The following is a 71,789-nucleotide window of genomic DNA, read 5'->3' on the forward strand; positions in this document are numbered from 1 at the left end:
GAATTTTGACACACCAAGCTTAAAAGGTTGCCCATCACTGATATAGACCAGTGGTTCTCAGTCTTTTAAAAATCTGGGCCACACTTTCAGAATTTTGCTCGTGCAGCACTGAATTTCTTTATTGATAAAAAATACACTGGGAAACAAAAAAGCAACTCCTAGCGGTACTTGATTTATAACATAGAACAAAACTATTTTATATGATAATGGGACATCCAGAAAGTATAAAATGATGCAGCTACACAATGGTATGAATAATTCCTGAAATATAATTATAAATAAGCCTCTTACATATGTACCTTTAGTGTGCATACAAACTCAATGAGATCCATGAGCTTGCTTTTGCCAGGTCATCTCGTTTATATTAAGTCTAATTTGAGACAAACTGTCGTCTCCTCATCAACACAAAGAGGCCTTTCTCTTTTCTGATCTTTCCTATTGGCCAGAGTTCAAAATTCCTGTTCACAACAATATATTGTCGAGAACTGCAGAAGAATAGCCAGTCCTCTTGAAGAGAGGGGTGTCCTCTGTATCAGTTGATGCTCTTGCTCTCATTTTGAAAAGATATCTATCCATATTCCACAAACAAAATAAAATAAAATGGTATTACGGTATATTATGCTACCCTGAAATGTTTAAATGTTTCTGATTGCCATTGGAACTTCCTGCCACACTGTGCCATCCTCTCTCACCACACCAGCCTGACACACTTGCCACACCCTTTGAGAACCATCGATATAGATACGTAACTTTAGGACAGGGATGGGAAATCTGGATATTTTTGGACTCCAACTCCCATCAACCGCAGCCAGCATGGCCGATGGGAGTTGTAGTCCAATGAACTGTAGTTGGCTGAAGAGCCACAATTCCTGACATATCCAGATACAGCTGGGAAGGACTCCTTGCAGAGCCTCTAAGCAAGATGGACCAGAAGTGCGATTCATTCACTGTAAGGCAAATTTCTGTGTTTCTAAAACTGGTCACTTCCACAGCTAGGGCCTAGAACTGCAGAGTGGCCTTGTATTACTCTTATATCAGTGTTTCCCAACCTTTTTTGGGCCACGGCACACTTGTTCTATGAAAAAAAATCCCGCAGCACACCAACTCTGTGCCGCCCTATATTTAGTTTAGTTTGGAGGGGAGACGTAAAGCATGCCACTGAAGAACTGCTGCGCGGTAGCCAGGCAGACCCACCAGGCGCAGAGCCTGCGGAGCGAGCGGGGACACGTTAGACGGCACACACAGACCCCAGACGGGCAGACACGGGCGCGCAGCTGCCGCCGCCTCCCTCCCAGCCGCCCCAGGCAGCCGCCGCCGCTCTGGCCCGGCGAAGGGAAGCCCTGCGCAGCCTTCCCCGCCTGCCTCCTCCTCCCCAGGCGGCGGCGGCGGCGCCCTCTCTGGCCTCCGGCTGGATGCCGACTCTAAATTTTGCCGCGACGTGCGGCGACGAGAAGGGCGATTTGCAGTGTCACGTGCCTGGCGGCCGCCAATACTCAACCTCGCATCGTGACCCGGCCGGCTTCCTTTCCGGCGGGTCAGCGACGTGACAATGCAAATCGCCCTTCTCGTCGCGGCACACCAGCCAGCGTCTCGCGGCACAGTAGTGTGCCGCGGAACACCGGTTGAGAAACGCTGTCTTATATTCCTTGAAAGTCCAGAACAATGAGATAACGTAGGGGCACTACAATCAGACTTCTGTGGTTTTCACATCTGCAGTTGTGATGGTCTCACGAGAAATAGGTTAAAACTGGGAGAGGTCTAGCAAAGAGCAACCCAAGTGATCAAGGAGACATAGCTGTGCTCGCAAGGGTGAAGGCCACTAACACATTTAGGGCTTTGTAGCTCAGGGAGTAGCTCAGCTGCTGGAGGAGACTCTTGAGAGTCCCATGGACTGCGAGAAGATCAAACCTATCCATTCTGAAGGAAATCAGCCCTGAGCGCTCATTGGAAGGATAGATCCTGAAGCTGAGGCTCCAATACTTTGGCCACCTCATGAGAAGACTCCCTGGAAAAGACCCTGATGTTTGGAAAGATTGAGGGCACAGAGGACGAGATGGTTGGACAGTGTTCTCAAAGCTACCAAAAAGAGTTTGACCAAACTGAGGGAGGCCCCAGTGACCTCTAGGAACAGGATCTGCCTTAAATTGTCAACACTGGCAGTATGTCTCAAAGCTTTTAGACAGGTTTTCCCAGCCCTACCTGCTGGGCTAAACCTGGGCCCTTCCGTGAGCAAAGCATTGTCTACCACTGAGGTGCAGTTCTTTCCTCTGGCAGATCTTGTTTATACACCAAGTGTCCATTTCGCTCCTTATTCCCACCACCCACAATTCAAGACCTGCAACACGTGTATCAGCAGGATCTGGGCCAATCCAAACCATCTTTGGAGATACAGCAGTGGAACAGTCTTTTAGCTGGGCTTCAGCCCACTGCAAGCAAGTTGGATCTATTCACCGCCGTGTGCATGATTCAGCCTTCAGCCGGCATTGCGGTTTATGGCACAAACACACATACTGAAGGCAGAATCCTGGGTTGACCAAGCTTGGCGAAGGCTCCCAAGGATTTCACAGGAAACGCCAAAGTCACTGAGATGATGGTCAAGGAGGATGTGCTTCTTTCTTTCCACCAGCAGAGGAGGCTGGAGGTAAATAAATCTCCCCTTCAGGACCAAGAACTGAATAGCTACAGCGGGAAGGTAAACTGTGTTTCTGTGTGCTGCTCTGGTTCGCCAGAAGCGGCTTTGTCATGCTGGCCACATGACCTGGAAGCTGTATGCCGGCTCCCTTGGCCAGTAACGCAAGATGAGCGCTGCAACCCCAGAGTCGGTCACGACTGGACCTAATGGTCAGGGGTCCCTTTACCTTTACATTTGACAGAAAAGTGCTGTGGTTTTTTTAAAAAACAACAACAAACGAACAGGGCTGTACTTTCGATATTCTAATTACAATATAAAAATCAAGTTTGGGCATAAAAATACATGCCACCCAGTCGTTTGGAGAAGGATCCAGGAGAATCTAATTGTTTTGAACCCAATTATTTTGCCAGAATCTTCAGAAAAGGCTTTTTCCGGGTTTCGCTTCCCACTCCTTTCCCCGAGATTGTACTCCCAAATCTGGCACCTCCAACAAGGAGTGAAGCTACATAAAAGAGTGGGGGGGGGCGCCTTTTGGCACTGCAAGATCAGCAACAACAAAACCACCGCCACCCAAAAGTGGTGTAGTGAAAGAGCCCTCTTGTTAGCCGAAGTAGAAGATTAACATGCCCCATTCAGCATTCATTCGATTGCTTCTAGCAGTTATCCCCTCTTGAGCACTGAGAAAAGAACACAGAGAGAGACAACACGGGTCCAGTTCACTTGGCGATCACACAAAAGAAAAGATGTTCTTAGTATTATAGATATGGCTGTCGCAGACAAACTGGGCTGGGAGAACTGGGGTCCGCCTCTAAAGGCACACACACTAGACATGGAGGGCAGACCCAGTTGCCAAACACCTTTAGGCTCTGAAGATTCCCATGCAGGTTCTCATGTGTGTGCCTGCACAGAGATCGTAATGAAGAATGGGGCGGCTTTAGCCTTAGCCCCTACCCTCTCTCCATGCCATTTCTGAATGTAGAAGGGAAACCTGGAAACATTAGAAGTGTGACTAGTCAGAGCCCCATGGCGTATGTTGGGGAAACTTATGTGGCGCCCTCTGGATATTGCTGGACAACATCTCCCATCTGAAAGGCATGACATGGGCTACTCCTGCTGTGTTGTCAAGTGACGTCTCTCCCCGCCTGGTGCCTTCCATGGTTGGGGGTGACGCACGTTCCAGTCCGAAACATCTCGAGGGCAAGGCATTGGAAAAAGGCTAGTCTACTGAATGTCTGAACATCCATGCCCCCTTCCCCCCATTTAGGGGGTCTACCACTTTAGAGGTTTTCCTATAGTTAACCCTCTGCCTCTACCCCCACCTACGTTTTTTGGTCAACTCCAAACAACCGCACTCATCTCTCACACGCAGTAAAGATCGGAGTCAAAAAAGTATCACAAAACGAAACAGGATTGTATTTTACAGCTTCTTACTATGTACAACCATCATTGGTTCATGTTCTTTTAAAAAAAAAACCAACCAAGGTTTCATCCAGAAACACTCAAGATATAATATCTTAACACAGAAGACGTTTTAGGGAAAGAAAAGTGTCAGGGATGCTGGGTTGTTTCATCTGGGGATGGGAAAGCTTTGGTGTGTTGTCGTGGGAGGGACTCAAGCAAGGAGTCAAGCTGGGATTTATTTATTTTTAAAAAAATCCATCTACACGAAAAAAGACTTTCATCCAGGGCAGCCACACACGTCCATCACTGGGACAAATTTATGCAAGTTCCAGTGAAATGAATGGGAGGTTCACACGAACCTGTTGGGACAATTGTGTTGCACCCATTCATTTCACTGGGGTGTTTGCAGGTGACATTCCTGCTGGGCTTTGTGTACAACCCACAGACCTCGCCGACCCACCTCTGTCCTCCCAAAAAGCCGCCTCTTCTGTTTGACACGGAAAAGGGTTCCCTTCTTGCTTTTCCAGCCTTATGCCACCGACTTCTATGGTTAAGCATGTGGACTGCAAAGTCTATTTTCAACTGCTGTTCTACTCCTGTGATACCTTTCCTCTTAAGAAAGATGACATGTCTTAATTCCGGAGAGAATAGTCTCTCTACCTTAATGTAGCTAAAGGCATTTTGTTGAGGTTCTGTCCTAACCCCACTGAGCTCCAAACGGGTCTCATCCTGAAGTCAACCTTTTCAACTTTTGCCTTTCAACTGCCACCTGTGGGTCTTTGAGCAATCGTTGCCTTTCAGGCCTCAATGGGGTCACATCTACGCAGCAAACCTGAATTGGTTTCAACATCATAGCTTCCCACACAAGAAGTTCTGAAAACTCCGGAAAAGGTCTTCGGCTTTCCTTGAAGATCCCTAACATTCTCTGTCAGAGAGAATCCCCCTTGTGGAACACCAGGACAGCTAAACTCATTTGAAAACGGGTTATATTTCACTGTTTGTGTTCCGCAGGCTGCCATGCCCTAAACAGCTAGGAGTCACTTTCATCGAGGACACAATAAGACAAACTGAGTACTGGAAAACTAAAAAGGCTCAGTTGCTTTTCAGAGGTAACGCACCAGGTGGAGTCCAGGCAGAGTGAAATAAAATGCTTGCCAGCTGACAGGCCAAGGTTCCCACTATTCATGCTTCAGGATGGCTAAGATAGTAAATAATGCTCTCTCCCTACACAATAGTTATTTTGCTCATTAAGAAGCGCTTGGGGGAGGGATTGGCTTTCCTTTTAAAGCTGACCAGGGAAAAGTGTCACCCCCTTTTCTCTGCCCTCCAGACTCCTTCCAGGAGCCATAGCCTGAGGGGATGACGTCCAAGGTGTGGAAGCCAAGCCAAGAGGTTACGGTGTGGCTCAACAAAGCCTCCTCTCTCCTCTAGAAAGTGTTCTTTATCTTGGCCGCCACCAGCACCAGGATCTCCCCAATCTTGCTCTGCCAGTTGCTGGTGTCCTTGGAGACCTCACACCACAGCTCTCCATGGCGCGGCTCTGCGTTTTCACAACGCTTCCTCACGTCCTCTTGCTGCTCCTGCAGGGAGAAAACAGCAGAGGAGTCAGCTTTAACCATTTACGTCCAAAAGGATCCCCAAGAACAGTGCAATTCTGGATATCTTTACTCAGAAATGAAGTCCCACTGCACTCAGTGAGGCTCACTCACCAGAATGTGCATTTAGGACTGCAGCTTAGAAAGAAACACAAGTTTCTTGCTAAACTCTGCCCTATTATGTGGTTTCAGTTTCACTGAGCTGAGAAGGCCAACCCACCCCTCTCTAAGAATTCCACAGTCCTCAGTCATGTGCATTCAGTTGCTGAAATGATTAGCAGTGTTGGGGCCAATGGAAAAGCTCACCGTTGCAAAGGGGATCCTCTGAGATCTGCCCAAGGAGTTGTGGAATCACAGGCTGGGAGTACTGCACCCTGCTTCCACGTTTGAAGTAGCAGGTACATTGCCCAGCACTTCCTTTTTTTAAAAAGGCATTTGCCAGAGAACTGCTGAAGCACTTGAAAGGAAGAGAGTTACATCCATCAAGAAGTGCTCTTTTGAGAAAGGCAGGCCCTATCCAAGGGGAGAGATGTGGAGCAGGTGAAGGAACTCCCGTGAGATCCTTGCTCACCCTCCACAGAAGATCACTGAAGCTCCTTCCCAAGAAACGTGGAATGCTGCTCAGCCTCAGCTTTTGCAGACTTGGAAATGGAAAGCAGCAGGAAACTGAGGTGCCCCAAATCAGCAAAATCTCCTCAGCGGGTCCATTTAAAGATTGGCAGATCCCTTCAAGTTACCTCTGTGCCATGTTGAAGCTCGAATTTGTAGAAGAAAGCCCAGGCGTCCCCCAGGTCAGAATCTATCTTCACTGTCCGATGGAACCACTCACGAGCCTTGGTTATTTTACGTTCACTCCAGAACAACCTATGAAGGAAAGAGAGTTAGGAAGGAGATGAACTGGGGAGACCAGCAACACCTTTCTGATAACACATTTTGCATCGGGGCATTTGCCTTGACCAGTATCTAGTCACACAGCCTATGCAGAGGAAACAACTTTTGGGATGCTCTTCAGAATATTATATTGGCCTTTGCAAGGAGATAAAATGCAAATGCTAAGCTGCCTTTTAAAAGATGAGTCGCTCCAGGGAAGGCAGTAAATCATCTCTAGCCAAGCCAGAATGGACCCTCTTTAGTTTATTTGTGCAGTGCTCATCCACCCTGCAGCACTCCATTCAACACCTGCACAGCAGTCCCATAAACAAGGGATAGAGAAGCAGTGACCCTCCAAATACTGCCGGGACCCAATATTCATCAGCCACAGCCAGCATGGCCAAAGCTGACGGTAGCTGAAAGCCCAGCGATACTAGGAGGGCGATAGGTCCCGCAACTCTGCCACAAACACACAAACAGACCTAACTCGGCTTGCTGCCAACAAGCAAGGGGATTAGGAAATGGAAGACTTTTTTAGATTGCTGATCGAACGAACGATGGGCACAGTGCCGCAGAAGTGGTTCCTGTGCATGCCCGGTGGAAATGAATGGGAGCTGCGTCAAGAGACATGCTTGGTGGACTGTGTACAATGCTGAAGTTTGCAACCAAATTAGATCCCCTTCTCCAACAGAGCACAGCTGTTAACTACGGAAAATCCACCTGGGAAGCAGCCAGCCGAAGACTTGGAGCGCAGCTGTGGAGGGAGAACTAAGGGCTATGCTTAATTCCAGAGCTTTTCTGCCTGCACGTTCTAAAAATCTGCTTGTGCACTTTTAGGATTTGTCCCCCAATGAACCAGCTGCACTGGCTTTTGTTTTGTTGTGACAGGGGTCAATTTATGCACATCAAAAGACAGGCTCAGTCAAGACCAACAAATCTCATTTGCTGCGATTTGATAGAAAGGTTGCCTGGAAAGCTGAGCTGCATGATAGAGGAAAGAAACACTACCTGCAAGATTCACATCTGATGCTCTTGAAAGTCATTTGCAAGCCCATTGATTATTATGGGTTGCACCATATCACAAGGCAGGGACACAGGTCACTAGGGCAATGAAACGTTGCTTAGATGACCAGCAAAAGCTAGGTGGTTTTTATGGACTCTTCGTTTACCTACCCATTTGTCTTGGAGTTTAGAGTCTCCAAGCCAAGCATTCCAGTGGTTTTGAAAATTTCTATCTCCATTCGTGCAATTTTCTAACCTTTTGCTATCTTTAATCCATCTGCCCTGGGATTTTTTTAAGTTAACAAAGTGGTGTGTGTGTGTGTGTGGAATCATTTCAAAGATACATTTTATGTACAGCCAAGTAAACCTTGAACAAATTAGTAGTGCTGATCGGGTCATGTACTAAACAACCCCATTCCTGAGTGTCTGTAGCAGAACTCGAGCAAACTGCAGGCGGTTTTGAGGGGCAAATGCTGCAGTCCCATGGGGCAATGCTGGCCAGGCCTGTTGGGTCTGTACAGGGAGAGCATGCTAGAGCACAGCCAATGCTCCCTAGTGCCATTTACAGGGGAATATCAGGAGGGCAAGCTGCCTTTGTTAGAAGACTGTGTCCACCTCTACTCATGTTCCATTCGAGGAAAACTCCAATGTTCTCAGAACACAGTTTCAAAGCGGCTGCAGTACTTGATAATGGCTGACAAATGGGCTAAAAGCATTCCTGTGCAGACAAGCCTACCTTAGACAGCTGGGGCAATTTTAACCTGTTTTAATATTTAAACTTTTGCACATTTTCAAGGAGGGTTGTGAATTTACTGTCTTATCTCTTTGTAAATCACTTCAATTGTGGGTTGTTGTTGTTTTTACAATCAAACAGTGTATAAATTTTATGGAATTAAGTAAGTAAGTAAATAAGCCAATGTCAGCCACTCCAGCCTATGCATCAAAATCAAATCATATGCAGTTTGCTCCAACTTATTAAAAGCTGCTCAAGCTGGAGATAGGAAGATCCGGGATTTGTACAATGCTTACTGGTTGTTTTTAACACAACACATAATTTTTGTAATTTACCACAAGTCTTTAAAAATGGGAAATGTTTTTTTTTCCTGAAATTGGGAGTATGAAAGGAAAAGGAGGCAAGGGGAAAGAAGAGCTGTGCAGAGCATATTCCCACTGTTCCTAACTTCATGCAACTTCTTAATTGCTCAGCCTTTAATCAAAGTCCACCGGGGGGGGGGGGGACCTGATCATCCTGAACTACTTAGGATTCCAGATAATGTACCAGACCTTTCTTATCCAAAGAAGGCTTTATAAACCCTGCAAGTCAGATTGCAGACACCGTTACTCACTTGGCCACAGCCAGGAGGACGTGGGGGTCGTGCTCACATTTCTTCAAAGCGTCCACACTCTTGGTCTTCCTTTGGGGTCTTGCCTCTAGGAAGATTGCTTCCGACCATAGGATCCCTAAAAGTCAAAGAAGGTTGAAATCGGACCGGATAACAGACAATGGCAAGTTGCTACCGCTCGCTCACAGCAGGTATTATAACCTCCAAGCCAGGAGGCTCCCACAAAAAAAAGACTCCACCGTTTTAATTTAGGCAGTTTTGCATACATTTGCTGCCAGCAGATGCTCGGTACTTCTGCATCTCTCTGAAGACTAAAACCTCTGCAGATGCTAATACTGGCAACACAAACAGAAGGGATTAGATCAGGCATCCCCAAACTGCGGCCCTCCAGATGTTTTGGCCTACAACTCCCATGATCCCTAGCTAACAGGACCAGTGGTCAGGGAAGATGGGAATTGTAGTCCAAAACATCTGGAGGGCCGAAGTTTGGGGATGCCTGGATTAGATTGCTGAGATCCCCAAACTGAACAGTGTGTTTCTGAATGGTGCTTCTCACCTGTCCCTTTTGCATGTCCCTGCTCAGCAGCAACCTCGCCAGGTGGAGTGGAGCTGAAATGTTAGCTTGCCAGTAGGTGAACCGCTGTTGCTTACTGGGGAGGGGAGGTTGGGAAGGTGATGGGGAGGTTGGTGTGATGCAAGCACACTGGAACAGCAAATGCAACACTCAAGCACTGCGCTGACCTCCACACCAGCTCATTCCCCCAGATAAGCAACAGTGACCCTTTGTACCTGCCAGGAAGCTAGCATAGCAGCTCTGCACCACCTGGTGGGGTTGGGCTGAGGGGGAAATATCCCATGTGGGCTGGGAGGGGCTTGGTTTGTGCTGAGGTCACCACCCCATCTGGGTAGCTAGGATGAGCTCAAGCAGCACACCTGAATCTTGCAAAGGAGACCTACACAGATGTGTTTTCACGACTGTGTTTTGAAGCAGGCACAGGCAAACTCGGCCCTCCAGATATTTTGAGACTACAATTCCTATCATCCCTGACCAATGGTCCTGTTAGCTAGGGATGATGGGAGTTGGAGTCCCAAAACATCTGGAGGGCCGAGTTTGCCTATGCCTGTTTTAAAGGGCTTCATATCCTACATCTGCAACCAACTCAACCTCCCCAAATCAGCCCCTTCCTTCATTTAATTACTACGTAGATAAAAAAGAAACATTTTAAACATCCCAGTGATTACTACAAAAGAACTTTTTTTTCCATCGCTGCATTCATTTCTCAACATTCAAGAAATAAGCCCCAGTGGGCTGAACTGACCGTTTTCAATCTCTTTATTTGCTTAGTATCAAAGGAGGGCCCTCTCTCCATAGGAGGAGGTTTGGCATGGAAGATAAGCGTTAAGGTTGCTCTGGGCTCTTTTGGTGTGGGCAAGCCAGCCATTCATTAGGACCACACATAGAGAATTTTAACTGCCACAGATAGACCCAAACAAAGCCTCTCTCAAGCATCAGCTCTCATCTCTTCAGAGATAAGCAAACAAGACTGAGTACAAGCCTCCAGAGGGAGATGTGTCAGGAAACTGAAACATGCACCATCTGGTAGACGTCTGATGAGTTTCGAAGGAGAATGAGGCCTACATAGACTGGGGCTTAGTGGACCAGAAAGAGGCATGGCAATGTCGAAGTTCAAACCCATGGATTGCCCAATAGCTATTTGCATTGAGAGAATAACCGCAGATCCTTCTCACACTGTATGGTTGTCCCTAATGGCCAGGACAGGGAAAAGGAAAAACTGCAGACAGGTGTCATGTGAGGGGGGCTCACACAGTACAAAGGGTGGGCACATTGAGGTTGCTTTAGAAGAGGCGTGCCAGCTAGCCTAAAGTTGTGATGCTAATTGAGAGGGTTGTGTTTCTAAAAGAACTCAAAGGTTAAGCAAAGGCCAACACACGAAAGAGAAATGACCCCTCCGTCACCTGAGTTGGGACACTCTTGTAGAGCCTTGGCCATCAGCGTATTGGCGATGTTCTTCAGTCCAGCTCTGTATTCTAATCGCACAGATTCCAACCTGCAGGAGGGAAGAGCCCCACGTTTCAAGAGGTTACAAAAGCTGCAGGAGATTTCTAAGAAATGAAAGACGCGAAATATCCGTAGGTTCTCTTGCTCACCACAGGTCTTGGTTCTTTGGATTCTTCAAGCGAGACTTCTCCAAGATGGCTCTGGCTCGGGTGAGCTGGCCGACCTTCTCCTCCAGCCTGGACAACAGCAGCCAAAGGGGTATGGAACCGGGGCACTTCTTCAGCTGTTTGGAAGGGAATAAAGCCTTACTCAAGAGGCCACGACTGCGGACACAACTGCAGTCACAGACACTTCGGTTGCTGAAAAGACCTGTGGCTACAAACCGCAAGTATTTATTGGATTGGACTCTTTTCATTGCAGGCGGAATTATTTCTGCACCATCATGGAATGGGGGTGCGGGAAACAAGAATTTATTTGTCCTTAGAAAACTGTTCCCGTTAACAAGTCTGAGCTGGGCACATCTTTAGAGAGCCTGGTTTATTGATCAGGTACTTAAGAGCAGCCTCGCTAGTCAGTCACTTTCCTGGAACGACTCATTAATCGTCACGGACAAAATCTGTCCAAGCCAAACAGTAACGCAAAGGCATGCAAGAATACTGGGGTGGGAGTGAGAGAAGAACTGCTGATGTGTCTGATAAAATGTTGACACTGACTGCAAGGTTGATGCAGTGGCTGCAATGGTCTGAGCCAGGAGCCTGACCTCTGCTGCTCCTGTTTGGCTTTCCACAGGGACGCTCAACTGCAGAGGCTACTGCAGGAGCGTTCCATCTTCTCCCCAAGGAATAAGGAGGAGGCAGGGAGGAGGAAAAGGAAGCAGGTTGTGCCCTTACCCCTTGGTTATAGGCATCTCGGGCTTTTTCTATCAGTTCCTCCTGCTCCTCTATTTGCCCTTTCATCATCCACAGTTTAGGGAAGTCTTCGTAGTGCTTCAGCGCTTCCTCGCAGAGCTCCTGAGCTGCAGCAATGTTCCCAAGAACCCACTCGAGTTTGACAGACTTCATGAAGACCTAAGAGGATGGAGGGGAAGAGAGAGAGAGATCATCTCAAAGACTGTCACAGCCAGACCACACGTATTCCAGTCCAAACGCACCCACAGCTTGCGAGAGCTATCATGCCCCATGAAGAAGTTTTTGTACTGTTGTTTGGCTGCTCATTTCAACCAATTTAATCGAGTTTCTACTGGGCAACGAACCCTCGGGAAGCAAGATGTTTAAAAAATTAAAAGGCAATTCAAGCAAAACCATTGAAAAGACCCAGACTGTAACTGGTCCCATGTCTAAGTGGCAGAGCAGCTGCTTCCCCTTGCCAAAGGTCCCAGGCTCAGTCCCCAGCATCTCCAGTTGAAAGACTTTAACGATGAAGGATTGGAAAAGACCCTTTTGCTCAAACCATCACCATTAGACTAGACAAGAGAAATGAGTCCAGTTCTGTAAAGGCAGTTTCATACATTCACTGGGGGCTGGGTGGTGGTGGTTTCAATAATAATAATAATAATAATAATAATAATAATAATAATAATAATTTATTATTTATACCCCGCCCATCTGGCTGGGTTTCCCCAGCCACTCTGGGCGGCTTCCAACAGAAAAATAAAATAAAATAATCTATTAAACATTAAAAGCCTCCCTAAACAGGGCTACCTTCGGATGTCTTCTAAAAATCTGGTAGCTGTTTTTCTCTTTGACATCTGATGGGACATTCAACGCTGAAATAGCTTACCCTGGCTGTTGGGGCGCTGCTACGAGCCTTGGCCAACAATCTCCTTGCTCTTTCATATTCGTTATTTTCAGATTCCAACTTCACAGCAGCCAGCCAAATCTCTTCGCTGTTTGGGTTGGCCTGGATAACGACAACAGAAGGGCAGACAAATATATGTAAAGGAAAGCAGTGGTGGGCGTTAAAAGGATGTTGCTTGCTTCTTCCGACATCCACCAGCCCTGTTCTTGCTCTATTCCATTAGAGGTAGCACTTCATATTATTCACAGAGTGTGGTGCATGAAAGCCGAATGCTACAGAGTCCTGTTGGCAGTTCAGGAGTCAGATACCACCTTCTGATTTCCTCAGTGGAAGCTGCCAATGGATCTCTGATGGATCAGCTACAGTGCTGAAATGGTACACGCACCAAACACAGGGTTTGTTTATTTATTTCTCATGCCAATATCCTACCACTCCTCCGTGTGTGTGTGAGAGAGAGAGAGAGGGGGGGGGAGAGAAATGTGGGGCACTACACACACACACAAACATTTATATAAAAATTAAGAAACATGTTAATTTTCCAAATAATGATTTGCAAAACATGCAGGCCTCATCAAGGAAACACACAGTCATCGACGCATGACTCTCCGTTTGATGGCCCCACCCAACTTACATCACTTTTGTTTCAATTGGGACAAGACAGTGATGCCAACCTCCTCTTTCCAATGGGAGCAGCGGAGGCAGCTGTGGACTTGCCTTGTCTGACCATGCCAGCAACAAAGCAAACCCTCTTTTTTTCACACTTCCTTTGGGTTCCTTCCTTGGGAACCTCAAATCGAGGTGCTGCTGGTTTAGTTAGGCACTTTCCCTCCAGGCAAAATTCTTTTAAACAACTGCTTTTAAACAAGCAAATGACTACTCAGAAATATTTGTCTGCCAATCCTGAGAATTCATTAACACACTCAAAACAGAGCTCTTCAAGTAAAATAATCCAGCTGGCAGTTTTCCTATGAGGAGCAGAGTATAAAATATGTTCACTACTGGCTTGTGATCACCAGCTTCTGGCACAGAAAACCCCACAAGATCCAGGCTCAGTCTCCTGATGTGGTGGCCTTTGTCACGGTAGGAGAGAGCAGTGGGCAGGTGCAACTTCTAATAGTGCAAACAAGTTCATCGAGATGTACAGGCAGCACTGGTGCAGACCTGAAAACAGCCACTTGCTTGGTGTTGACCTTTTGGCAAGGCTACCTTCATCCCTGTAATGTTGCAGGAAATGCTAAAACATGGTAGCACTCTGCAGACTCCCCAGAGGCCCCCCTGCTGCCAACATGATAATCTGTTAGGTATCAAGCATTTTTCATTCCCCCAGAGTTTTTAATGCATTTTTTATTTTTATTTATTGTATCTTTATCTCATTTTTCTAAACCACTCTGCATGCTCCACTGAAGGGTGATATATAAATCTTTAGAATTCAACTGTTTCTTGCAAAAAAAACGGTCACTGAGGAAGGCTGCTGCTCAGTGCTGAAGCACTTGTGATAAAGATTAAGCAATATGCTTAATCTTTTATCCAAATTTCCAAGAGACTTAGTGGAAAGACCAAAATATTGGGTAAAGAAAAGTCAGGATATTACAGCCAACATTTTATTTAAATATGAAGGGCACATAGTGGATTGATTCTGGTGATCAAGAAATTCCAGCTATGGGATTCCGCTACATTTCATTGCCATGGAACAAAATACAATCCCTCAACACAGAGAGTGCTTCTTGCTTGTAACATCACGTCTTGTCCCCATGGTAATGGACACAGCCATGCAAAGAGACGCGCACTCACCTGGAAAGCCAAAGCCAGGATACTCCTGGCGGCAGGGACGTCTCCAGCAAGCCATTTCGATTTGGCTCCCATGAGCCAGAGGACTTCGGCTTTGGGGCAGTGAGCCACGGCCCTCTGCAGGAGAGCCTCCAAGGATTCCCTGCGGGGACGAATGAGAGCACCAGTGACCCAGAATGCTGAGCTCCGCGTATTGTCAGCCAGTATAAGCCATTGCTACCGTCACAAGAGCCCAGAGCCATAACCTTTCCTCACTTATTTAATCAAGGAGGCTGTAGGAAAAGCTGTACCACGACACAAACCGCTGCCCACTTAAAACTACAAAATCAGCTTCTGGAAAACACTCTCCAATGTGGTTCATTACATAAGTGGAGAAGGTGAGTAATAAGAAGCAGAGCAAGGGTAGCTTGCATATTCCAGAAGATACGCTGTTAATAAGCATCTTTCAAGCAGTCTACTAAATGTATTATGGATCACAGTAACCAATACTTTTTTAAAAAAATGAATCCTATGAGAAGGATCATGGAAGGATATTCAGAGAGCTTCTTCCTTAAATAGGATAGGCCTATCTACAAAAGGGACCCAGGTGGCGCTGTGGTTAAACCACTGAGCCTAGGACTTGCTGATCAGAAGGTCGGCGGTTCGAATCCCTGTGACGGGGTGAGCTCCCGTTGCTTGGTCCCAGCTCCTGCCAACCTAGCAGTTCGAAAGCACGTCAAAATGCAAGTAGATAAATAGGAACCGCTACAGCGGGAAGGTAAACGGCGTTTCCATGTGCTGCTCTGGTTCTTCAGAAGCGGCTTTGTCATGCTGGCCACATGACCTGGAAGCTGTACGCCGGCTCCCTTGGCCAATAATGCGAGATGAGTGCGCAACCCCAGAGTCGGTCACGACTGGACCTAATGGTCAGGGGTCCCTTTACCTTTTTATCTACAAAAGGGGTTTCCCCTCCAGGATGCAACAGGTGAAAGCAAACACACACCCTGCAAAAGTAACTATCATGATGAGCTGGGATCATGCAGAACCAAGAATGTGACATACCTGGTTCCATGATTCTTTTCGAAATAGGCTGCTCGCAACCACACACTTTTCTTGCTGGGGAAGACTTGTAAGGCGTAGGCATAGATTGCCCGGGCACACTCAAGTGCATTGTGAGCGACGCACTGTGGGAACACAAGAACACAAAACTATTGGGGCTTCTGCAACAAAGAGCAAAGTTGGTCAACATTTATGGATTTGTCTTTTCATGACTTTTGTGTGTGCATACTCAAAAGGGATTTCTGTGTATTAGTTTCTCTTTCAACCAGATGATTCTAGAATGGTAAAGAGGGTTGATTTCCCCCCACCTTGTCAGTGTGTGCATGTGTGTGGATTCCGGTCCAGTTTAAGAATTCAGAGTGATCATGGATCACTCTGATCAGGCTGATCATTGTCCAGGATAACTGCCCCAGACTAAGAAGCAGTATCACGTTGCAATTTGCCCTAAAATTGGATGCAATAGCCACAATGCAAAACACACACGAGAAACGAGTGAGAACGTAGCAAATCTCCTCTTTACAAGGGCTTCACGGAGGGGCATGTAGTCCCAACTCAAGTTGCTTTTTTGGAATCCAGACACTTTGGAATCTGTTATGATGAGGCAGTCGATGCTGTACTCAAAATAGGTTTTGAGAGAGTATGCATAACCAAAGAGCCCTCTAGGTTAAGAAATAAGAAACATTTCTTAAACATATTCACACCAGGTTACGCAGTCAAGTTCCACAAAATGCAGCTGTGGACCAGAGCTTTTGCACACATCAGAACACCAGGGTTAGCAAACTTTTGCACTTGGGATCTGAACTTACACTGTCGGCATCTTCCATCCAGGTGTGCTTCCGGTCCTCTTCCTCAATCCCGATCCCAATCACGGCTCTCATGATTGCCTGGCACGTCGCCACGCTCCCAGCTTTATCACACTCCTCGGCATCCTAGAAGCAACATCACTACAATTCATGCCGGGCAAGGGAAATTCGGGACTTGACAGTGAAGCAAGAGTCAGTTTTTATAGTATTGTATCTTGAAAAGTTTAAATAAAAAATATTTTTAAAAATACGATAAATCCTGCTGTATTCAATGGGGCTTCCTTCCCAGGTAAGTGTAGATAGGATTAAAGCCTATTTATTTATTTTAAAAATCTACCTCTCGTCTTCCACTGCACTCCTTGTATCTCACCACAATTACTCCTGGTAAACATCTGGGATTTCTCCTGCCTTTTTTCCCACTCTATCCATCTTTGGCAGATGCCAGTCTGGAATACCTTAAGGGCCGACACATTTATTCCTGTCTGAGCTTTCGTAGACAAAATGGGACACACTCAGACCCATGGTGAGATCTTCTGAATGTCCCTTGAGCTATACCCATAGCATCCACCTTGAGCACATGTTACAGTGAAAAACGAGGTCATTCTTAAATAGGGTTTCCAAAGAGACAATCCCAAGCAGTACAGTGGTACCTTGATTTAAGTACCCTATTTAAGAATTTAAGAATTGGTTCTGGGGAGCCATTTGCTTAAACGGAGCGGCGATAGCGCGTGTGTGTGAAGCGCCGATAGAGCGCTTCTGCGTATGCGCGAACAACGCAAATTGCTTCTGCACATGCGCACGCTGCGGAACCTGGAAGTAAACAATTCCGGGTCCGTGGAGTACTCAAACTGAAAGTACTCAAACCGCAGCAGATGTAAACCAAGGTATGACTGTACCTGAATCCACTGCTCTCGGTTTATTTCCACCCCGTTAGCCCTTAACGAGGTGATGGCTCGGTCAATGATCTTCTCCACCATCTGAGTGTTCCCGTTGGCCTCCTCAAGTTTGGCAGCTGTGATCCAGATGTGCCTGTCCGTCGGAATGTTCTCACGGGCCTTGTTCAAGACTTTGCGGGCGTTCTCGTATGTTTCCAGCCTCGCTAGGGCAAGCCACAGCTGTATTGCAAGGGCAAAAAGGATTGTCATTAAGGCAACAGAACTTATCACCATGCAGATGTAACAGCAGTTGATTCTCCAAAGTCTGTTCTTTCTCTCTCCCCCTTTTAAAAAAATAAATAATGGATGACAAGTGTCATGATAATCGGTACATGAATTATAGAATAGGAATTGTAGAGTAGACAACTTTGGTTCCTTGGTTCTGTAACCATGCATGCTGGGAGAGAGCAAGGCATACTGGGCTTCTAAAAACACCAGTCTGTACCTTCTCCACTCCCTTCCATATAGCTGTCTATAGGGAATGTGTTATGGCAGGCATCCCCAAACTGCGGCCCTCCAGATGTTTTGGCCTACAACTCCCATGACCCCTACCTAAGAGGACCAGTGGTCAGGGATGATGGGAATTGTAGTCCAAAACATCTGGAGGGCCGAAGTTTGGGGATGCCTGTGTTAGGGAATGTGTTAATTGCCTCTGGTTGTAAAAAGGGTCCCAAGTGTTATCTATTGCCCGGATTTACATCCGAATGGTCTGGCTTGTGGCATGTAATGGGAGGAGGACAATAGATCAAGAAACTCTCTTTCACCTGAGAGTCTGCTTTCCATCAATTAGGCTGGGAAGAATAGGGGAGTCGCCCTTAGATATTCCAATATCCAATTAAGGTACCTAACTTCTGACAGCTGAGAGTTATGCCTCACACCTAAGATCATTGGTGGGTGCTAATTGTTGTAATATTTTCATTGGTTTAATTCCGGAACCCCTTGTGGGGTATTTTGGGATAAATAGGGGACCTCCAAGAACAGAACTTTGCACTTTGCCAACCTGCCGGAGCCTATGAAGCTGTGAGAAGGAGGGGGCCGTGGGCCTTGTCTGCCTGAAACCTTGCAACATGATACAGTACAGTACTATCTACTGACATATGTATTTTAGTTAGATCAATTGTATGCTTTTGTTATTATTTTCTATGCTTGTAACTTTCTTAAGAAATGTGCACCATTATTTTAATTTTTATATTTTAAATAAATCCTGGAAAAGGAATATCGTTGGATCTTATGTGCTTTGTCTAGGGGGGAGAACTGGTTCAGTCCCTTAAGCCATTTGGTCGCTTACCGCTTTTAAAGTCTGGTGCCACAGTAATAGTGGACCAGGGTTGTGTACTACACTTTGGGAAGTTAAACCTTCCATGGGCTGCACAAGAGTGGGCCTGGGTTTCAGTTACAGAAAACCAAACCACTTGAATTTCTGTCTGCTTCTTAAAGAGGAGACTAGGAGCCTTGCAGCCTAAGTAAATGGTAGAGAGATTTCCCTTCGGTCTCTCGTCCCAGGTGCAAGCGTGGGAAGGATGGTGGCAGCATAGTTTGTTTTGTCTAAGTTTCACAGCTACGTGACTGGGTGTTGCTATTCCCATCCCTCTGTCTGAAGTCAGGAGAGAGGGTTGGGGGGAAGTAAAAGGTGCCACAACTCATGACAACAAGAATAGCCAAAAGTGAAATAAAAAATGGAATTTATAAAAACAGCAAGAAAAAGCCCAAAAATTATTCACACCCCAGCTAACTAACTACCAGTAGTCTATCTCCAGCAAAATCTCACATAACATCTCAAGGACAGGAAAAGAAATATAAAAATCCATCAATCACTCAACTACCAGAACATACCCAAAGGAGACTAATTGGGTGTTTTGCTACATTCCACTGTCATAACCAAAGCTTGCTAAGCAGCTTCAAACACTGGTTGGAGTTACTGTGAGTAACCCTGGTGCTGACGTGATACTTAACCAGAGCCAAGGTCTCCAGGGGAATTTGCACTAGAAAAGGAAAACATGGGAGGAATCACAAGCCAAACCAGAGCCTGTTGCACCACTCTTATGGCATGGTTAAGAGATTGCCTGTATTAAGTCTGCAATAGCACAATAAGCATTTGAAAATCAAGCTCTGTTTTAGAAGTTCAGATTTACAGATTACCGCTCATTTAACTTTTTTGCAAGAGGATGGTATGACTGAAGCATATTCGGGGGGGGGGCGGGGAAGCTGCAGCAAGCACATCTGCAAAGCTAAGCGAGTCTGGTATGGTTTTGAATTGGATGGAGGAGCCATGTGTTAGAGGGGGTTAGACTAAAGACCCTTCCAACTCTACAATTCTATGATTCTGTTATTCCTCCTCCCCCTGCCCTTTTACATTTGGAAATCAGATCCATATAGATGAGAAATCACCAGGATTGTATTTATGTTATTACGGGCTTAGACTTGATTTTAATGATGCACCATAGCCGAACTGAAGCACTCTAAAATAATGGGTGCGCATGCTTCAGTTCAGCTATGTCTAAGCCCCTAACTTGCAGTGGTAGCAAAAAATAACTCTTTCCAGTAGCCCTGTAAGTTGATCTCCCATTCAGTTCTCATATGAGTTTTAGAGGTGGGGAAACCTATCCATTGTACTTCCCACTGCAAAACTGGGGAGTGGCAAAAAAAACCCACACCCAGTTGATTTTCATTTGGGGGGCCACTGTCTTCCCCGCCCTCAAATTCCAGAGTTGTCATCTGAGATTTTTCATCCCAGTCTTATTACAGGACCACCCAGAGCACAGCCTGAAGCGGTGAATGGGGGGGATCTGCCAGCTTACTTCCACGCTGGTGGGGCAGCATTCCACAGCTCGGCTGAGCATTATCCTGGCATCCTCTGGCTCTTCCAGCTCCACAGCTGCTTTCCACAAGCGGACAGAGTTCGGAACATGCTCCAGTGCTAGAAAATAGTAAAAGGAAAACAAAAGATAAGTTAGGTTGAAGGAGTCGCATCCAAAGTAGGCTGATGACCTGGAAACGATCACTAAAGCATTGCTTGCAGATTCACCACAAGGGGCAAAACTTCTGAAGAGTGCAGGTGAACTGCCAATGATGACTAAAATCAAAACTGTCAGTGGCATACTAGATTTGGGAGGTGGGAATATGCTGTCCTAAAAAAGGGCAACTTGCCCTAACGGGGAGGAAACACAGTATTTAGCTTCTATTTATTCTGTAGCTTTGACGTTTTCTAAAATTCCATCTCCAGCTTTCTTACATTTAGACAGCAAAGTTATTACAGCATCAAATAGTGCAAGAGGCAGATTTGAATGACAGCTCAACTGTTAACCTTAGCAAGCATCATCTTGAGGCCCCCCCTTTTTTTTTGCAAAAACATCAAATCTTAACCTAATAACCCTGCAGAGGCTTCCTCTGTGACCAAATGAATACTTAAATCTCTTGTCGCCCTTACTTTTCTTTTTGGCCTTAACATCCTGCTTGAGGAAGAAGTTCTGTACAACTTGAAACGCTCAACAGCACATTGTGAATTTGGGCTGGTTCTAATAAAAGGCATTATTTTTTTCCTCTCACTTCCTGTTTGGAACATTTCTCTAAATGGACCCACACAACTAGCTGCTTTTGAAAATAGTTGTGGGCAGTTTTAAAGGACACTCTTCCAAAAAACAATCAATACCGTGCTCCTAAAACAGATTGTTTTGGAAAAGTTTCCTTAAAATGCTAAGGCCTGGCTTTAATAAAGAAAAGGCTGCTGAGCCCAAGGATTTTCTTCTTCAGCAACCCGGAGCAGTCTCTCCCTCTGTTTATGAAAAGAGACTCTAAAGGCAGACCTGCAGAACAGTGTTAGAAACTAAGATATGAAAGCTAAGAGCTAAATGGTACCTTAAACCTAGGTTATGGGCACAACATCAGAACATCTAGGCACGCTTTTTATAACAAGAATACAAAGCTGAAAATGAATGAACCGCAGCTAAAATATTATGTTCAATTTTCACATGGAGTAGTCCTTCCCCTGCCTGCCCACCCTAACATTCTTAAAAGGGTCTCTTCTCCAGTCTTCAGAAAGTACACGGAAGTAGGGAAGCAGAAAAAGGTCTTCCTTTCCTTCCACTCTGCAGTTTTAATCTGAAATCTTAGACGCAGTACTGCACCCAGAGCTCAGAAACTGCTCGTGCTATTGAAATTCCCTATCACAAAATGCGCCTAGAACAATGGGAATTTCAAACACTACTGTAGAACCTCATGCCCAAGGTGGCAACAAAGAGAGTCCTCTTTCTTCCTGCATGTGGATAACCTAGAAAACCGAATGCAACTGTTTTATGGGCAAAATCCCAATCTGCCTGAACAGGGTTTCCACCCTTTTGCTTGCCTCGGTGAATGTGCTACCCCATTTAGGGAGCAGGATAAACAGCAATGCTTCCCTCCACCCATGGAGCTTCTGGTGGGGTGGGGGAGGAGAGGGAGAAAACCGTCCCCATAATTCCATGGCAATCCCCGCTCACCACCACCCAGCTCATAAGGTTGGGAAGAAGGCTGGCGGGAGTGACTTGGCTGTTGCATTGTCATAATGTCCTGGGCACCTTAACTATAAAACTATCAAACCAGAACACTCCTTCCCCCCAATTGCTGCTGAGCACTTCAGCTGTGTAGGCAGAACCAGGTCTTGGCAACCAAAGCCAGACAAAAAAAATCACGAGACCTTGGGACTAAAACTTTCAGCTTCCACAAATCTGTATCTTCTTCATGTAAAATGACATACTACGTGTACACATTTTAGTTGTGGGAGGGGGGAGTGGCTCTATGTCCCCCCTTGCCCTCCTACGGTGATGTTTAGCAATGCATACAAACACATGGGACAACCGTAACTTCTCTTGCTCCAATAAACAGAACTCATTGAAGCAAGCTGAGGCAGGGAAACTTTCAAAACGAAGATGTCTCATCACTCTTTTTTACATTGCTGAAAGTTGCCAAGGGAGAGAGGAGAGAAAGAGATGCGGGGCTGCCGTCTACAGCAACGGTCACTAACTCATGTCATTACAGCCCCATGAGACACTGGATGCGACTTTGAATGCAGAGGCATGGATGCATTAATTACACTAATTGTGGTGATGGATGTATTGTTAATTATGCTCATGGTGGGGGAAGGATGGCCCACAACTTTGATTATTACCTATTAAATGCCCAACCCTTCCTCAATAGAAATCCAGGGTGGCATAAATAGGACAATTCCTTCAGTAGCACCTTAAAGACCAACTAAGTTTATATTTTGGTATGAGCTTTCGTGTGCATGCACACTTCTTCACTATCTTCAGATCTAGTGATAGTGAAGATAGTGAAGAAGTGTGCATGCACACGAAAGCTCATACCAAAATATAAACTTAGTTGGTCTTTAAGGTGCTACTGAAGGAATTTTTTTATTTTGCTTCGACTCAGACCAACACGGCTACCTACCTATAAATAGGACAGTTATCATATCAACCACCCTGTGAGATAGTTATGGGCAAAGAAAAAGCACCAAGTGAGCTTACTGGCTGAACAAGCACTTGGATCAAGGGGTCTTTAGTTTAAGACCAATCCCAATACTACGTAATTCCGCAAATTAGATGTCAATCCTTAGAATAAAAAAACCGTCTTTTCCCAGGAAGGAAAGACAACCAGAAGCTGGGAAGAAAGCTTGGTTAACTAGAGGGATTTGACTCTGCTGAGCCTCAGGGTGAGACAATATGGAAAGACCAAGTCCAGCTGGTCAGAACCAGCAAACAGGCCTAATCTGGCATCTTTTATAGAACTCAAGAGGTATTCCGGTCACCAGTTCAAAGAGCTGTTGCAAGCTCAAGTCCTTACACTGGGCATGCCACTTGCCCCATCCTTGTCTGGGAGGCAGAAAGGTGGAACATAATCCTCTATGCTGAACTCATTTCTGTAGCACCCAGGTTAAAAACATCACGAGAACCACCCACCACTTCCAACCCAGCCAGCTGCCACGTGCAGCAAGTGTGTAATCTCAAAATGTGTTCCAACTCTGTGCACTCTGCCCCCTTCCAGGTCACCTAGTTACATAGGGATTGAAGGTGGATGGGGAAAGGGCTGGGCACAATTCAGAGCTAGATCACTTGCTGCTTAACCTCAAAGTAAGACCATTAAAAGAAGAAGAAAATGGGGTATCTTTCATTTCCTTATAACTGGTGTGTGGTGATATTCTCCCTTTTAAGACTAGCATGCGGGTTGTGTGGGAATTCATTAGAAATGCTAGAATAATGAGCTTAAACACAGCTGTCTCTCATTAAGGCCTCAATGCCAGTATCGAACAGTAATCACAGACACATGATGGGAGCAGGTGCTGATTTATTTGGGCGGAAAGGGTGTACGCCCATAGTCAGCCTTCCCTTAAAACCAGGATTGGGTGGCGAGCATAAGTAGTTCTCTCATCATGGAAGGTCAGCGCCTGTTCGGACCTTAGAAGGTATTTTGCCTCAGCCTACTAAGATTTATGTGCAAGTGTCAGCTAACTAGATAATATAGTTTTGTTATTTTTTAGCCTCAGAGCAGTCTTAATTTGTGTAATAGTTTGAAGCTTTTCCTTTTTACAGACTTTGGCTTTTAATAAAGTTTCTTGTATGCCTTTACGGAAATTGGTCTTGCTTGGGTTTCTGAACCTTCCGATCTCGACTACGCTTTTCGAAGTGGGTCACTCATCACAACTTTCACAGATGTGACAGAAAAAGCCTTTAGGAGGCAGAAGAGCTGCAAAAACCAGTCGGTGCCTTGATGCACTAAGAAACAAAACCTTCTCAAAAAACATCGAGCTGGTGCTGGCTCTTTAATTACACCTACAGCAGCCCACAAAAGATAACTGAGGCAGCAGAGGATGCTTCCTGGAAATTTACTGCGACAACATTCTGACTAGTTGGATGTTCGCTGTCCCTTATCATGTTTATAGTCTCAGCAGGGGGTTCAATCCAAGCACTTCCCTAAATGCCTGATGACAGGCCCTGATGTTCTGAAACACTACCCAGCAGGAACCGGCATGTTCTTGCAGGGAGAGGATTCAATTCCCACACATCAGGAAGAACACCTCACATACTGTGGCTTTATCACATACGCCCAGCAAACACAAAATGAATACCCGATCCAGAGACCACATTTACCGTACTACTCTCACCGGCCATCAAGACACAAAGCACCCGCTTTTGAGTAACTCATCGCACGGCTAGGCTGACATTTACATGGCCTAACCCAGACATGGGTTAGGCCATGGCAAGTTCTTAAAGAAATGGGAGTGCCTGATCACCTCATCTGTCTCCTGAGAAATCTCTATGTGGGACAAGAAGCTACAGTTAGAACTGGATATGGAACAACTGATTGGTTCAAAATTGGGAAAGGAGTATGACAAGGTTGTATATTGTCTCCCTGCTTATTTAACTTATATGCAGAATTCATCATGCGAAAGGCTGGACTAGATGAATCCCAAGCCGGAATTAAGATTGCTGGAAGAAATATCAACAACCTCAGATATGCAGATGACACAACCTTGATGGCAGAAAGCGAGGAGGAATTAAAGAACCTTTTAATGAGGGTGAAAGAGGAGAGCGCAAAATATGGTCTGAAGCTCAACATCAAAAAAACCAAGATCATGGCCACTGGTCCCATCACCTCCTGGCAAATAGAAGGGGAAGAAATGGAGGCAGTGAGAGATTTTACTTTCTTGGGCTCCTTGATCACTGCAGATGGTGACAGCAGTCACGAAATTAAAAGACGCCTGCTTCTTGGGAGAAAAGCAATGACAAACCTAGACAGCATCTTAAAAAGCAGAGACATCACCTTGCCGACAAAGGTCCGTATAGTTAAAGCTATGGTTTTCCCAGTAGTGATGTATGGAAGTGAGAGCTGGACCATAAAGAAGGCTGATCGCCAAAGAATGGATGCTTTTGAATTATGGTGCTGGAGGAGACTCTTGAGAGTCCCATGGACTGCAAGAAGATCAAACCTATCCATTCTTAAGGAAATCAGCCCTGAGTGCTCCCTGGAAGGACAGATCGTGAAGCTGAGGCTCCAATACTTTGGCCACCTCATGAGAAGAGAAGAATCCTTGGAAAAGACCCTGATGTTGGGAAAGATGGAGGGCACAAGGAGAAGGGGACGACAGAGGACAAGATGGTTGGACAGTGTTCTCGAAGCTACGAACATGAGTTTGACCAAACTGCGGGAGACAGTGCAAGACAGGAGTGCCTGGCGTGCTATGGTCCATGGGGTCACGAAGAGTCGGACACGACTAAACAACTAAACAACAACAACAACCCAGACATAGGCAACCTTGGCTCTCCAGATGTTTTGGAACTACAACTCCCATTATCCCTAGCTAACAGGGCCAGTGGTCAGGGATCATGGGAGTTGTAGTTCCAAAACATCTGGAGAGCCAAGGCTGCCTATGCCTGGCCTAACCAGATGGCCTTTCAACCACAGGTGAGCACTCCACATGGAGACGAGGTGCCAGTTTTGGGGATAAAAGACCTATATAAGCAGGTCCAACCCATGTGGCTAGGTCATTTCTAATTTCTCCAAGCCACTGAAGAGCAACTTATAGAATACGGAAAAGCAGCTTCAAGCAGAAAGGTTAGCATTTCATAAGACTCTGTTAACTCCTGAGAACAATGGAAGCCTAAGGTTCAGCACAATATTTAGAGGGAGTAAAATACAACTTGAGGTTCTCCTCCCCCACTGCCTTTGGGGTGAAAAGTAAGAATTTACTAGTGTTCTATGTAAATACTTAGTCCAACATTTTCTGGTAGAAAATAGGAGTGTATATGTTAACTAATTACAAAAGTTTTAAAAGTTTGGTCTTTGTATATTCTCCTTTCAAGCGCCTATCTATAACCAGAGGGCTACACGTTCACCCACTATAGTTGCTTCCAGCAAAGTTCAGTGCAGCAGAAGCAAGCTCATGCCTTCCTCCCAAGTCCCATGGGGCAGGCGGCACCCTTGGCTTTGGATACGAGCCGCGCCGAGTAGCAGATATCAGACACCCCACAACCACCATCATCCTACCACCCTGAGGGGACAAAGATGGTATTGAACCAGGACTATTTGTGGATCCCCAGCTGCAATAATGACAGCTTTTTTTTTAATAGACTCTGCGTGACTATCTTGTTTAAGGGGCCATCTAGGTTGTACATTATTGCCTGCCTGTTTCCATCCCTTACTTCCAAGCGGCCTTCTATCAAACCACCAAGACAAAAAAGAGCCAGCAGATGAAAGAACAATGAATCAGGAGAGTCACCTGGCATCAAAAAAATTAAAGCAGGTGTCAGGTGAGCTATCTCAGAGATGGAATTCAAAAGGTACCACAACCAAAAAGGTCCTCTCCCTACCTGGCACCCAACATACTTCCAAAGAGAGGAGGAAACAGAGGAGAGCCTCCAGCCAATGGTCTTGGTGACTGAGCAGTGTTGTGTGGGGTAAAAACAGTCTAACAAGGAGCCAGGGCATAACTTTTAAAAAGGCAAGTACTTTTCCGTCCAACACTTTTTGAGGTGAGCTGGGAAACAGACCAGGAGCCAAGGCATGTGTTTAAATACTGTGAGATGCAATCCCCTTGCTCAGTCCTAGTTAATAGCCCAGCAGCTGCACCCTGAACTAAACGTAATTTCCAAACTTGTCTTCAAAGGGAGCACCCTGCAGTACTTCAAAGGCAGCTCTCTCTCTCTCTCTCTCTCTCTCTCTCTCTCTCTCTCTCTCTCTCTCTCTCTCACCTTTCCGAAGGACACGCTTCTTTGCTCGGATGTCCGTCTCCAGCTCTGCTGCTCTGATGTAAATCCGGACTGACTGTGGAAGATGGCGAACGGCCTGGGCCACCACAGCCTTAGCAGTATCCCCCGGCTGTAAGCGGGCAGCTTCCAACCAGACGTCTTCACTCTGTGGAAACCAGGAGGAAGAGACACTGGATTGCAATTTAAGCAATAGAGAATTTATTTTGTGTGCAAAGTGACAAGAAACCAGCGCAGGTACTTAAGGAGTCCTGGAAAATGAAATGCTCACCTTGGGACACATTTCTGTCCCTTTCATGATAAGGTTTCGTGCCACCTGCAGTTTTCCAGTCACCTCTTCCAAGCGCGCAGAAGCAATCCAGGCTGGCGGGTGGTGAGGGTTAGTCTCCCGCACAGACTTCAGAAGCAAACGTGCTTTCTTGATGTCACTGGCAAGGGGAGAAAATGCACCGAGAGTAACTTAGCATGCTGCTGCATCACACCAATTCACCAACACTACAGACTTCTCCTGGGTAATAAAATGTCATCATATGGCAAAGGTATAAAAGTAAATGGCGAGGACAGAACAAGGCCCACGGTTTGTGGGGAAGGTTACAGGAATGAAGCAAAGGAACAAAGGAAACGAGCTGGCAAGCAGAGTCTGGAAGATGGTGGAATGGATAGATTTTTAAAAATTGCCTGCGAGAACAAAGACAAGGAGCTATAGGAGAAAGAGGCATGGGTGTGGATTGAAGCAAACTGGTCTATGTTTGCATGTATTATTATCTGGCTGATTTGTCAATCTGTAAGAGTCAAAGATGCTCTCTTGGAGGCAAACCAGGTAGAGGCAACTTGAGAGTGTGCATTCTGTGTCTGCCTATGCACTGGCACCAACTTCTGGGAAACCTGCACATCCCACTTTAGTCAACTCTGCCCCATTAAGCAAAGACCAAACAGGACCTATGGGACACACAGTCCTTTGCATCCCTGCTTTTGGAAATAGGAAGGGGGGTTGATGTTCTGTTTGGTACCTCCCACCTTAGTGCATTCTGTGTCACAAGGAAAGGCTGGGCCCTGAACCATGTGCAGATCACTCAAAGCAATGGGGCCTTCTTACACCAAGGGTGGGGAATCTATGGCCCTCCCGATGTTGCTGGGATACAGGTCCCATCATTCCTGATCATTAGCTATGCTGTCTGGGGCAGATGGGAGCTGTAGTTCAAAAACATCTAGCTGGAGGGCCACAGTTTCACCAACCCAGCTCTTGTGACGAGAAAATCTAATAGCCAAATCAGTGCACCCGCTGACTTACTTGATATCTCCACCGTGTGTGGGAATCATGGAATTCAAATCGGTGAGGTAGCCCTTGGGATCCACCACCGTTTGGCCACTCACAGAGTCAGACACCTGGAGATGTAAACCCAGTGATTAATCAAGTGTTTGATCACCATCATCATTTTATCTGTATGGCATCTTTCCATAGTTAAAACCATGCTCAGGGCGGCTTACAACATGGCAAGATTTACACAATCACAAACATAACAAAAACCATAAACAAATTAAACACATCAAAAAGCACACAACCAAACTGAAATGATTTCTGCATAAATTATAATAAGATCTAAAAACAAAGGTGCAAAAATTAGTATCATTAACAACAACAAAAACCCAAACAAAACACTCTAGACAATAACACAGCCCAAGGGAGTTTTCAACAGCTTTTGTAGCTGGAGTCAATCAAGGCCCTGCCCTCCCAAGCCAGGAAGGGAAAAGCCAGCAAGGCAGGGAGCATGTCTTCCAGAATCTACTGCCAAGATGGTCTCTGGCCTCTTCAGCAGGCCCAGCTTTTGTAGCCAGCGTCATTAAATTTTATCACTCAAGCCTCACTTAACATGCACACAAACAGACTTTAAAAAACTAAATGCTACTAATGCTCTTTCACAGAGAAACTCAGAAAATAAGATCACTTTGTTGTGCAGAATTGGGGGGAAAACCCATACACTCTTTGTTCTAACAACCCTATATTTGGGGGTGGGGTGGGGAGAATAACCCTGAAAAATAACCCCAATGGCAAGCGCTCACTTTTCTGGATGCCAAAGCTGACAGTTCTAAGGCCCAATTTTGTTCGTCAGGTTCAATAAGCAACAAAAATCCGCTTTGTTCCTTGATGCTTACCTGGCTGAGTCGCATGTCCATCAAGGTGTTCCTAGCTTGTCCAATCTTCCTCATGTCCAGCTCACCTGTCCCAGGAGTCATCAGCCCAGGTGTCATTCCTCCTGGATAAGGTGTGTTTAAGCCCCCAGGAAAGGGAGTATTCAGACCACCAAATTGCTGTTTTTTTAATAAAAAAAGGAAGGGGCAAACCATATAATTTAAAGTCTCTAGTGCAAAAAGAACACCCAAGTCTCCACCATAATATTAGCCATCAGTTTTAGTGGGAGGGGAGGGGACTCTCATCGTTGTGGTAAGTGGGTTGTGTACAGGATTATACACTGCCAGGGCTCACTACAAAATGATGGTCAGCAAGGGGAACAGGAAGCTTTGCTGTCACTATAATAATGCCTCCATGATCAGGGCTTTAGTTTTCTCCCTAAAAGTGAATAGCAGCTAGTCACTTGTACTAGAGAAAGTAAAGCAGGACACCGGGACATATCACTGGGGTGAAGGCTAAAACATGACAGAATGTTGGAAACTAGCTTTTACACAGACATATTTTGCTGCCCTAGCAGAAACTAGCCAATTAGCTACATATTAAAGATAATTTGACTGAAGGCTTAGCGAACTTTCTAAGCTTATCCTTATATACCAGACAGGAAGTTGGAACCACGATATCCACTTAGAAGCAACACTGATTCCACACAAAGCCTTCCCACAATCACTCAAGGTGGCTCATTGCTATTTATGGAATGTAATTTATAGAATGTAATAAAAACTCACCATAAGACACATCTAGAAAAGCAGAAACAAACAAAATGGTAAAACTATCCAGGAAATGTTCCTACCTCCAAACTAGCAAATAGCCTTTCAAGACAGATGAGCAGTATGAAAACAGAGGAACATTGATGAACCTCTTGGGAAAGATCATTCCACAGAACTGGGCCAACAGTATGGGGATTTTTTTCATTCAGGGGAGCATACAAATAAACAATCCCCTACCTGAAGTCCAAAAAGGTAGGCCTGCAAAAGCTGCAGCACATGAACCTTCTGATCACACTGAGGATTTGAAGGAAATTGGCTCTCCTCCCTTCAGAGGTTGCCCAAACCCAGACAGTGTCTAGATTAAAATATTGGGTTCACAGGGATAGATGGAAATAAGAATTCAATGCAAATAATGTCCCTGACTTGCAGCAGCCACTTCCTTTCCATTCCCATCAGCAGAGGAATGTTCATAGGCGTTAACTCCAAAGTTGCTCTGACAATTTTTATGCAGTCTGGTGTGACTTTAATGATTACACAAATAATGAGCCATGTGATGGAACAGTACCCACAGTTTACAGCACAGCTGTGCATGAAGTACGTATTTTAATTTTTTTCCTTCCCCCCCTCCCTATAAATTCTAATTGTTATTGAGACAAAATGCTTTTTACTTATGGTCACCAATCTAAGCAATAAAACATTACATTTCCTATCTGTAATAATTGTAATAACTTTGGTATAGGCACCTTGACGCAACTTTGTTAATATACTCGGAAATGTTTGTCCGAGTGTCTATTGTTGTTTTATCTTTTATTTTATGTAATTGTTGTATGTCATATGCTCTAACGTAAACAAAGACAGATCTCAATGCAACAAAGTTAAAGTTTAAAGATGAAAATGAACAAAACTATGTTACAAAAGAAACCTCTCTCGGGTGGACCTGTATTTTCTTCCCCTTTCTCACCGTTTGCCGGGGATCCACAGATGTATGATTCTCGCCTGACTGCAAGTGCTTTGCAAAGAAACTGTCAGGAACAGGGGTCAGTTTCTCATAACGTGGATTCCTTTGGCGTTTGTTCCTTGCATCACCAACTTCAGGGATACTAAGCCACTCTTCCTCAGTGACCTCAGCTAGTTTTCTCTACAAAAAATGCAGACAACACAATTACAGTGCCATAGTTGAAATCAGTGTGTCACTGAAATACAGAGTTTTGATTTCTCCCTCTTTTTCATCCACAACTTCTTGAAAAGTTATTCCTGATGTGCAAATGAAGAACAGACACTCCAAGCGGTCTGGAGAGTCAGACCAAGGCAGTACTTGAACCTAGTCTCCCTAGCTGAAGTCCTATGTTATTCACTGGTACACATTGATTTAATAATTGATATCCAACACACACACTACACAAACATTTTTCTGACTCCCCTCCTCCCCACCATAATTTTCTGGTTTCACCTTTGGAGAACACACATTTTTCTTTCCTTACTTTCAGATCTGAGAACTGCTGCTGAATTTTTGGCCGTTCCATTCGGTACTTTTCAATCTCTTCTTTCTCACGCTGTTCTCTAAAAAAATTAAAAAGGCACAGGCGTCAACCATGCAGGCACCCATTCCTATTTCTAAAAGGGAGATAGCAAGTGCTTTTAATACTTCAGGACCCCAGGTTCAGGCCAAACATATAAGCAGAGAAGCAACAGGCAAGGTTCCAGTGCAGAGGCCCCAGATACAACCAGCATCTCTCTCAATGTTGGAGGGAAAAAATCACCTCCTACCTTCTCTCTTTTCTCCTTTCATCCATCCTTTTATCCAAAGCAGCGTAAATCGCATCAGCTTCCTCGTCATCCTTTTCATAAGGTCCACTGGAGAACAGACTTCCAGCATATCCATTGAACTGTGAATGACAAAAAGGTAGTGTTAACTGCATAACCCCGTTAACCACTAACCACACCCCACAGAACCACAGCCAGTAAGAATAGACAAGCTAAATGGGGCAATGGTCTGAGCACAATGTACATTGCCATCAACGTCAGTCAGGACAGTTAAGGCCACAGACGCATCACCTCATCGTAATTGGTGTCGTTCAGATCTTCGTCGTCATCATCCGCAGCCTGGTTTTTCTTCATCTGATCCCCAACAGTCCTCTTCCCTGGTGGAGCATGGCGGTCATCCACAGGGTCATTTGCATCCCGAGCAGGGCCAATGTCCGAGCGAGTAGTGAAACCTGTAGCACTAGATGGAAGAAAGCAGCCAGTTCAGTATGAGGGAATTGGGGCACAGGACTGGGCACCAGTCCTTCAAATTCAGAAACCCGCTCAAAGTCCTTCCTAAACCCAGGATTGCCAATAACCCCTCAACTGTAGCAAGGGAGAACGGTCCCTGGATGCTCAGGCAGCAAAACACCTGCAAATTTTAAAAGCTAATCTTTACTTTCCAAGGTTACCAGTGTGCCTCATATGAAATTGTTTGAACTTTTATCACCTTTTTTTAATCACACTAGGACATCTTGCAAGTGCGTACATACACTGAATATAAAATACTGAAGGTCTCCAGTGAGTGTCTTAACCTGCACAATATTGGCACCCATAGAATCACAGAACTGTAGAGTTGGAAGGGACCCCCAAGGGCCATCTAGTCTAACCCCCTGCAATGCAGGAATCTCATCTCAAGCATCCATAACAGATGGCCATCCTATACAGGCATACAGTACTTCTGAATGCCAATTGCTGGGAATCACAAGTAGCGACAGCACTGCAGTGCTCAAACCCGGCTTCCCATGGGCCACTGATGCAGCTTTAAGTGCCCAGACCAAGTTTGTTTTTGTTTTTAGAAAACCAAAAATGTGTCTAAGGCTGAATATAAACCAAGAAATCTACTGACTTTTGCTGCTGTGGTACTTTTCATTGCAACCAAGGTCTGGATAATATTTAAAAATATAGATATCCAATATGGATTTTCAAACAAAAACTTATCCAGGGAAGCAGACCTGAGTCACCGTCCTCTGACACAAAGCACATGGCTTTGTTTTTGAACATTTTCCTGCACTGGGGCACAATGGAGTTAGCTGAGTCAGTGTTAAAAAAAGCTTCCTAGGATGCATAGGGTATCTGAGCTTTGTGGGGGAAGAGGAGACACAATACCCGTCTCCCAAAAGCAGGGTTATAAACGCAAAAATGTAAAATATACATCAATAAATAGACTTTCCAAGAAATGAAAGGCATATACATTAATAATAGTAGTAATAATAATAATAATAATAATACAGTAATAATAAAGCCATAGGGTGAGTTTATTATTATTATTATTTATTAAATTTGTACACCGCCCTTCATCCATAGATCTCAGGGCACTTCACAGCATGTTTTCATTGTTTCCTTTTCTTTCCTAACTTGCCAATTTTAAAAAATGGAAAAAAAGAGTACTATTCAGGGAAGCGTGCCGTTTCCTATTACAGAATCACAGAGTTGGAAGGGATCCTTGAGGGTCATCTAGTACAGCCCCCTGCAATGCAGGAATCGGAAGGCAAAAAGAACTCTGCACATGCTCTAGGCGTCGGGCCCTTGAAGCCTTTTAAAGGCCCCACGCAAACACACGCGCCTTGCTCTGCGGAGAAGGCACTCTGCGTATGGTCAGGGGGCGGCACCCTCCATGTGCAACGTGGGCACCTTAGAGGCGAGCAAAGAAACGCTGCAAGGGGGGGGGGAGGGAAACGCCTGACCCGAGGAGGGCCCACTCGAAGAGGCCTCGAGGAGGAAGCCGGGCCGCCGCCTCCTCCCCCACTTCCCGGGGCCGCTGCCCAACTCCAGCACCCGGCCTCGGCCCACTCACCCTCGGCCCAGGCCCGGCACGTAGCCCAGCGGCGCGGGCATCCCCAAGAAGGGCTTCTTCTTCCTGTTCATGGTGCCCGTCAGAGAAGCCGTCAGGCCCGAAGCGCTGCCTCCGCCACCCCCGGAGCCCGCCGTGCTGGAGCCCGACGGAGCCGAGGCCCCGGAGGCCGACGACGAGGCCGACGACGAAGAAGAAGCGGCCGCGGCGGCCATGATGGCGGCTGAGGAGGAGAAGACGCGGCGGGCGGCGAGCGAGAAGAGGGCGGCGAGGAGGCCGGGCCTAGCCGGTCCTGCTCCGCCTCCCTCGCGGAGGGGCGGCCTCAGGTAGGCGGGCTCGCGGCTGCTTCTCCTCAGGCGGCGGGAGCCTCGCTGGGCCTCGGTCGCGCCAGCCGCTCTTCGGGGAGATTCTGAGGGCGGGAAGGCAGGGAGGCGGTGCCGCTCGGAGAGGGAAGGAAGCCGGGGAGGGAAACAGGGCAGTGCCGCTGGGTTGTTGTTTTTTTTTACTTAATTCATCGTCATCCTTATTATTATTATTATTATTATTATTATTATTATTATTATTATTATTATTATTATTATTATTTGGCGCTTCATTTATTAGTACTGTATGCCGCTTTCCCACACACCCGGAAAGTTACCGCGCCCAAAGCAGCAGCGGAAAAAGCGCACTTTTGCTGTCATTGGCGATGGTTGGCATATTTCTATTCTCTGTTTTGCTTATTTTGTAATATTCAAATTGACATATCCCTATTGGTCGATATTGATAGTTACCTTATATTGGTGTTGGTGTTAATTGATATTTTAATGTTTGGCAACTGCACATTTTATTACGACGACAGCATTTTTATGATGATATGTTGATATTCAATATAGTATAGTCATATAACAATATATTGTTGTTTTATTTTGTTTTGCTTATTTTTGTAATATTCATATTGAAATATCCCTATTGGTCGATACTGATACAGTAGTTACCTTATATTGGTGTTGGTTTTAATTGATATTTTAATATCACCTGCACATTTTATTACAACAGCATTTTTATAATGATATGTTGATATTCAATATAGTATAGTAATATAATAATATTGTTATTGTTTTAATATAATAATGTAATGTAATAATGTAATAATATTGTTGTTATTGTTTTATTTTTATATGCAAAATCACCTAGCTGTTTATCTCCTTGACATAAATTTTGATGCACAAAAAGCTAAAAGCAGCTTGCAGCAAAAAAAAGTGGAAAGCGCACTTTTGCTGTAATTGTGATATTTAGCTTATTTTTTAATTGCTGTTTTGCTTATTGTTTAGTTTGTTAATAGTTTTTTTATATTTTATAATTGTGTTATTGATGGTGTGTTAATTATTCTACATGATTTATGCTGTATTTGTGATGTTAAATGATACAGCGGTATATAAATATTTTTATTGTAGAGTTACATTTCTCAACACCTGACCGCCATGTAATTTGAAACCATACCAGGCCCTGCTTAAGCTTTGCAAATGTGCTAGCAATTTTATTGCTGCACCACTAGGAGGAGAGGACACATAAAAGATGGTGGATCTTGACTGTAGCTATGCTTGTGAATCAAGGGCTCTGGAACGTAATCTGGCGGCCGCAGAAGCTGTTAAATCTGAGCCCCGCAATATACTACTACCTGATATATTTTGCATTAGTAAACGTGTTCCATGAGTGAAATAAGAGGGTTCAAATGAGAAGGCAATTGTTAATTACAAGACTGGTTAGAAAGAGAGGCTATATTCCTGTGGCTACAACTGTGGGAGCCTGCCGTTTGGTGTGTACGCTGTATTCTGCTGAAGAGAGTGGGACTCGCTTTCAAAAAACATGCATAGGATTGCACTATGACAGTCAATGTGCTGTCTGGATTCCAACTCTTGCCAGTCCCAAAGCAACATGGCTAATGGTCAGCGATGCTGGTGGTGGCTGAAGCTGCTGGGAATTATCGTCAAAACATTTGCTGAGCACCAGGTTGGGGAAGACTGTGCTAACAAATTAGCTGGATGCTTGTCGTTTGGCAAAGTATCCTAAAACGTGTACATTTGGGTGTCAATTTGCATAGATTTGCTCAATGGAGGCTGCTTTTCTCTTATTATTGGGGGGGGGGTTGCTTTTCAGGAAGTCTTTAGAGAGATTTAAGAGGTGAGATTAGTGTTCAGGTGGCTTCCAGTCTGCTTGTATAATGTCGAGCAGCAAGTGAGCTCTCTTGTAAACAAAGCTCCGGAATGGCTGATTAAAACCGTACGCATTTTATTTCAAATTTGGCATCATGGTGAAGAAACACGCGCCATAGTATAGCGGTTATCAATTCAATTGAGAAAATGGGTTTTTTTAAAATCCTGCTTATTTTGACCAAGATTAATGTATAATTGAGACGGTGGCAACCGTCTGCGGCTTGGTCTGATAAAACATCCCACAGTAGCGATGGGTGCGCACAGCGATGTGAAGTGTGCAGATGCTCTGAAATGTTCCAAGTCTGGTTAATGAACAGGTAGTAAGGCAGAGATGGGAAGGCCACTGCTTTCCTATCCTTGGCCTAAGATGTCTTAAAGGAAGTCAAGGAGTTTGTATGGAGGCCCCGTTGTGGTTGTTTGTGAGATCAGATTATCATCGGCGTGGAAATTTAAATCCTGCGCTCAGTTGTGAGCAGGCTAAACATGCCTCTGTCTAACCTACTTCAGAGAGTCTGTCTTCATGTATGCCTTCTCAGGTCTGCTTGGATGGAACGGGATACAAATGATTATTGCCGTACAGTATCTCTCTCGAATTGCAATGTGGTTTGTAATTGCTTAGAGTTCGTATTGTATTGAGAAAGTACACACAAACACACACACACAATATATGTTTGTGCGTGCGTGCATGCTGCTGCTGATTTGAATACGCAACAATTAAAAACAGACCGGCAGAAATATTGAGCGTTCTCTCTCTGAACCCCATAAAACACTGCCAGATCTACTGTAGGAATTAAGAAATGGCCAAATAGCACCATCTTCTGGGCATTTAGGGTTTGAGATTCATATTTCACTCTCCTCCACCATAATTTATTTCTGTCTGCGACTTAAAATCTCTTTTTTGTGCCCTTGAAGTGTAAAACAATAAATATCCCCCCCACTACCTTTATGTTGGTATATACTTGACTTAACAATCTAATGTGTATTTCTTTTCAATTGTTGTTTTTTAGGTCTCTGACTCCAGTTCTGAAAAGTTGTTCAACACTGTTGCAAACAAAGGTAAGAGTATAATCCTCCCAGATCTGATTCCAGGCCTGCCTGTTTGCTGCATCACATCTTTGTATGTGCAGTCACAAATTAAACCAAACGTTTTGTGCTCAGAATCTCCAGTTTTTCCTGAGACACTCCCAGCTGTTTGGTATTTTTGAGCCATTCTGCTGAAAAGTATTTTTTTTAAAAAATGTTAGAAATCTACACAACACACCAGCACCACACATATATTTTAAACATGACGGTGCCACTATAACAGCCATGGCTCACCGCCCCCTCCCCCCTGGCAAAAAAAGGCATCAAGGGAGCTGTAGCATTATTAGGGACGCGGGTGGCGCTGTGGGTTAAACCACAGAGCCTAGGGCTTGCCGATCAGAAGGTTGGCGGTTCGTTCGAATCCCCATGACGGGGTGAGCTCCCGTTGCTCGGTCCCAGCTCCTGCCAACCTAGCAGTTCGAAAGCATGTCAAAGTGCAAGTAGATAATAGGTACCACTACAGCGGGAAAGTAAATGATGTTTCCGTGTGCTGCTCTGGTTCGCCAGAAGCGGCTTTGTCATGCTGGCCACGTGACCTGGAAGCTGTACGCTGGCTCCCTTGGCCAATAACCCCAGAGTCGGTCACGACTGGACCTAGTGGTCAGGGGTCCCTTTACCTTTATCCCCCTCATGGAGCTGCAATTCCCAGAGTACCATGGGAAGAGGGATTGTTAAACCACTCTGGGAATTGGAGTTCTGTGAGAGAAATAGGGGTCTCTTAGAAACTCAACACCCTTAAGAAACTATGGTTCACAGCTGTGACTGTTAAAGTGGGTATCACAGTGCTTTTAATGTATGGTGCGCATGAATCCTTTCATAAAGTATATATGGATGGCCAGGCATGAATTCATATGATGTTCAGAAAGAGCATTAAAAAGGCTTCAGTTTTGAGCTCATTTCAATAACATGTCGATTTGGGGAATGTTTAAATATGCTTTGCCTCTTGATCCGCTTGTGTGATTGATACAGAATTATGAATTGCCAGTTTGTAGGGCAGGCAGTTACCGTTACATTATATCTGGAATGTTTGTGGCAGCAGTTGTATCCTGGAAAAGCCTGGCAGCCTTTGTAGAGGTGGGGCTGCATCTTAATGGTGGAATGCTTTGCTTGATCCCTAGTAGCTCCAGTTTAAAAGTATCATGTGATGGGAAGGGCCCTTCCACATGAAACAAAACACAGGAGAGCTGTGAGCAGTCGATGTAGACAAGATGCCCAGAATCTACTCTAGGTGAACCAGTGACCTATCTCACTAGAAAGCGGATTCATACCTTGAGGTGCCTATACAGGCAATGCCAGGAACAGTGAATGCACAATTTATTTAAGGGCAGTATAAGCTTAGTTTATATCAGGGGTTCCCAAACTAAGACCCGGGGGCCAGATGCGGCCCAATCACCTTCTAAATCCGGCCCGCGGACGGTCCGGGAATCAGCATGTTTTTACATGAGTAGACTGTCCTTTTATTTAAAATGCATCTCTGGGTTATTTGTGGGGCCTGCCTGATGTTTTTACATGAGCAGAATGTGTGCTTTTATTTAAAATGCATCTCTGGGTTATTTGTGGGGCATAGGAATTCGTTCATTTTTTTTTTTCAAAATATAGCCCGGCTCCCCACAAGGTCTGAGGGACAGTGGACCGGCCCCCTGCTGAAAAAGTTTGCTGACCCCTGCATAAAAATGAATAAATAAGGAAACAGAGAGATTGATGAACCAATCCATCTTTTAGTCTTATTTTGTTTCCATCAGTTGCTGGGTGGATTTGATTTAAATCAAATCGATTTAAATCACGATTTAAATCACTAGTCAGTAAGACTTGATATAAATAATTTTTTTACAGAAAGAATCATTCTTGCTGGTATAATCTTAATATTTACAACCAGATGAAGGTTTCATTTTCGGAATATTTTTCAGAGTAGTTTTTACAGTTATATCAAAAATTACTGATTTCGTTATACTATTAGAAATACATAGATAATTATGAAATTATTGTTTATATTTGGACAACTTTTCTGCTGTACTTTATTGGCAGGAGAAAAATAAGCATTTCCTTAATAACAACTTAAACAATTTATTTAACTGAAACAATAACATTATAGCATACGTATCCATGTTTGTTAACTGGTGTGGTTAAACGATTTAAAAAAACAACAGACTGCACACTTTAAAAACTTAAAACAAATTCTTATTACCTGATGAATAGCCTTTGGACTATAATGTAACTTAAATAGACAACTATCTTTAGAAAGATTTTTCCTCCAAAGGCATTTTATTTTAAAAATCTGATTTAAATTTTTAAAAATCCGTTTTTTATGATTTCTTTTTTTTAAAAAAAAATTATCCACTGTGATCAGTTGCAAGTCAGATATCTCTGCCAAGCTTACAAAGTAGGACAGGAATAGCAACAGCCCTTCCCTGCTATTATTCATCCCCAGCATCTGGATCAAGGTACACTGCGTCTCAACATGGAGGTTCATTTAGCTATCATGGTTATTAGCTGCCGGGGATTCATCCTCTGTGAATTTGCCTAGCCCTCTTTCCAAACCTTCTGAGCTAATAACATAAGCTGCCTTGCACAATATCAAGGCTGTGGATGGTAGACATCTAAGTTTTGCTCAGAGTAGAAATTACATAACATGATTAAGTTAGATCCATAGACTGGAATAGGCCTATGACTTAGCAGAATACCACCCTAAATATTCATCTAATCAGTACTGTACACTGACTGGCAGCATCTCTCTCCAGGATCTTTTGCATCCAGTTATTTCGTCTGGAGAGGCCAGAAATTGAACCTGGAACCTTCTGCATGTATGCAAGCTACCATCAGTGTGTCTCAGTGGGTTTACTCCTAGGTAAACGTGCACAAGATTGCATCCTTACAAATGTGTAAATGCCAATTGGGCCCTGTTTTCCTCAAGAGTGGCTGGGGAAACCCAGCCAGATGGCGGGGTATAAATAATAAAATTATTATTATCATTATTATCATTATTATTATGAGGGCACTAGGAGAAGGGGACGACAGAGGATGAGATAGTTGGACAGTGTTCTCGAAGCTATGAACATGAGTTTGACCAAACTGCGGGAGGCAGTGGAAGACAGGAGTGCCTGGCGTGCTATGGTCCATGGGGTCACGAAGAGTCGGACATGACTAAACAACTAAACAACAACAATTATTATCATTATTATTATTATTATCATTCAGTGGACACCAGACTGTGAAAGGGCTGGTAAGCAGCCTTACTAGCCTTGCCCTCTAGATCAGCGTTTCTCAACCACTGTTCCGTGGCACACTAGTGTGCCGCGAGACACTGGCTGGTGTGCCGCGACGTGCCGCGACGAGCGATTTGCATTGTCACATGCCTGGCGGCCGCCAATATACAGCACTTACCCGCCGGAAGGCAATATTTCTCCTCTTTCCCAAAGCTCAGTGCAAACGAGCCTGGCGGCCGCCAATACACAACACTAACCCGCCGGAAAGCAATACTGTATTTGGCAAGTGTTTCTTACAGTCATAATTATAATATAGGGCGGCACAGAGTTAAATTTTTTAACCATTTTAATGGTGGTGTGCCTCGTGATTTTTTTCACGGAACAAGTGTGCCGTGGCCCAAAAAAGGTTGAGAAACACTGCTCTAGATCACATCAGAAATTCCCCCAGGAAGCATGCAATTTGTATTGGTTTGAAGAGTCCTACAGCTGAACAGTAGCCACCATTCCGACTCTAAAATTCTTTATTCTGTTATTCACATCCAAACATCTGCATTTGGGCTATTGTGCATAAATGAATTCCAGCGTGGAAATTAAACAGCACAGCACAAATTATCTGCTCTACCGAGCACAGTAAAAAGTGAATAAAAGGCCCATCACCCCCCTGAAATGAACACAGGAATATGCAGGACGCTGTCTTATACTGAGTCAGACCATTAGTCCTTATAGTTCTGTATTGTCTACACTGACTGGCAGCAACTCTCCCGGATTTCAGGCAAGGGTCTCTCCCATCCCTACCTGGGATTGAACCTGGGACCTGCTTGCAGAGCAGAGCTAACATCCTTGTTGGGGACCGACTGCCAAACATTTTAGTCAGGTGTAAAAGGCAAAAACTCAGGGGGGCATTTTGCACAAAAAGAGGTTTGCATGCCTCTTACCGTATTTCTGCTTTCCACCAGATGGAGTACCCCTCCCCCCTCTAAACAACCTTTTCCATAGGAGGTTGCAGAGGAAGCTAAAGGTTACTTTTTGATACTTTCACTTAGGATGCCCCAGTTTCCAGAGCAGATGATGTGAAGGCTTCATACTCTTCTCTCCCCCTCCCACCCCCGTTTCTTCTATTTTCTTTCTTTTTCTCCATTTGTTCTTTTAAAAACCTCTGGCCGAAATTAATTCAGCCCTCAAGGGGGCAAGTTCTTCACAGCTTGAGTAAAATACTATACGCTTTTCAGCCGAGCAATCTTAGCCTAGCTTTGTTCAGTAACTGGGGAGGATTCTCATCTATGTGGCCTTTATGAGAAAATCAATATATTTTAGCTCTTCTGTATGAAGTTTAAATTTAATCTATGTGGATGATTTTCCCCCTGGCCTTGCTTATTTAAGAAATAATATCCATAGCTCAGGTGTATGCAGAGCAGTAAACCAAGCCTGTTCTTCATTAAATGTTGGAGCAAAGGTGTTTAATCTGACAGCAAACTCCATTTATAACTGCTCTGGAGCCATGAAAATTGATTCCATTGTCGGATGAGAGAGCAATTTCACAGATACATTCCTGTTTCAAGAAAGGTTTCTCTACTGGTCTTAGTTGCGCTAGCCTTTTTCTTTCCTCTGAAAGTTATATCTACTTCATCTTCTGTGATTCCAAGCTCATGGAAATTCATAAACACATAATAACTCTGCTGAATCAGACCAATCCAGGCTGTTGATGGGAGACAACTGGTCGGGTGAAGACCAAAACCACATTTGTCTAAACAGCAAATGTGTGTGCAAAAAAGGGAGTTGAAAGAGAGAGCATGTTCAGGCTTTTTGCCTGCAGGGAATTGGTTTCAGAATTTGTGGCCTAATGCTGATGTCCTGTCCTCCCCTTGTCTGTCTGTGTGCTTGCTTCTGTGCCTCTTATAATGCCTGCTCAATGTGTGCATTTCTAAACAGGCATGCTATTGCAAACACACAGGGGAAGCCTCCTATGCTCTCTTCTTCAAAGGAAACTTTATAAAAGCTACCCTAAATTTTCCAGAGACAAAAAGCACACAAAATAGCTCTTTGAAGGGAGCCATGGGGTGCTTGCAAAGCTTTTAGATTTCAGTCCTTCAGCTCTACTTTGGAAGAGAAAGAGAGACTGCTAGTGGGGCACTAATAGCTTTCAAGGAGGTGTAAATGGCAGCTAAAGGGACCTTAGCAGCACAGGCATAATAATATATCTTAAGAGTCCTAATTAGGCTTCTTTGTAAACATTCACTTGTCTGGTCACCTGTGGTGAGTGAAAATGGCCTCTAGGTGATCAGGCATTGGAAGCTTTTTTTTACAAAGTTGCAAGAGAGTTTATCTTCCTCCTCCCCCATTTTTGTTTTTCTAAGTGATCAATGCTACCCAAATAACTGTGGTGTCCACGTATGGACAGTCAGGTTCATAACTATTACTTTTTAGACTGCAGCCTTGCAGTCAGGGACTGCTTTGTTTCAACTGATTGTATGTATGCCAATCTGGGAGTCTTTTTTTGGCTGAAGAACAAGGTACAAATGCTCTAAATAAATAGTATCTATGTTTATTGACTTCTTTGTCTCTTGTAGCTTCATAAGCCAGGCTGCTGTCACCTCCTGACCTTTTTTTGCACCTTTCACCATACAATGTTCCATGCTTTAGTGCAGCGTTTCTCAACCGCTGTTCCGCGGCACACTAGTGTGCCGCGAGACGCTGGCTGGTGTGCCGCGACGTGCGGCGACGAGAAGGGCGATTTGCATTGTCACGTGCCTGGCGGCTGCCAATAAACAGCGCTGACCCGCCGGAAAGCAATATTTCTCCTCCTCTTTCCCAAAGCTCAATGCAAACGAGCCTGGCGGCCGCCAATACACAGCACTCACCCGCCGGAAAGCAATATTTGGCAAGTGTTTCTTACAGTCATAATTATAATATAGGGCGGCACAGAGTTAATTTTTTTTAACTTTTTTAATGGTGGTGTGCCTCGTGATTTTTTTCACGGAACAAGTGTGCCGTGGCCCAAAAAAGGTTGAGAAACACTGCTTTAGTGCAAAACAGGAATTCACCCCTCTGCATCATTCCATTCCTTATTTGCACCTCTGAGGAGTCTTCAGATCTGTCAGGCAGACAGGCACAGGTGCCATGTGGCTCATGGAGGTGAGGTGGGCCAGATTTGTTCATATGAGAGACTTCCCCCTCCCCCAAAAGCATACGGAATGCCCTAAAAAATGATTTTGCTATATTGAGCTATTTCAAAAAAAAAATTGAAAAAAATGGTTACACATCAGACACCAGCTGTTTTTGTGAAATATTCTGTTATAAAGTGCCCCTCGAAGGGCCAGACTTGACCATATGCTGGCAATGCATAAATAGGCTTCCAAGGATAAGAACAGCAAGAGAAAGGCTGCTTAACTCTCTTCTCTGCCTTCCCCTTCAGCAGCACCACCCTAGCTGCTTTCCCATTCCTGGAGAAAGTGATAGGAGAGGCCCATGTCTTTTCCACACTCATTTGTCATTCATCTCATTTATTTATTATACAGTACTGCATTTATAACCCACGTTTTTTTCCAGGGAACTCAAGGTGGCATACATGGTTCACCCCTTCTGCCTTTAATCCCCACAACAACCCTGGTAGGTCAGGCTGAGAGGCATTGAATGGCCCAAGGTCACCGACTGAGCTTCATGGCTAAGTGGGGATTCAAACCCTGGTCTCCCAGGTCCCAGACACTCTGACCACAACACCATGCTGCTTCTAGGAGTGTGCAAGGGCTGCATTTGCCTGTCAGCAGCTCCAGAGTTTCTGTTTCTGCATAATGGCGCAACTTGTCGTGCATTCTGGGAAATTCCTGGGGGGGGAAATGGCAGCTGTTTGAAATAAGGCAGCTGCTAGTGCAGACTGCCACCCCCCCCACTCCCCAGAATGCCCCAGAACAATGCAACTTCCATGGAATTATGGGGGAAATAAAATGGCAACTGCCAGGATCACCCACAGAAATATTTGTTGTTGTTGTTTAGTCATTTAGTCGTGTCCGACTCTTCATGACCCCATGGACCAGAGCACGCCAGGCACTCCTGTCTTGCACTGCCTCCCGCAGTTTGGTCCTATGCAATATTTTTCTTTACAGCATCGGACTTTCCTTTCGCTTCCAGGCATATCCGCAACTGAGCGACCTTTCAGCTTTGGCCCAGCCCCTTCATCAGCTCGGAATCTACTTGTACTTGTCCTCCGCTCTTCCTCAGTAGCATGTTGGACGCCTTCCGACCTGAGGGGCTCATCTTCCAGCGTCATAACTTTTATATGCCTGTTGTCTTTGTCCATGGAGTTTTCTTGGCAGGGATACTGGAGTGGCTTGCCAGTTCCTTCTCCAGGTGGATCACGTTTAGTCAAAACTCTCCACTATGACCTGTCCATCTTGGGTGGCCCTGCATGGCATAGCTCATAGCTTCTCTGAGTTATTCAAGCCCCTTCGCCACGACAAGGCATTGATCCATGAAGGGGTAGAAAACTAGTCTGTTAGTATCTGCCACAGGAGTTGGCCGAATTGCTGGTCAAAAGACAATTGGCACGAGTAATGAAATAAATATTATTTAAGTGATTATGAGATTAAGTGATTATGAAATAAATGTGAGAGATCTATAAAAACAAAAACAAATAGATTAATGAAACAGGGATGGTGGGGGTGGAATAATATTCCACACCCCTAGTCTGCCTCCTAGAAAATCTCTCTGGCTTCCAAAGTTTTGCAACTACCACAAGAAAAAGGAATGGTACCCCGTTTAATGGCCAAACCCATAGGGATGGAGAGCGAGAAAATGACTCAAAATGCCATATAGCTATCAAAGGAGGTTTCAATGTCACCAGTAATGAGTCCGGGCTCCCTCCTCAGGACTCTGAGTGGTTCTGAGAATTCGTTTGTTCTCGGCTGAAATCAGTGACATTCTTATTCATTATTATTTGCTCTGTGCTGGCAGAGCGCCCAGGACTTTCCAGCCAATGTGTTAAGACCTGGAACATCAATAAACAAGTGACATTCTCCCCACCCCCACCCTCCCACCCCGCAAGCGCTGGAGAGAGAAATGGGATGCGGAGAGAGACCGTGGTGAGGTTTTCAGTTCAACTGTTTCTCCCAGGAAAATAATTTTGCAGCAGGGCTGTTCCAGAACTGCAAGTTCTACCAGCATCCATATCCTGCCCTGCCCCTGGGACGTCCACATGTGTCAGAGGACTCTCTCCTGTACAGATTTGGCCTGCTGCAAAGTCAGTACGATGCCTTTTCTCATGCCCAAACTCTGCGAGTCATGACGAACATGGAGGGAGCAATAGTTGGAAACAGGGGCCGTCTTTAGCATATGTGCGGCCAGTGTGCATAGATCCACCCAGCGCCCCCAAATTAACTTTTATTGAGCTTTTTTGGGAGGGGGGGAGCCAAAGTTGTTGACCTTTTTTTAGGGGAGAAATCGATCACCTATAACAACGACACAGCAGAAAGACTGCTTTTGTTTCCTGACTTGTTGGGAATATTTTACGCTACAGAGTAACAGAGCAATGGGGGGGGGGCTGGGGCTTTTGCTCCATTGCTTTTCACTGCCGCCAATCGAGGGACCGGTATACAGTAGGTATACATTTGGCACACACACAAACACACCCGAATTTGGTGCCCGGGTGCCCTGCACCTCTTGCCGCCCCGGATAAAAACGGCCCTGGTTGGAAAGGTCCCCCAAGGGTCACCTGGCCCAACCTCCTGCAATGCAAGAATCGCAACCAAAGAATCCCTGACAGATGGCCATCCAACATCTGCTTAAAAGCATCCAATGAAGAAGCCGCCACCTTCCAAAGGAGTCCATGTGGGAATGTTAGGGATGTGGATTAGGATATATTATTAGATAGATCCTATCCAAGTTTGTGTTAGCAAGCTTCCACTATCAGCAGAGTGACATTCCCCTTTTGTGCGCAGCAAAGCGTGAGCGTTAGGCTTGTTAGAACCTCTGCAACAATATTATACTTCAATATTATACTTCCTGGCAAATCCCCTTTGTCCCTTTTAAAAGAAATACATGACACAATAGTATTAAAATAAGATAGAGTTTACTCACATGACATCCTGAGTTAACAGCGTAATCTCAGAAAGCCAGGCTTACGTAGAAAAGTTACAGATATGTACCGGTACATGTGGAGACTACTTAGTAAAGTGGTCTCTCTCTTGGCAGCAAGCCAAGAGGGATAACCATCCTAACTGGAGATTCTCTGGAGATGTGTTCCCGTTGAAGGAGAGAAGGCTAAGAGAGAGAATGGCTGCTGGCTAGGGGCTTTTGTCTCCCAGCTAATCCATCTCATCTGCATATCTGGAGGAATAGGAACTTAGTCAGGTGTTCCCCCAGGTGAGCCCCTCCTAGTGGACACTCTAGGAACTGTTGTGACTTGTCTGCCCCAGTGTTCCACCCCACAGTCCATTCCACTGTCTCTGGAATCTGGCTCTTACCACCAGAAGGTTGTTCTTGGTGATTAGTCGGAATCTCCTATCTTGTAATTTGAATCCATTGGCCCAGGGTCTGCCCTCTGGAGCAGGAGAAAACAGGTTGATGGCTATGGGGTGCCTGTTGCAGCTCTTGTAGCAGGCTGTCATTTTGGTTCTCTTCCCCAGATGCTATAACTTAAAATGTGTTGGAGGGAGGAAGTTACTGAGTTGTTTTTGTTTTTGTTTCAATTATGTATTTTGTGTTCTTATATCGTGATTTTATCTTGTGAACCACCTTGAGACCTGCAGGTATAGGGCAGTACACACACTTAATTAATAATAAAATAACTTCTATGCAATACCCTGCCAAACATCCACCTTCAGATATTGGCAAAGTCCAATCCCGAGAGCTGAAGAGGCAGAAATAGGAAATAGGCAGACATCACCATTGTCTGGAAATGCCTTGACCTGGCTAGAAGCGGCCAAATGTGCAGGAGCTCCCGCCCCTGTTAGTGGCTGTTCCAGAGAGGGAATGTCAGCACTAGAATCATAGAGTTGGAAGAGACCACAAGGGTCATCCAGTCCAACCCCCTGCCAAGCAGGAAACACCACCAAAGCATTCTTGACATATGCCTGTCAAGCCTCTGCTTAAAGACCTCCAAAGAAGGAGACTCCACCACACTCCTTGGTAGCAAATTCCACTGCCGAACAGCTCTTACTGTCAGCACTCAGCACATTTATCATGTTGCTGAAATACTCTCTCCTTGTTGCAGCCAAAAACCGGGAGCGTGTCTTCTGGGCCACACGCCCATGCCGGTCATATGACCTGCACGAGAGCATGTCACCTAAAAACAGGATGTCTTGATTTAGTCAGGGCAGTTGAGGGATATGCTGGGTGCGCTAGTATCTTTTGCATCTCGACACCCTTGGCCTGTCCTAGTCCCTTCTCTACTGATTATCTAAATGCTAGGAAAACAGTGGGTGTGGTGGTCTAGATTTCAAAAGCAACGTTTGTGCAAGGGTATCTCAGCAGAGATATGGGAGCAAGGGAATGAGAGGCAGAGCCAAAAGGAGCCAGATATCCCACCAGGCAACGGAGGTTGAGAATCAGAGTTTCTTCTCCTATATGGGCCACCTTCCCAGGTTGACAAGCCCCATGTGCCCCTCACTTCCCTCTACATCATGTGCAGAAACCGCCTTCTTGACCATTGGACCCGCTATTGGTCTGCTCTGCTCTATTCAACGGAGCCTGTCTTCGCATACAGGCTGAGTCCCTAACTCACTGAGGGTTTGAGACCCATCGGCAACCTCACCTGGTTTAGCTGGCCATTCAAAGCCGTTCCCGGGGTGTGATTGCTGTCACACGCTGACAGCTTCTAGGAGCCACAGGCGAGAGCTGAGCGCAGGGTGGGGACCAAAGGTGGACCCAGGAAGGAGCACAATGTGTCCCCACCAGAGATACTATCCCTCATATAATTTCTTTTCTTTTTTATAAAATTAATCTTTATTAATTATTTTCAAACATAAACAGAAATCAAAGGGGGGAAATGAAACAATTTTTTCAGAATACAAAATAATCACATTCGAAAAACAAAATACATGGTTGGCTGACTGGGTGGCAACATGAAGAAGTGCCCTCTTGTTAGAAAAGAGGACACACTGCAACATTTTGTTGCAGGCTGCACAAGTTGTGTTTTGCCCATATACCAACTCCATTATAACCTGTGTGGAAGTAAGATTGGCAAAACTCTCAGTCGGGAGGGTAGCTTGGAGATTGTTCCTCATTCGTGTTGGTGGGCCCTTCCAAAATCCAAGGTCAATAGAATTGCTAATGCAATTCATGAACTTGCAGGAGAGGGACGTTTGCCACGGGTGAGGAGCCCTGGTTATGTTCCTAATAGTTATCAAACTTTGAATTTTCCAACAGCTTTATTTAACATAAAGAAAACAACAAGAGCCCTGTGACAGGCAGGATCTGATAAGAAAAATTTGTTCTCGGTGCAGCTTGCATCGTACAAAGCTACAATACCGGAAAATAGATGCAAAGGGCCAGATACCCACTCTTCGTAAACAGGGAAGATTCCATTAAATCAACTAAAGTGATGCCACTTAGCACCAGATGAGATATGGCCCATGAAAAACAGCAATTTTCTCCCTGACAAAGGAAGTGGGGAGAATCCTAATAGATTCATCCCAGACAGAACAAAAGGCATGTACATGCATTTAAATAACTTAAGATTCCCCCCTTTTTTGTTGCTGATTAATTACAAAGCCTGCTCTTTTTCTGCATTTGCAATTAAGACATGGGGCAGGAAAGGAAGACTTCATTTAAAAGAAGGACACATATAATAGTATCTGAGATTTCCTGCGTCAGAGATCTGGAGGCATTGGAAGGCCTAGGAAAGAGGGAAGAGATTGGTGTGAGGAAGATGCTGCTTTGGGACACAGAAATGTCAGTCATAAAACAGCGTCAACTTCATAAAGCAGTAAAGGAATCTGTGAGCCCTCTAGCTCACCTCTACCATCGTTGCTCTCAGCGCAGCAAGAGAGAGCTGTCTGTGGACAGACGCTTCTGCATATAGATGCTCTTGCCGGACTGAAATCCGGTATGTGTAATAAAACTGCTCCTTTCCCCTTATGGGTACCCAATAGCCCTTATAGAGTCCTTTTGTAGGTTCTCTATCAGTAGGAGAAAATAACAGAGACCAACCAGAGAATATTGAGAAGCAAAGCAGCTAGTAAGCCTGATCTTTATTAACTGTTGCAACAGGGTGCTCCCCCACACGCAGAAGAGAGGAGGACCCAGAACAAAGGTGTGCCCACCCTTATATAGATATTTTAAATTGCCCGCCCTAGAGCCCAAGACCACCCCCAGAAACATCATACCTTGTTGTTTAGTCGTTTAGTCGTGTCCGACTCTTTGTGACCCCATGGACCAGAGCACGCCAGGCACTCCTGTCTTCCACTGCCTCCCGCAGTTTGGTCAGACTCATGTTGGTGGCTTCAAGAACACTGTCCAACCATCTCGTCCTCTATTGTCCGCTTCTCCTTAAGCCCTCCATCTTTCCCAACATCAGGGTCTTTTCCAGGAAGTCTTCTCTTCTCATGAGGTGGCCAAAGTATTGGAGCCTCAGCTTCACAATCTGTCCTTCCAGTGAGCACTCAGGGCTGATTTCCTTCAGAATGGATAGCTTTGATCTTCTTGCAGTCCATGGGACTCTCAAGAATCTCCTCCAGCACCATAATTCAAAAGCATCCATTCTTCGGCGATCAGCCTTCTTTATGGTCCAGCTCTCACTTCCATACATCACTACTGGGAAAACCGTAGCTTTAACTATACGGACCTTTGTCAGCAAGGTGATGTCTCTGCTTTTTAAGATGCTGTCTAGGTTTGTTATTATAACTACTTAATTCCTGAATCTAGGTCACAGGTCACAGGCTTACACCCTGTTCATATCTTGAATGTGCCCTTAATTAAGACAGGATTTGTGAGGAAAGAGACAACTTTGACCTTGCAGTGAAATATTTGAGGTCAATTTGTTCAGGATCTTTTCTATGGGGTTTCAGACATGAGGTTTATATATACAGTTATTTTAAGTATATATATATACCTTAAAATTCCTATAACAATGTAGATGAAAAATGTACAGTGCATGTCTTCTCTGCCTACTCACTCTCAGATTACTGTACTCAGAGTCTTCCATACCGGAGTTTGTTGTGACTTTCTTACTACCGGAGTTGGGCAATTCTGTCCATGTGGGTTCCTCTCTGTTTCTGATTCTTCCAAGGAATTTGAAGAAACCCAAACGAATTGTGATTTTAATACGGATGGTGTGAGTTGTGGGTTGTTGGGCTGTGTGTGCGTGCAACACATGGCACACATACTCACGGCTCACAGCCTCTGAAGGCATCCAAATGTAGGCAAAACCCACCTACTCCACCTCGGGAAATAGGGCAAAGTCATGCGAAACTAACGTTTCACCCACCACCTTGCTTCCAAATGGCATCCGGTGCCCACACTTAGACCATGGCTGCCGCTTCTACCTCAGGAACTCACATGCTGAGTTGGTGACAAGAGACAGAGTCATCCAGATTGGCACGATTGGGTGACAGACATTCTGACTCATCCAAAATTGCGATGGTTGGGACCGTCACACCAAATTGGGTGATCGTTAAGTTGGCTGCAATTTAACACTCAGAGGAGGTGAAGGGGGAAATACTCTGGAAGGAGGTTTCACCCCAGTATGTGTGGTTAAACATGCCTCCCTTGTCTCAGTGAGCCCTGTAAATAAGAGTCTCTTCAAGTTATGGGCTGTTATTGTTCAGTTCACCTCAGTGAAGTATCATTCAGTTTCTTTTCTCTCTAGGCACCGTCTACTTCAGGGGTAGGTAACCTAAGGTCCGTGGGCCGGATGCAACCCAATCGCCTTCTCAATCCGGACTGCAGATGGTCTGGGAATCAGCGTGTTTTTACTTGAGTAGAATGTGTCCTTTTATTTAAAATGCATCTCTGGGTTATTTGTGGGACATAGGAATTCGTTCATTTTTCCCCCTCTTCAAAACATAGTCCTGCTCCCCATAAGGTCTGAGGGACAGTGGACCGGCCCCCTGCTGAAAAAGGTTGCTGACTCCTAGTCTACTTTATTCCAGTCACTCTGCTAACAGTCTGTCTGTGGCCACACACCCAGCACTTACATGTGGCCCTTGGGAAGTTGCCCATGAGGGAATGTGGCCCTTGGGCTGAAATAAATTCTGCACCACTGATGTAGAAAATACTGAGCTAGATGGACAAACAGTCTGACTCGGTATAAGTCAGCTTCCAACGTAGGTCCATGCCAAGAACATGATTGCTGTCTGCATATCTGGAAAAGGGAAGGGGGAGAGAGGCACATTCTCTCACGCTGCTGAGTGCGCACTAAACAATCCCAGCTGTAGGCCTAGGGAAATATATTTCCCCACCAAATAAATACATACACAGATCCTAGGAGATTAAACTTAATCCCTACATTTCTTTATATTAGACTACAGTTTCCGAAATTTGTAAATAAAGCCGTTGGAACAAGCTTGTTTCCAAAAGATTATTTTTTCCCATCTGTCCCTCGACCGCCCCTAAATCTGATGGCGAATTCTTGAGGTTGGTTTCCCCTCCTGGTGTATTGCAGAGTTCTTTGGGATACAGAGATAAGCATCGCCTAGGAACAGCTGGCAAAATGGATAAGTTCCTCTGTAGGCAAGCGGTTGTTTGTTTAGGTCTTGCATGTATCGGAAAGGTTTAGAAAAATATGTTCTCTTGGGAGCTGTCTTAGTAATAGTCCCATGGGCTTACTCTCTCTGCCTCTCCCTTTCTTTTCCTTTTAAACCACCCACCTTAACACAAGCAGCTTTTTCGAGTACAAAACATTTTCTGAAGACTCAGCCTAATTAAGCCTTAAAGCAATTTTGTTTCCTGCAGCAGCCACCGCAGGTTGTCCTGGGATGCGAGAAGCTTTAATTTTCACTTTCAGTCTCCTCAGAGATGGAGAGGGGTTTCTGCAATGGAAGCACACTTGAAGATGGAACAGCATTCTTGGCAATCAGCCCTATTACAAGCTTATTTTAGGGGCTAGTTTTCCCAGAAACCGGCACTTGCTTCTGACAGCTTTGACTTCATTTCCTTAAAAATTTCACAACACTATTATTTTTCCTGCTTTGACTCTCCCTCAACAAAGCTGCTTTGACTCTCCCTCAACAAATCACTGCATTTCTCGCACCCCCTTTCCCTTTCTATCATTCCAGAGAATAAGAGTCTCTTGCATGGTGGGCAAAAGCCGAGTGTAATTTCCATCCATGATTGAACAGTGACGCAAACACTCTGATTTTTCATTTCAAAGCTTTGCAGAAATTAATACAGATAGACCCCAGATTAATCCACCCTCCCCTGCTTTGGAGAGGAAATATTCAGGCAGCTGAAACCATTGTTCGTTTGAGGAAGGGACACAATAGGAAGTCCCACTTAGCATTAGAGCAGTGTTTGCAGCAGTTTAAACCACTCTGTGTGCATTGCTACATTACTTACTTATTTGCTTATTTAGAAAGAAGCAATGTTTTTTTCTGTGTCCAGTACAGGGACAGGCCCCTGGCTGCAAGCTTACAATTGAATAGGCAATATACAAAATGGAGGGAAAGGAGGGAAAGGGATGAGGAAGGATCAGGAGACAAAGCAAATTGAGGGTGAAGGGCCATAGCTGTCAGGAGCAAGCATGGGCGTAGCCGGGGGGGCAGCTGCCCCCACCAAATCAAATACAGTCATACCTCTAGATACGAATGCTGCGGGTTGCGTACAACAAGGGTGACGAACGCGGCAAACCTGGAAGTAACGGAATGTATTACTTCCGGGTTCAGCGGTTCGCGCATGCATAGAAGCGTCGAATGACATCATGCGCATGCACATAAGCGCCGAATCGCGACCCGCGCGTGCGCAGAAGATCTGGCACAGGTTGCGTACTGCTCTGGATGTGAACGGGGCTCCGGAATGGATCCCATTCGCATCCAGAGGTACCACTGTAAATATATAAAAATACTTACGGTAACTAACTGGCCAATTGCATCATAGATAGCTCGGTTCTGCCCCCTAACATAAAGCCTGCCCCCCCCCAATAAATCCTGGCTACGCCCATGGGAGCAAGCCAGCAGTAAATCGCACCATGCAAGTTCATTAGCAAAAAACCAATCTGCACAGTCTTGGGAGAGTGTCAGGCCTAAAGAGCACAGCAACTCATCCTTGGTAGGTCTAGCTCCCATGATTGCAGTTGCTGAGGCTGAAGGTCCCTGCCTCCCCACAGCTGCAGTCCCTTCCTCTCCAGGGTTTTACCCAAGAAATCAGAGACTGCGTCTGTGCACAGCCAACTTCTCTTGCACCCTTTTCATGCCCCTTCTGGTTCTGGGAGACCAGTGGGGAGGAGAGCTTGTTGCAGCAAGAGGGGGAGACACCTGTGCCAGACTTATCTCTGCCTCTTGGCCTCCCTCGCCTCCTGCTTTAGTTTCTGCCTCTGATTCTAGACTTCTCTGCTACAGACGCTCCCAGCTCACTAAGCCCTGTTACCCCTGTATCCTCTCTTCCATCCAGATAGCCACTTATGCAGCTTCCTGCATGCCTTACAAGGTGGTTGCCTCCATATTTAGGGTGTGGGAGGCTGAAGCTTTGGCAACCTTGCAAGTCCATCACAGAGAGGAGGTTTGAACTGGACACTTCCTGAGTCACTGGTCAATCATGCAATTACCCGGGCTACGTTGGATCTAATAGGGAAACAAGCAAACACAAGCTGTGCAGAATTCTACAAGATGAAAATCTCAGCTCCCCCACCCCACCCCCAGAAATAATGTGTATTTGGAATTTCATTAGAACAGGTAAACAAAACAAAAAATTTGGTGGCATAGCAACATACTGGAAAGGGGATGTACCCAGGAAATATATTTGTAATGCACTGTTCCACACATAACAAGGTTAGCCAGCATGAAAGGTTTGAACAGCTGTCAGTTTGCACTAATGGTGACTGTCGGATTGATGAATTCTTCCCTGTTGGTGAACGTTAACAAGGGTGACCAGGGTTCAATAAAAGTATCCAATTTCATCACTCCCTCGAGTAATCTATTTTGCTGAGCCCATTTCTCTTAAAAAAAAAAAAAAGGCAGTACAATCAAACCTTGGGACTTGAATGTAATTCGTTCCGGAAGACTGTTCAACTTCCAATTGGTTGCAAGAGCATCTTGCACTCAAGCGGAAGCTGCGTTGGGCATTGGAGTTCTGAGGAAAACCGGAACACTTCCGAATTTTCGGCATTCAGGAACTGAATGTTCTGAGGTTTGACTGTATTCATACTTACATCCACTCCCCCACCCCGTCCAGCGTTAACAGAGAGCTGAGGTTTCAGTGAGGAGCAGTTTCCAATGGGGCAGCCAGCAATACAGACACAAGGCTTTATTAAACAGTTGTTGTAGCTGCCCCATAAAAAGAGACAAGAAAACCCGACAGAAAGGTGTTATGAGCTGAGAAACAATACTGGGTCCAGGAAGACTGCACTGCTGGACAGGAACATCCCAGGTGGGGCTGCATGTTTTTCTCTTGGTTTTTTTTTTAAGTTTCTGTTTGCAAATGTGGTCTTTAAATGTGGGCAGTTTACAGTGAAATCTCAGGTCCAACCTACATCTTACAAGGAGCTCTATGCAACTTTCCTCCTGGGTTTTGTTTTTGTTTAAATGAAAACCGGCCTCTGGAGCAGAGGAAGGGGAAGCAGAGATGGGGCACTGTGCCACTTTAAGCTCAGTCACTTGACCTAGCAGTGCAGTGAAACTTACACCAGCTAAAAGGGTGTTGCAAGTCAAACTCTGTTTTAAAGGCCTGTTTCCCTTTTGCCGGGCTTGGCTTGGCTTGGCTCACCAGCAGCAGCTTCACTTCTGAAAGGCGTTTGGAATAGGGGTAACATAGTCCGTCTTAATTTAAGCCAGCATAAGTTCCACCAGCTTCCTATAGAATTACTCTGCCCATATCAAAAAAGACAAAACGGCAGAATAGTTTCATTCCTTCATGGAAGCCGGAAGTCAGATGAACAAGTGTTGCCAGCCCATAGAAAGTCTTGCCATTGGGAAAGTGGGGAACATAATGAAGTTTGCTGTGCAGTTACTCTCAAGGGCACGTTACCTGTTTTGTTCTCCCTGTCTTTCAACTCCCCTTTCTGTCCCCCCCCCCCGTCTCTGTCTCTCTTTTATTTGAGGCTGTCTCTTACGGTGTCAAGAACTTCTCCATTTGAAATGGACCTTCTGGGAAATGGGAAGCAAACCAATTGAGCAAGCCAAGGTTCCTTAGGACTTAAATCTTCCAGAGGTCTTGGCTTCTTGAGATCACTCAAAAGCTTTTAAGAAAGGAATTAAAAAGCAGCTGTAGGGGAGAAGGAGAGGCTCCCTGTTCCTTAACCCATTGATCTATGGCATTCATCTTCCATCTGCAAATTGATTTTTGTCGAGAGGTGCACACTGATTTGGTGGTGGGACTGATCTTCTCTTCTGCTCTGAGGATTGATTGCTTTTAGCGAGCACCTTGATCCTTGCACATGCACAAATGCACCTGCCCAGCCATCTCCTCACCCCAAGTCCCGATGGAAGAAGAGTGTAGGAAAATATCTGGAAATGTAATTAATCAGGAATGAAGCGATGAGCTGGCAAGACTCACAACAGTAATCTTGGGGGTACTCAATAATTTAAGGAACCGGGTGGAATAGTTTGGCATCCATCTACCAGCCAACAGCCTTGAGATGGTAGATGGGCTTTGCTGTTGAGGGCTACAGGATAAGCTTTTTCAAAACAGCCTTTCAACAAAGCTGAAAAGATCCTTCATATCACAAACACACCCTTTTAGGACAGTGAATGGCAATGTTCAGGCTCACCCAGTTGGAGAGGGAGATGAAGATCCCCATAAATGCACTGACGAGACCCGTTGGTTGAATACAGCACTGCTGATCATTGCCCTGGCTTGGGTGTATATTTTTGGAACCCACCTATTTGTGTGATTGTAAGTTGTTTTAAACTGTTTTTAATATTGCGCTTTAATGTAACCCGCCCTTGGACCTTAGGGTGAAGACCAGGTAATAAGTAGTAATCATTGTGTACTTCCTTTACAAGCAAATCAGGATGAATTCCCAATCAGCAGGTCATCTGGGGGAACACTGAGATCTTTTGAACGTTTTTAATTTGCATAATGAAATTTCTTCCACCTAGTTTTACAAATACATTTTAACATGAGAATCAAAACTGCTGAAAATTCACCTCCACTTCAATGGCAACATTCTCTTTTAATAGTATTTGGGGTGTATGTGGGGTGGTGGGGAGTTTCTAACACACACACACTAGACTCATGTAGTTTTCCTCCGCAATCCACCTTAACCCGCCTTAAGGCTGCTCAGCTAGTACAGAGATGTCCTCTCCACTCCACTAAATTTGTCCTCTTCTTTAATTGCAAATTTCATGCTTTTACAAGTTAAACCCGGAGAGCTCGGGGCCTCTGATAGATGCACAAGAAGCCTGCAGCTGGATTACAATGTGGTTAATCTCCCTAAGCCCCCAAGAAACTGTGAAGCCCTTCATTTGATTGTGCAGTTATTTCCTGAGACAGGTTTCTGGTCCAAAGCAAATGAGAGAGACTGATGGAAGGCTCCCCAGACATCAGACACACACAATCCAGTTATGCATACTTATTTCTTGCTGTTCCTGGGGCCAATAACTATTGCCTCTTCCCCGCCCTGCCCCAACCACAGATCAAACAAATGCAAGGACGACATCATCATTGTCCTCCTCCTCATTTGATGCACCGTATGTGTCTTCCAAGGAAGACATTAGGAAGCAACTCACAGCAATGCAGTTTGCAAGCCCCTTCACATCCAACTGCATAAACCACAACTCAGTGGCAGAACATATGATTTGCACGTAGAAGGCCCCAGGTTCAATCCCTCTTGTCTCCAGGTAGGGCTATGAAAGGCTCCTTCTGGAGACCCTAGGGAGCCAGTGTGGACAGCACTGAGCTACTTCAATGGCATACGGTAGGCTTTCCATCCCTATTATTTCCAGGTAGGACTTGGCATGTCTCCAGTCTGAAACCCTGAAAAATTCTGCCGGTCAGTGTAGACATTGCTGAGCTAGATATACCAATAGTTTAACTCAGTTTAAGGCACCTTTCTATGCCCTATTTGGGGCAGATCTACTCTGAAATGAATGAAGTTTATGCTCCAGGGCCCCTGATCCCAGTGGGGCCCAAAAGCAACTTAATCCACATTGCCTAAGAATTTTGGGTCTGGTAGACCCAACTGGAGTCGCGTGACTCAGATTGATTAATTACCGTATTATTATTTGTATATATTCCAACAGTCCCAAAGTTTGAGAGCCTGGAGCACAGAGGTGTGGTGATCTGCCGTGGAACAACCCCCTTGAAGAAGGTTACAGTGGTTACGCAGACCTCACTGCTGGTTGTGAAGGGGCCCCCATGATAGTTCAAGCTCCAGGGCTCCCAAAATGTAGGTCTGCCCCTGTGCCCTAGACTACTTACGGCCAGAGGTCAAGGGCGAGTGGCAGCCCTTGGTGCAGCCAAGAAGCAAACACATCCTTGCTTTGAATAAAACTGCTGTGATTCCCAGGGGGAGGGCAGGATGCTTTTAAGCTTTCTGCCTGTTTCACACTGTGCTGCAAAGCAGCAGCTTTTTTAAAAAAGGCCGAGGTTGACTGTGATATCACAGGGTCAAGACTTTGGAGTCAAGGCATGGCTTGTTTATCTGGGGCACTACCCACCAGAATGTTGATTTCAGCAAGGCCTTTGACAAGGTGCCCCATGATATTCTTGTAAAGAAGCTGGTAAAATGCGGGCTAGACAATGCTGCCATTCAGTGGATTTGTAACTGGCTTACTGACCGAACCCAAAGGGTGCTCATCAATGGCTCCTTCTCATCCTGGAGAGTAGTGACTAGTGGGGTGCCACAGGGTTCTGTCTTGGGCCCAGTCTTATTCAACATCTTTATCAATGACTTGGATGATGGCCTTGAGGGCATCCTGAGCGAGTTTGCAGACGACACCAAATTGGGAGGGGTGGCTAATACCCCAGAGGACAGGATCACACTTCAAAATGACCTTAACAGATTAGACAACTGGGCCAAAGCAAACAAGATGAATTTTAACAAGGAGAAATGTAAGGTACTACACTTGGCCAAAAAAAATATGAAAGGCACAAATACAGGATGGGTGACACCTGGCTTGAGAGCAGTACATGTGAAAAGGATCTAGGAGTCTTGGTAGACCACAAACTTGACATGAGTCAGCAGTGTGATGCAGCAGCTAAAAAAGCCAATGCAATTCTGGGCTGTATCAATAGGAGTATAGCATCTAGATCTAGGGAAGTAATAGTGCCACTGTATTCTGCTCTGGTCAGACCTCACCTGGAGTACTGTGTCCAGTTCTGGGCACCACAGTTCAAGAAGGATATTGACAAGCTGGAACGTGTCCAGAAGAGGGCAACCAAAATGGTCAAAGGCCTGGAAACGATGCCTTATGAGAAACGGCTTAGGGAGCTGGGTATGTCTAGCTTGGAGAAGAGAAGGTTAAGGGGTGATATGATAGCATAGCCATGTTCAAATATATGAAAGGATGTCATATAGAGGAGGGAGAAAGATTGTTTTCTGCTGCTCCAGAGAAGCGGACACGGACCAATGGATTCAAACTTCAAGAAAGAGGATTCCACCTAAACATTAGGAAGAACTTCCTGACAGTAAGAGCTGTTCGGCAGTGGAATTTGCCTTCTTTGGAGGTCTTTAAGCAGAGGCTTGACAGGCATATGTCAAGAATGCTTTGATGGTGTTTCCTGCTTGGCAGGGGGTTGGACTGGATGGCCCTTGTGGTCTCTTCCAACTCTATGATTCTATACCCACTTGAGTGGCTCTGTTCAAACCCCTCTGTTGTTGTTTAGTCGTTTAGTCGTGTCCGACTCTTCGTGACCCCATGGACCATAGCACGCCAGGCACTCCTGTCTCGCACTGCCTCCCGCAGTTTGGTCAAACTCATGTTCGTAGCTTCGAGAACACTGTCCAACCATCTTGTCCTCTGTCGTCCCCTTCTCCTAGTGCCCTCAATCTTTCCCAACATCAGAGTCTTTTCCAAGGATTCTTCTCTTCTCATGAGGTGGCCAAAGTATTGGAGCCTCAGCTTCACGATCTGTCCTTCCAGGGAGCACTCAGGGCTAATTTCCTTAAGAATGGATAGGTTTGATCTTCTTGCAGTCCATGGGACTCTCAAGAGTCTCCTCCAGCACCATAATTCAAAAGCATCAATTCTTCGGCGATCAGCCTTCTTTATGGTCCAACTCTCACTTCCATACATCACTACTGGGAAAACCATAGCTTTAACTATACGGACCTTTGTCGGCAAGGTGATGTCTCTGCTTTTTAAGATGCTGTCTAGGTTTGTCATTGCTTTTCTCCCAAGAAGCAGGCGTCTTTTAATTTCGTGACTGCTGTCACCATCTGCAGTGATCAAGGAGCCCAAGAAAGTAAAATCTCTCACTGCCTCCATTTCTTCCCCCTCTATTTGCCAGGAGGTGATGGGACCAGTGGCCATGATCTTGGTTTTTTTGATGTTGAGCTTCAGACCATATTTTGCGCTCTCCTTTTTCACCCTCATTAAAAGGTTCTTTAATTCCTCCTCGCTTTCTGCCATCAAGGTTGTGTCATCTGCATATCTGAGGTTGTTGATATTTCTTCCAGCAATCTTAATTCCGGCTTGGGATTCATCTAGTCCAGCCTTTCGCATGATGAATTCTGCATATAAGTTAAATAAGCAGGGAGACAATATACAACCTTGTCGTACTCCTTTCCCAATTTTGAACCAATCAGTTGTTCCATATCCAGTTCTAACTGTAGCTTCTTGTCCCACATAGAGATTTCTCAGGAGACAGATGAGGTGATCAGGCACTCCCATTTCTTTAAGAACTTGCCATAGTTTGCTGTGGTCGACACAGTCAAAGGCTTTTGCATAGTCAATGAAGCAGAAGTAGACGTTTTTCTGGAACTCTCTAGCTTTCTCCATAATCCAGCGCATGTTTGCTATTTGGTCTCTGGTTCCTCTGCCCCTTCGAAATCCAGCTTGCACTTCTGGGAGTTCTCGGTCCACATACTGCCTAAGCCTGCCTTGTAGAATTTTAAGCATAACCTTGCTAGCGTGTGAAATGAGCGCAATTGTGCGGTAGTTGGAGCATTCTTTGGCACTGCCCTTCTTTGGAATCGGGATGTAGACTGATCTTCTCCAATCCTCTGGCCATTGCTGAGTTTTCCAAACTTGCTGGCATATTGGGTGTAGCACCTTAACAGCATCATCTTTTAAAATTTTAAACAGTTCAGCTGGAATATCATCACTTCCACTGGCCTTGTTATTAGCAATGCTTTCTAAGGCCCATTTGACTTCACTCTCCAAGATGTCTGGCTCAAGGCCAGCAACCACACTACCTGAGGTGTACGAGACCTCCATATCTTTCTGGTATAATTCCTCTGTGTATTCTTGCCACCTCTTCTTGATGTCTTCTGCTTCTGTTAGGTCCTTACCACTTTTGTCCTTGATTATGGTAATCTTTGTACGAAATGTTCCTTTCATATTTCCAATTTTCTTGAACAGATCTCTGGTTTTCCCCATTCTATTGTTTTCCTCTATTTCTTTGCATTGCTCATTTAAGAAGACCCTCTTGTCTCTCCTTGCTGTTTTTTGGAAATCTGCATTCAGTTTCCTGTATCTTTCCCTATCTCCCTTGCATTTTGCTTGCCTCCTCTCCTCCGCTGTTTGTAAGGCCTCGTTGGACAGCCATTTTGCTTTCTTGCATTTCCTTTTCCTTGGGATGGTTTTCATTGCTGCCTCCTGTATAATGTTACGAGCCTCCATCCATAGTTCTTCAGGCACTCTGTCCACCAAATCTAAATCCTTAAACCTGTTCCTCACTTCCACTGTGTATTCATAAGGGATTTGATTCAGATTGTATCTTACTGGCCCAGTGGTTTTTCCTACTTTCTTCAGTTTAAGCTGGAATTTTGCTATAAGAAGCTGATGATCTGAGTTACAGTCAGCTCCAGGTCTTGTTTTTGCTGACTGTATAGAGCTTCTCCATCTTTGGCTGCAGAGAATATAATCAATCTGATTTCGATGCTGTCCATTTGGTGATATCCATGTGTAGAGTCGTCTCTTGTGTTGTTGGAATAGAGTGTTTGTGATGACCAGCTTGTTCTCTTGACAGAACTCTATTAGCCTTTGCCCTGCTTCATTTTGAACTCCAAGGCCAAACTTGCCAGTTGTTCCTTTTATCTCTTGATTCCCTACTTTAGCATTCCAGTCCCCTGTAATGAGAAGAACATCCTTCTTTGGTGTCATTTCTAGAAGGTGTTGTAGGTCTTCATAGAATTGGTCAATTTCATTTTCTTCAGCACCGGTAGTTGGTGCATAAACTTGGATTACTGTGATGTTAAAAGGTCTGCCTTGGATTCGTATCGAGATCATTCTGTCATTTTTGAGATTGCATCCCATTACAGCTTTTGCCACTCTTTTGTTGACTATGAGGGCCACTCCATTTCTGCTACAGGATTCTTGCCCACAGTAGTAGATATGATAGTCATCCGAACTGAATTCGCCCATTCCCTTCCATTTTAGTTCACTGATGCCCAGGATGTCGATATTTATTCTTGTCATCTCATTTTTGACCACATCCAGCTTACCTCCACTCATGGTTCTTACATTCCAGGTTCCTATGCAATATTTTTCTTTACAGCATCGGACTTTCCTTTCGCTTCCAGGCATATCCGCAACTGAGCGTCCTTTCGGCTTTGGCCCAGCCGCTTCATCAGCTCTGAATCTACTTGTACTTGTCCTCCGCTCTTCCTCAGTAGCATGTTGGACGCCTTCCGACCTGAGGGGCTCATCTTCCAGCGTCATAACTTTTATATGCCTGTTGTCTTTGTCCATGGAGTTTTCTTGGCAGGGATACTGGAGTGGCTTGCCAGTTCCTTCTCCAGGTGGATCGCGTTTAGTCAAAACTCTCCACTATGACCTGTCCATCTTGGGTGGCCCTGCATGGCATAGCTCATAGCTTCTCTGAGTTATTCAAGCCCCTTCGCCACGACAAGGCATTGATCCATGAATCCCTCACAAAGTTCTTAAAAGTTCATATATCCTGCACTGCAGAAACCCTCCCCTCTGCCGCACTTGAAGCATCACCTATCAGTAGTTTCAGAGGTCTCCTCGTGCCCAGGCTTTCTCTGACCACCTGTCATGGACTGGCAGGATGCCAGGAGTGGTGGGATACACCAGCTTGGGAATCCCCAAGAGAACCCCCGGGGGAAGAAGGCCCAGAGCCCAGGGACTTGGTGGTGGGATCAGGATGAGTGTCAGAGGGAGAAGACTGTCAGAAGCTGAAGAGGCAACAGCACTTGGTGAGCAGGAAAAGGCTGTGGCAGAGGGCAGTTCAGACTCCGAGGCAGAAGCGGAGGCTGGAGAGGAGGGGGCCCAGGAGACAGAGAGGTCAGCTGTTGAAAAAGCCAGGGAGTCTCCCCCTCCTGCTGCGACCAGGCCTGTGCTGTTTTTGGTTTCTTGAATAAAGCGTTAACTTCACAAATGTTGTGTTTTTCTTTGATTGCTGATGTACATTTGACTCCGGGCTCCTGACACCACCATTCCAAAATCTGAGAAGGAATTCAGTTGTTGAGAATTCCAAAAGCAGCTCTGCTTACTGATGTGCTGTAGCAGGTATTTTCAACCTTTTTGGACCCAGAGAGCGCTTTTAACCCAAACATGCATTCGGGGACCCCTTTCAGAATCTTTTACCATATATTTGCATGGTGGTGGTGCTCCTGTTACAATCCACCTTGGGACGCACCAGGGGGTCCCAACCCACCCATTGAAAACTGGTAGACTATAGTTCACACGTTTTGCATTAAAAAAAAGGTCCTCACCATCTCAAGGAAATCCAGGAAAGACCCTTATCAGTACCCCTGGAGAGCTGCTGTCAATATGGACCAGGGTGGAGAACCTCTGGACCACAGGCCAAATTAGGTCTGGGTTTGGTCCCAGTTTGGCCAATGGATTTTATGCAAATGCATGCCCACATCCTTCCACACCTGATGGCCACATGAGACATCAAGTGAAGGGCAGGTGGAGACACAGCTGCCAGTGCCCAACCAGGAGCCTTAAAGTGCCTGTCAAAACAGTCCACCTGTCAGGAGTATGGGCAGGAGTCAGGCTCTGGGGCCTGTAGTGCTTTGCAGGACTGGGGCCTGCCTCAGCTTGTGCTGGAGAAGCAAGGAGTGGCCACTCAGGTGAAGACCTCAGCTTGTGCTGGAGAGGCAAGGAGTGGTCACTCAGGTGAGGCCACTTGATACCTCACTGCACCTGGTGGCAGGAGCTGGGAGGGATAAAAGCTCAGCATTTGCCTTCAGCTCTTGGCCACAGCAACGCTACCCCTGCCTGGTTGCTTCTGGCCTCTCGCTCCTTGGACCCTTGCCTTGCTGACGCCTTGATCCTCGACCCTTGGACCTTTGCCTTGCCGACGCCTTGCTCCTTGACTCCCAGACCTTCGCCTCTGCCTTGCTCCTTGACCCTGCGACTGCCTGCTGCTGGACCCTTAGCCCTGCACCTGTTCCTGCTTCTACATCACCATCTTGCCTCTGGTCCTGACGTCCTCAGTCAGGGCTTCAATCGCCCGCCGACCAGACCGTGACACCACCAAGGATGTGGGAACCCAGGATCGGCTCCACCAGCTGGATCCAGCTCCCTACCTCTGCTGTAGGTTCTGCTGAGCTAGGTAGCTACCTCTTCATGCAGTGCATTTACTACTCCATGCAGTGCATAGCTAACCTATGGGACTCGCTCCCCTAGGAGGCAGGGATGGCCACCAGCTTATATGGCTTTAAGAAAGGGTTGGAGACCAATTCATGATGGAGGAGAGGCTACTAGCCAGGATGCCTATGCTGTGCCTTCAACAGTCAGAGGCAGTAATGTTTCTTCTGAACACCAGTTGCTGGAAACCATAGGAGGGGAGAGGGCTCTTGTGCTTGGGTCCTGCTTCCCATAGGCATCTGGTTGGTCACTATGAGAACAGGATGCTGGACTAGATGGACCATTGGCCTGATCCAGCAGGCTCTTCTTATGTGGACCAACCATCTGGCTCTGTATAAGGTATAGTCCCTTGTTCCTCTTAGCACTTTAAGCTTTTGAGAAGCCTCTGTCTGGCCACTCTTAAAACAGTCGTGCTGGACTGCAAGGTCCTTTGGTCTAATTCAGGGGTCGGCAAACATTTTCAGCAGGGGGCCGGTCCACTGTCCTTCAGACCTTGTGGGGAGCAGGACTATATTTTTAAAGGGGAAAAAATGAACAAATTCCTATGCCCCACAAATAACCCAAAGATGCATAAAGCACACATTCTACTAATGTAAATACACACTGATTCCCAGACCGTCTGTGGGCCGGATTTAGAAGGCAATTGGACCGGATCTGGCCCCCGGGCCTTAGTTTGCCTACCCATGGTCTAATCGGTCTGTGCTCTTCTTTCCTTGTGTACGTTCCTAACAATCAGAGACAGTGCAGCGTTCAGCATAGCCACAGCTGAACCAGCCCGGTCTCTCCTCAACTGGGCAGGTAGGGTATAGAGAAAAACAATTTTTCTTGGACTTCTGAGAATGATTGATTTGCTGTAACCCAGAGGATCAATATGTCAATGGAAGTGATCTACCTGTTATGCCCAGATAAAAGAGGACAGCAGGGTATCAAAGGCAATTTATCTTCCTTCCTTCAGGCTGCCTTGTGGCTGCTCATGGGTGGGAGAGAAAAGGGAGTCGCTGTTTTGATTGCATTTCCGCCTCTGGTTCTTGCTGTAGTCTGATGTACTGATGAAAATATATTTATTGAAGGTAGAGCAACAGGTTCTCCTAGGCTTGCTCTTTCTTTCTTTCTTTCTTTCTTTCTTTCTTTCTTTCTTTCTTTCTTTCTTTCTTTCTTTCCTTCTTTCCCAAGGATGTTGATTTGGCCAATAGGCTCCATCCATCCTTATCCTCCCTCTGTGTTCAGATTCCTGCATTGCAGTGGGTTGGACTAGATGACCCTCAGGGGTACCTTCCAGCTTTACAGTTCTATGATTCTATGGTTCTGCGTCTGCCCTCATGTCTGGATCCTTATCTTCCCCACTGGTCATCTCTGATGGTCAGGGCTTCGGAAGCCCAGCGCACACCTTTTTAGCAGCTCAGGGCATGGTGCTTCTGAAGCCCCGCTGGTCAGCTGCTCTTATGGAAATCCACCATCGAATCGGTCTTAACTCACTTTTCAGCGTGTAATCTGGGCATGCTCCGAGATATACCTCTGTTGCTGGAGGTGCAGAGGCCCTTGGTGCCTAGGAATGCCTTTTACGAACTCTGGATGGTAAGACAGCTGCAGCCATTCCTGGACCAGGGTAGCTTGACTACACTTGCCCACCACTGGTAACCTCAAAGGTGGATTACTGCTATGTGCAGGACTATCTTTGAAGTTGGTCAACTCAAGGGTTTGCTACCAGCATTTAAGGCCCTGCACAGCTCAGGATACCTGAGAGACTCCCTTATCTCCTTATATCACTGCATTTTGCAGGATAGCCTTTTCCTGAATTCTGTCAAATATGACAGAATTCTGTCAAACAGCTACTCAAAGCAAGATTTCAGTGCAGCTGCCCTTCATTTGTGGAACAGCATCCCTGTTGAAATATGTCAGGTCCGTACTGTTTGTACTTTCCAAAATCAACTGAAGACTTTCTCCTCCACCCCCCAAAATGCCTTTTCAACTGGATGAAGGGTTTTTCTTTTTATGTTTCTGCCTGTATTGGTGTAGTGTGTGTGTGTGTGTGTGTGTTTAGTGGAGGGCTTTAAATCCCATTTCTAGTTGTTTTTTTATGATACTATTGTAAATCACATTGAGACTTCTGTTGAAGATGATTCATAAATATGTATTATTGCTGTACGACTCAACTATTGTTTGGGCAGGCTGCTTCTTCTGAGATGTTGACCTCTGCAATATTTAAGTCGCTTTTGAAGTAGCACTACCCCATGATGCAATGCAGGGCTCTGCTACGCTTGTGCTTGTCCCATGCCTGGAAAGCATGGGTCTGAGCCAGGCTCTCTTGGCATGGGTTCGAATGGTTTTGCCTTTCCCCCCACACTTCCCCCCAGAAAACCCGTTTGCAGGTGAATCAGAGCACATGTCACTCTGGAGAAAAGCTGGTTGACGTTTGCTCTGATTAAGCGGTAAACAGTGGGTTTTCCCCGGGGAAAGCGGCAGGACGAGTGAAAGTGTAGATGAGCCCACAGAGATGGAGAACCTGGTGCCTCCCAGATGTTGGACTCCAAGTCCCATCATCCCTGACCACTGGTCATGCTGGCTGGGGCTAATGGGAATTTCAGTCCAGATCTCCATCCTTGCCAAATGCCTTGCCAAATCCTTGACAAAAGCAATTATGTTTTGTCCTCCAAAGAAGGGTTTCCTCGCTCATGCTTTGTAAGGATTTGGGGGGGGGAAAACCAAGATGCGAGGTCTGGATCTGAAAGGTGTTGACACTCCAGCTTTTATTTCTTTCCCATCCAAGCCCCTGTTATGCAATCCTGCTCTTTGAACCTGTTGCCACTCTTTGCCATTTCAAAAGGGCTCCTCCTGCCATTTGAAGTCCTTTCCAGAACTATGAGCTCTGAACTTCAAGTGTGAGCCTGCTGTGGCAAAGATCAGCAGCCTGATTTCATAGGCTCGTAAAAAAGAAGACATTGTGCATTTCACGGTTCCTGCTTCAGAATGATTGTCTTTAAGTGTAAGGAGGGAATGCCCACCACCAAAATGATGGAGGAAGGGAAGAAGCCAAAAACATCAGCTTCTGGCCATAACATCACAGGACTTGTGTTAGAGGAGCTGATGTTCCAATGTGCAGGTCAGCAGGGAGTTACAGAACTGGAAAGGTCTGGGAGAGGGAATCCAGTGTGGAGCAAGGAACAACTAGGAACCAGGAGGAAGGAGCCAGATAGCAGGAACAGACCAGAGGCTTTCAGGCAGATGGTTATAGCGTGACTTTCCAGCACCATGGAGAGCTCCAAGAGAGCGCATGTGTTGCTCAGATGAAGGGCAAAGGCAGGCAACCTGGTCATCTGCAGATGACCCAGAATACAACTCCCATAAGCCCTTGCTAGCTTGGCCAAAAATCAGGGATGATGGGAGTTGTAGTCCAGGACATCTGGAGGGCTCCAGGTTGTCTGCCCCTGTGTTTAAAAATAGCAAGCTTAGGACTGGGCATGATTCTTTTTCAAGAAAAGGCAGCTGTGGGGCCCCTGATCTGGATCAGGTCAGCAATGTGGGGAGGAGGAGTTTAAGCTTAAACCCCTTCCCCTGATCCACTCCCTCCCCCCAAAAAACCCACCCCAAAGCCACTAGTTATTTCCAGCAGTGCTATTTGCAAATAGCTCACCCAAGAGCAAGCAGCAGCTTGGGAGGGGATATGTCTCAATCTGAAACAACTTGCTCTCTCTCCTCCCACTCCCAATGGGTGCTTTTTCTTAAGAGAGAGACATGCCCAGCCCACTGCTAGATATATGAAATTATTGTACCATGTTTGCCCAACGTGCTACAAAGCTAAAAGAAAACCAACACGCTTTTAGTGTTCCTGTGATTGTCCCCCAGGAATGTAGACAAGTTTAAGTCTGAGGAATCTATCTGAAGGACACATTCTGCCTTGTGCTTGTGCCAGTCACTGCCTCTCAGACTGACCTACCTCACAGGGTTGTTGTCTGACTCAGATGAAGAGCCATGCACACCACCTGTAGCTCCTTGGAGAAAAAGCTAGGCTATAAATATTGCAAACAAATAAAATATTAGGAGGAAGTGCTGACAAATTTTCACATGGAGTTTTGTAAAAAGAAATATTATTGCAAACTGATGCAGAAATGTGGCAAACTGAACTGACGTTTGGGAAAAATGAGAAACCGAAAGCAACATAATCTTGAACTCCTAACATGGCTCCCAAACCTCCTGCAGACTCCAGGAAAGTCTCTTTTAATTTTCCTTTAAAAAAATATGCATTCTTCAAAAATTGTAATTTTTAAACAAGCAAAACTCCCCTTAAAAGTTCTTATGCCCAAGCCTTGTTTTGGCCTGCTGTTTTTGCACTCACAAATCCCAGGCTAACCATCATCTCTGCATGGCCAATGCCTGGTCAGTTTTGGACTCTTTCCTGTTTGGATTCAGCACAGAACATAGTTTTCTTGAGGGCAGCTCTGGAGAAAAAAAAAGCACAAAGAGCTTTCTTTTCATACCAAATCTCATCTCTCCCCAGAGCTGAAAGCGTACCATATCTGCGTGTGTCAGCCTAGAGCAGGAAGGCCTCGGTGGAAATGCTTTCATATCTTCTCCACCAGCAGAGGAAAGAGATGCTAAGAAAGACAGGAGGGATGGAAATCAAGGCTGCCTGGCTCTTTCTTCTCTCTGCTCCTTTCCAGAGAGGCCAGCAGCCTATCCAGGTCAGCAGGGAGCCTGCCAGGCAGTGCTGAGCTCACAAAGTCCATCAAATGCAAAATCATTAGAAGACTCTTCTGCATCACAGAGAAAGCAGGTTCAAGCTGTTGCAGGAACTGCGGAGGTGACCTTACCTGTCTGCAAAGTCCGAGGAGGCTGGGAGGAAATTACAAGAAGCTTCTGTGTGTTTGTTTGTTTGTTTGTTTTTAAATAATTTTTATTAACTTTTTCCAAACAAACAAACAAAACAAAAACAATTTATTTTTATACAATTCATCTTATTATTCACCCATCTCAGTTCATTTTGCTCTGCCGAGCTGTGACTTCCCTCCCTCCCGTCATTCGGCTTTATTTCTCACTCTTATCTCGCAGTTCGTTTTTAACCACATTTTAAATCAGTTTGTAGGATTTATCTCAGTCCTGCAAGTGTCTTTAAACTTCTACAATTCTTCTCTATATAGTCAATGCATTTACTCCATTCCCTTTGGAACTTTGTCTCTCCCTGGTTGCGGATCCCGCAGGTCAACTTTGCTAACTCTGCATAGTCAATCATTTTCGTCTGCCACTCCTGAATCGTTGGTATCTCTTGTAGTTTCCATTTTTGGGCTAGTAGAGTCCTTGCCACGGTTGTGGCATACATAAATAATCTCTGGTCTCCTTTTGCTATCTCCTCTCCCATTAGTCCCAATAGAAAAGCTTCAGTTTTTTTGGGAAAGGTATACCTAAACATCTTTTTCAATTCATTATATATCGTTTCCCAAAATCTTTTTACTTTTTCGCATGTCCACCACATATGATAAAATTCACCATCTTTATCTTGACATAGAAGCTTCTGTGTGTTTGTGCGTATGAGTGTAAAACAGACAGATTGACAAAGTATCTGCCATTGCACATTTGAGACTTGCAGATTGGAGTCCTGACAGCCTTGTTAAATGTGACTGATAATTGGCGATGCTTCTTCTTTCTTCGACCCCCCCCCCCGATTATCATCTTTCTGGCTGGTTAGTATTTCTGCCATCAAAAGGAATCTAGGAGGCCGTATCCCGAGCCAGACTGTCGGTCCCTAGGGTTGCAAGGTCAGGAACATTCAAGACCCTGAGGTTTCAGGGCCCAGTGATGTCAGCTGATGGTCAAGTGGACTTGGTTGGGGGGAAATGGCCTTGTAGGCCAAATTGGGCAACCTCCTAGGCCAGTGATGGCGAACCTATGACATGCGTGTCAGACATGACACGCAGAGCCCTCACTGCTGGCATGCGCCCCATCGGCCCATTCGTGCTGTTGTTGTTGTTGTTGTTGTTGTTGTTTTTCCCATTTGTTCTCCCGCTCCTCCTACAGCTTGTCTCCGCTGGAGCTTGTCTCCACTGTTAAAACCTGGACCCTTTTTTGTTGTTGTTGTTGCTGGTAGCCAGAGATTGGTTTTTAACCCATTCTGTGCTGGTTTTTTTGGCGCTTTGGCAGACTATGTCGGTGCTGTGTGTTAGTTCCAGCAAAGGTATTCGTAATTTATTTCTGTTCTCTTCCCCCCCCCCCAAAAAGCGCAGGAGCTTTGGGGCATCCCCCCCAAAAAAGAAAAGCAACTTTTGCACACACCCCCCCCAAAAACCTCCAAAACTTTGGTCAGCAGCTCCCCCCAGAAAAGCTCAACAACTCTGGGCACTTTGTGATAAATAAGGGGTTTTTGGTTTGGTTTGGTTAAATAATTAGTTTTTTGTTTATTAAATACAGTTATATATTACAATTATACATTTTTGTTATTTAAACTATAAATATCATGAAATTATGGGTTTTTTCTCGAAGTGACACACCACCTGTCACAGTGGCCGGAGTGGACTACTTCAGAGTAACGACGCTACGCAGCTCTGCATTTTATTCTTTTATTGGTGCTGCGTATTTACAGTGCTCAAGTCATTGCTATTTACACGGAGTGATGTTGTCAGTCGGTTTCAGAACCTCCTAATGGCTTTTGGCACGTCTTTCTCCAACACAAAAGCTTTGGCAGACCCATCCTCTTTCCCCTCCTCTTTCTGCGTAATTCCGGAGTTGGGGGGATGGGTCTCCCGCCCTTATTCGCCCCTTCCTGTCCCACCTGGGACCCTGGCTCCTCTACCTTGCCTGAGCCTCGGACACGACTTCCTGCTTCCCCACTGGAATCGGAACTCTCTCTGCTTCCCCCTGTGCTCGGGGATTGGCTTGAACTTAGGAGGGGAGGGACTTCGCGATATCCCCTGTCCCTCACATCCACCCCCCTCCCAAGCTCTCCTTCACCCCTCCCCAGGTCCCCCCCAGGTGTCGGTGACGACTGGAAGCCTAAGAACTCAGTGCTTTCCGAGCCCGTTGGCGTGAACACCTCCCCCCAGTCCTGCAAGCCCCCCCCTTCCGCCTGGGAGGACGGGAATCCCAAAAAGTCTGTGGCGTCAGAGCTGGTGGGGGTAAAAATGTTCTGCCAATCTGCTCCTTCCTCTGACTGGGTGGATCTCGGTGACACCCATACCTCATCCTCTGGTTCCTCAAACTCCGCTTCCCAGCGCCATGGTGAACTGCTCTCCCGTGCTTCCTCCCCCTCCCCCTCCCTTTCCATGTGCCAGGGCTTGGGTCTATGGGGGAAAAGGGCGTGAAATTCTTCTACCAGGAATTCCTCCTGTATCTGAGTGGCTGGGACCCATTCATTCTGGGACGGTGGAGCATCCTCCCATGCCATGAGGTACTCCAGGCCCCCCACCCCCCACCTTGAATCCAGGATGGCTGTGGCCTCATTGAGTTGCTCCCTGCCTTCCCTCTCCCCCCCTCCCTCAGGGGTTTGTTCGCTGTCTCGGAGCCTGCTGCTTTCCCTGTACGGTGACAGCAGCGATCTATGAAACACTGGGTGCACCCTCATGTCCTCTGGCAGTGCCAGCCTGTATGCCACCGGGTTGACCTGTTGCGTGACCGTGAAGGGGCCCAACCTTCTGGGCGCCAGCTTTTTGCATCACCCTCTGATGGGAAGGCCCTCCGAGGACAACCAAACTTTGTCCCCCACCCTAATGACCTCCCCCGGTCGCCTGTGGCGATCTGCCCCCCTCTTGTACGCTTCCTTGGCTCTCTCCAAGTGTTCTCTGAGCTGCTGGTGCACCGTCTCCAGTTCCTCTGCCCAATCCTCAGCCTGTGGGCCCTC

At 45.6% G+C, this 71,789-nt stretch overlaps 1 protein-coding gene and 1 long non-coding RNA gene across 2 annotated transcripts; one reads left to right on the plus strand and one right to left on the minus strand.

The window, feature by feature from the left end:
• Positions 1-4,022: 4,022 nt before the first annotated feature.
• On the minus strand, positions 4,023-34,098 carry PRPF6 (pre-mRNA processing factor 6). The gene is made up of 21 exons (XM_035122786.3): positions 33,680-34,098; positions 31,915-32,083; positions 31,627-31,745; positions 31,341-31,419; positions 30,821-30,997; positions 29,116-29,271; positions 28,253-28,347; positions 27,233-27,389; positions 26,947-27,109; positions 20,023-20,141; positions 17,186-17,404; positions 16,293-16,415; positions 15,490-15,611; positions 14,452-14,590; positions 12,643-12,762; positions 11,754-11,930; positions 11,013-11,146; positions 10,821-10,912; positions 8,847-8,961; positions 6,366-6,492; positions 4,023-5,613 (listed from the first exon to the last, which is right to left on the minus strand). The coding sequence occupies exons 1-21, from the start codon at positions 33,889-33,891 to the stop codon at positions 5,461-5,463; spliced, it is 2,967 nt and encodes a 988-aa protein (XP_034978677.2). The 5' UTR covers positions 33,892-34,098; the 3' UTR covers positions 4,023-5,460.
• Positions 34,099-34,142: 44 nt separating this feature from the next.
• LOC148685179 (uncharacterized) lies at positions 34,143-39,923 on the plus strand. Its single transcript, XR_015951204.1, has 3 exons — positions 34,143-34,367; positions 36,879-36,927; positions 39,693-39,923. It is a non-coding gene; the product is annotated as an uncharacterized LOC148685179 (long non-coding RNA).
• The last annotated feature ends 31,866 nt before the right edge of the window (positions 39,924-71,789 follow it).

Source organism: Zootoca vivipara, chromosome 7 (assembly GCF_965207765.1).
Source record: "Zootoca vivipara chromosome 7, rZooViv2.hap1.1, whole genome shotgun sequence".
Taxonomy (NCBI): Eukaryota; Metazoa; Chordata; class Lepidosauria; order Squamata; family Lacertidae; genus Zootoca; species Zootoca vivipara.

Coding starts and splice junctions, on each gene's coding strand:
- PRPF6 (XM_035122786.3), bottom strand. CDS start 33,891: ATGGCCGCCGCGGCCGCTTCTTCTTCGTCGTCGGCCTCGTCGTCGGCC. Junction 31,420..31,626: donor GAAAGGAGAAAAGAGAGAAG/GTAGGAGGTGAT, acceptor TAATTTTTTTAG/AGAACAGCGTGAGAAAGAAG. Junction 11,147..11,753: donor GAGATGCCTATAACCAAGGG/GTAAGGGCACAA, acceptor CCTTCCAAACAG/CTGAAGAAGTGCCCCGGTTC.